This window comes from Pan troglodytes, chromosome 21 (assembly GCF_028858775.2).
Source record: "Pan troglodytes isolate AG18354 chromosome 21, NHGRI_mPanTro3-v2.0_pri, whole genome shotgun sequence".
In the NCBI taxonomy this organism is placed as follows: domain Eukaryota; kingdom Metazoa; phylum Chordata; class Mammalia; order Primates; family Hominidae; genus Pan; species Pan troglodytes.
Window position 1 is genome coordinate 70,782,345 of NC_072419.2, and position 72,089 is coordinate 70,854,433.

Sequence of the window (72,089 nt, forward strand, 5' to 3'; positions counted from 1 at the left end):
AAAACATTTTGCTGAGTGAAAGGAAGCAAGCACAAAGGCTACAGCCTGCATGATTCCATTTATGTGAAATAGCAGAGTCGGCAAATCCATAGAGATAGAAAGCAGATGTAGTGGCTGCCAGGGTAGGGGGGAGAAGAGAGAATGGTGAAGTGACTGATGGGTACAAGTGATGAAAATGTCTTGGAATTAGGTAGTTTGATGATTGCACAACATTTCAAATTTAATAAAAGCCACTGACTTGTACACTTTTTTGTTGTGGTTGTTGAAGCAGAGTTTCGCTCTTGTTGCCCAAGCTGGAGTGCAGTGGCACGATCTCAGTTCACTGCAACCCTGCCTCCCAGGTTCAATTGATTCTCCTGTCTCAGCCTCCTGAGTAGCTGGGACTACAGGCATGCAACACCACACCTGGCTAATTTTTGTATTTTTAGTAGAGACGGAGTTTCGCCATGTTGGCCAGGCTGATCTTGAACTCCTGACCTCAGGTGATCCATCTGCTTCAGCCTCCCAAAATGCTGGGATTACAGGCATGAGCCACTGTGCCCAGCCTTTTTTTTTTTTTTTTTTTTTTTTGAGTTGGACTCTCACTCTGTTGCCCAGGCTAAAGTGCAGTGGTGCGATCTCGGCTCACTGCAACCTCCGCCTCCTGGGTTCAAGCAATTCTCCTGCCTCAGATTTCCTAGCTGGGATTACACGCGTGTGCCACCATGCCTTGCTAATTTTTGTATTTTTAGTAGAGATGGGGTTTCACCATGTTGGCCAGGCTGGTCTCGAACTCCTGAACTCAAGTGATCCACCTGCCTCGGCCTCCCGAGTGCTGGGATTACAGTTGTGAGCCACTGTGCCCAGCCTACTTGTACACTTTAAAATAGATAAAATGGAAATGGTTAATGATATGTTTTGTGAAGTTTATCTCAATTAAAAAAACTGTTATTGACATAGATTCAAGAGAGAATAGGAGGGGAAAGAACTGGTGTTTGAGTCAGTGTGAGAATAGGCAGAACTTTGAGAAGTTAGTTGGAGAAGGTTGTCGGATCAGGAGAATGTTTTTCTAAGATGGATGAAGTTTTGGCCATTTAGGTCCTGAAGGAAATGATCTTGTAGAGAAAGAGAACACATCGTTGTAAATGAGAGGAGAGGAAATTGGCAGCATGATTCCTTAAATAGCCGAGCAGAGATGAAATTTCTGTCTAAATGGAAGACGTCATCCAGAGAAGGGCATGGAGAGTTGACCCGCTCCTACAGGGGGCAAAGCGTGTGGACAGCTGGCCAGTGAGATTGATGATGCGACTTGTAAAGTTTTCTTCTGATTTCTCTCATTTTCCCAATGAAATGTGAAGCAAGGTGGTGAGCTGAGAATGACAATAGGGAAGGAAGAGCTGGAAGTTAAAAGAGGGAATAGAAAGCTTTGAATAGTTGTCTAGGAATGCGGAAAAGGAAAGAATGAGGGTCACCCTGATGCCAATGGAGTGAGTAGTCATGAATACGAAGTCATTTCAGTCTGCATGATTGTGGACAAAGTGAAATCTGCATGATTTCTTCACTCATTCAGCTGCACAGATACAGGCTAGAGTAAGTGAAGGGATTTATTTTCTAGAGTTTTTGCCATGAGAGTATGGAGAAGTATGAGCATGGCCAGGGAGTGATTGCTTGTCTGACATCTCTAATAAAGGAAATGAAGACAAGATAGGTGAGGGAAATAACTGAAAATAATTTAGGATCCTGGGCTTGTAGAAGCTGGCGCAGCTGAAATATTGTTAGAGTAGAGATATGAAAAGAAGTGAGCTGGACAGATAGGGATGATGGTTGGTGAGTGGACCACTTGAAATGAAGACAAGGAAACGTTATCGTCATTAGTAATGGTAATACTTCTTTTGAAGAGTGGTGGCAAAGGTTGTTTTTCATCAAAGTTCTCCTTCAAAGTCATCAATAAGAAGAGATCAAGAAACTGAGAAGCAAATAAAAGTGAATATTTACATGACAGAGAATGACAGTGAGCTCAGAGCTAGAATCTTCAGGGGTTGAGGGGCAGGGCATCCTCAGGGCTCACCTACAGTGTCTGTAGGTGATTGTAACAAGCTGGAACAGTGAGGGGTGCCATTTGACATGAGAGTCAAAGCTTGGGTATTTAGGAAGGTCAGAGGGAGAAATGTCTGCAAGTGGTATGGGCAGAAAAGACTCCTAGTCTACCTTCAAGTCTTATATTGGGGGGCTTGGGGAAAAGAAAAGAAAAACACAGGCACAATTTTTTTTTTTTGAGATGGATTCTCGCTCTGTCACCCAGGGTGGAGTGAAGTGGCGTGACCTTTGCTCACTGCAACCTCCACCTCCTGGGTTCAAGCAATTCTCCTGCCTCAGCCTCCCTAGTAGCTGGGATTATGGATGCATGCCACCACACCCAGATAATTTTTGTATTTTTAATAGAGACGGGGTTTCACCATGTTGGCCAGGCTCATCTTGAACTCCTGACCTCAGGTGATCCACCCTCCTTGGCCTCCCAAAGGCCAGCCCATGCCTGGGATTACAGGTGTGAGCCACCATGGCCGGCCAACAGGCACAATTTGGGAAGGCTCCAGAGAAAGCAGTTCCAGGGAAGATCCACCTTCCACGTTTAAGGGGCACCATATCTTGTATTGGACACATGTACAACTGTCCTTCAAATAGTAGACTCTGAGTTCCAACATTAGGGCAATTTTTTTACTCCTATGAAGGATTGGCTTTGGGGCTTGCCTGTCATTATGGAGATATGATTAAAATTCTGAAACATTGGCATAGTTGTTTTGTTCTGTTTTTCTCTGTCTCTATTTGAGTGGTGTGTGTGTGTGTGTGTGTGTGTGTGAGAGAGAGAGAGAGAGAGAGAGAGAGAGAGAGAGAGAGAGAGAGATAGGGTTACCTAAAGGGTGATGATACCATAAAGAGAAATTGGTTACAGAGTGCTTTGTAGAATGAATATTAACATTAAAGCAAAATACTTGAGTCTTTCCAGTTGCACCTGCATTTCACTTCTTGCCAATCTTTAAATTTAACAGATGGAATTTTACTGTGTCAAGAAGCATTGAATGCTGAGCGGGAGCTATGTCATCCAGATACAGATCTCTGCAGATTTGATGCTACAGATGAAGAGTTGAGATGTAAGTGTTAAATTGAGATATTCACTTTTCTGGTATATATGCAATATGTGAGACTCAGAGACCACTCACAGGAAAGTGCACACGCCAAGCTTTGTTGACATTAATGTCCTAGTTTTAGCTGGAGTGTTATTGGGAGGCTGTGGTGGTTTATACTAAATACATCAATTTAAGGCGATGTCATTTTGTGAAACAAACTAAAGCCATTGTGGAATGATATGCAATGTTTCTTCTATAAAATTTCAGTGTGATTATGAATAGTAAATAATTTAAACTAACTAATCTAATCCCATAAAGTAGGTAAGGTAAAATATAAAGCCATTTTAAAAATTGTTGACTGGGTATGGTGGCTCATGCCTGCAATCCCAGCACTTTGGGAGGCCGGGATGAGAGGATTGCTTGAGGCCAAGAGCTCAAAATTAGCCTGGGCAATATAGCAAGATGTCATCTCTACCAAAAAAAAAAAAAAAAAAAAAAAAAAAAGAATTACCTGAGCATGGTGGCATGCACCTGTGGTCCTAGCTACTTGGGAGGCTGAGGCTGGAAGATTGCTTGAGCCCAGGAGTTTGAGGCTACAGTGGGCTATGATTGCAACACTGCATTTGGCCTGGGTGGCAGAACAAGACCCTGTCTCTTAAAAAAATTAAAACATATTGTGACTGAAGTGGTGACACATACAACAAAAACTAGGAATCTCCTTTTTTTATGGCAATGGGTCACATTTGAGAGGATATTGTACATGTGGATCAACTGAGAAATTTTTGCAAAATGGAGTTGCTGGTACACTCTAAGCCTTATTAAATCCCAACTTCCAGATATAAATTAGTGTGTGCTGATGTGTATGTGTGTATATAAGCCTTTTGGTTGATTACAACACATAACTTGGTTAAGCAGCCCCTCTAGCAGACTAATAGTCCACCAAGATCTTTTTCTCCCGTTTAGTGTGTCAGGCCTGTGGGTTTGAATTTGACATGTGTGAGTGGACGTCAGAAGCATCTGCTGGCCAAATTTCCTGGATGCGCACAAAAGCGAGAGAGATCCCTGCATTCGAATCCACACCTCAGCAGGATCAAGGAGGTGATGATGAAGGTAGAAAAAAAAATAATATCTTTTATGTATTACTTTCAGAATTCTGCTTTATGGTGACTAGTTATAAGACATTACATAGGAGGCCTTGGTGAATATACTGAGTATATTTTATTGAAAATACATTCTGCCATAGGAGCTGAAGGTGAAAATAACAATTATGTTTCCAACAGTGTAAAACAAGAATTATACTAGGTTAACAATATTTTTTAAGTTTTATTATTTCCTTCAGGATTTATTATCGTGTGAACAAAAAGTATTAAAAGGCTTTTTTTTTTTTTTTGAGACAGAGTCTCACTCTGTCACCCAGGCTGGAATGCAGTGGTGAGATCTCGGCTCACTGCAACCCCCGCCTCCTGGGTTCAAGTGATTCTCCTGTCTCAGCCTCCCAAGAAGCTGGGACTACAGGCACGTGCTACCATGCCTGGCTAATTTTTGAATTTTTAGTAGAGACAGGAATTCACCATGTTGGCCAGGCTGGTATCAAACTCCTGACCTCAAGTGATCCACCCACCTTAGCCTCCTGAAGTGCTGAGATTACAGGTGTGAGCCATCATGCCCAGCCAAGTCAGCCAGCTCTTTCTTTCTCTCTCTCTTTCTTTCTTTCTTTTTCTTTCTTTCTTTCTTTCTTTCTTTCTTTCTTTCTTTCTTTCTTTCTTTCTTTCTTTCTTTCCTTCCTTCCTTCCATCCATGCTTCCTTCCTTCTTTCTTTCTTTCTCTCTTTCTTTCAACACTGCTCTGTTGTCAATGTGTTTCTTCCTCTTGCTAACATATTAATTTGTATTTTCTGTTTACTTTTATTCTTTTTGCTTTTTTTTCTTTCTTCCTTTTCTTGGAGGGGTGAGTATTGTTACATTTTTGTTTTTATTTTTTTCACTGATCTGGAAGCTTTAATTTGTATATCTTATTGTTATGACTATTCTTAATTTTTAGGGTATATTCTTTATATGAAATTTCTTTAACAAAACCTAAAGTGCTCTAGTATTTCTGCCTTCTTGAACATGAGAAAGACCAAACTATCATTTAATTATTTTTTGGTCCTGAGTTACAGTTTAACATTTTAAAGAGTTTTAAAGTCAATATCTTGTTATGATACTTGTAATTAGTAAGTTTATATATTTCATTATTTTTCTTACTCACCATTGTTTTTTAGATTTTATGCTTTCCTTCTTGGTTCCCTTATCCCCTTGCAAAGGTTGACTCTTTAATCAATTTTTCTTTTATTTAGAAAAGATCTGTGGTGATGAGCTCCCATAGTACCTGTAAACTTAAAATGTTTTAAAATTGTTCTCACTTCGAAATAATAATTTATCTGGTCATACAAATTTAGAATTTTTTTTTAAAATTTCTAAGTACAGGGTGATTTTCCCTCTTTAGCTCCTGATATGTGCTGTAGTGACGGAGAAGTCTGAGTGCATATAATGGTTTTTAGTTTAATGCAGATTTTAAAAATGTTTCTTTATCTTTGTTATTTGAAAATTTCAGTATGATGAGTGCAGGAATGAGTGTATGTTTAATTTTTAATGCTCAGAATGCACATATATCATCACTTGCAGAAATTATGTTATTTTATTCAAGTAATTCTCTCTTACTCCCTCTAATCTTTTCATCTTGAGTTTCTATTAAACACAACTAATGTTCACACTCCATAACCTGACTCCTCCTTTTTATTTTCTATATAATTTACTCTATTTTGAGTTACATTTCAGGGCTTCTGGTACATGAATTTTCTCTTTGACACTATGGCCAGTCTAGGTTATATTCTGCCTATTGGGCATTTAATTTAAAGTCTTAATTTATTTTTGTTTTAAGTGTATACTTGCTAATATTTTCTTATTTATTTCCTAGTGTATCTTAATATGTTTTTAATAGAATGTATTAGAATTGCATGAAATTTAATTTCTTTTTTGTACAATTTATAAATGTAATTCGTTTTTGCTGTCTTTAGCATTATATTTATATATTTTACTGTGCAGATTATTATTTTTTATTTTTTTTTATTTTTTGGGGGTAGCAGTAATATTATTATTATGGTTATTTATTTTATTTAAGTTCCAGGCTACGTGTGCAGGATGTGCAGGTTTGTTACATAAGTAAACATGTGCTGTGGTGGTTGGCTGCACCTGTCAACCCATTACCTAGGTATTAAGACCAGCGTGCATTAGCTATTTATCCCAATGATCTCCCTCCCCTCACCCCTCAACAGGCCCCAGTGTGTGTTGTTCCCCTTCCCTGTGTCTGTGTTCAAGTTGTTCAGCTCCCACATATAAGTGAGAACATGTGGTGCTTGGCTTTCTGTTCCAGCATTAGTTTGCTCAGGATAATGGCTTCCAGCCCCATCCATGCTCCTGCAAAGGACATGATCTCATTCCTTTTTATGGATGCATAGTATTCCATGGTGTATATGTACCACATTTCCTTTATCCAGTCTATCATTGATGGGCATTTGGGTTGATTCCATGTCTTTGCTATTGTGAATAGTGTACAGACTATTTTTAAAAAGATTAATAGACTTTACTTTTTAGAATTACTCTTTTCAAACTGCTTTTTGCCTTGCAGGTGCCTTGTAATTTTTTGTTGAAAGTCAGACATGATTTACTGTGCAAAAGACATTAATGTAAATAGTGTAAGCTTTTACATTACATTTATCCAGTTAAGGATCATATTATGCTTAGTATTTGCTGTAGCTGTAAATATGTGAGGCTAAAATTTGGTCTCATGTTCTTGTTTTTGTCTTTCTTGTTGTATTTGGGTTTCCTTAGAGACTTCTTTTTAAATAAATGTCAGAGATGTGCAGCAGTTTCAGTAGCATGAAGAAGCATTTCAGATTTTATTTTTGAAAATGAAGTTGTAAAATTATAGAAATCTCTTTATAAATCTGTGTTGTCATTGTTATTAAGTTCAAGAACAGCTCCAACTGGTTTTAAATATCAGATGGGGAAAATTTATATACAATATCTTTATGTAAAACAAAATCCATAGGTGACGTTTAAAAGGACTGTAGATATCTCATACCTCTATGTGGCTTGGTAAGAAAGAAGACATTTTAAGTTGTATTTCCTAAAACTATAAAGGATTTTCTACAAAAAGTAAATCAAAAAATCATCCAGAGGGGCAAGAATTCTGGGAAGGATGAAGAGAAATTCTTGATTAAAAAAGGATTGAATTGTGATATTTAAAAGAAAATGACAATAATTTGGTGGTATAGCAATTTGTATATGTAGGTTTCTTTTACAGGAATCTTGAATTTTTACAAAAGGGTGTTATCAAATTTTGATTATAGAAATTAGGAGATTTCTCTACATATTGGAAATGATATATAAAAATGAAAACCTGTTATTTGTAGTTGATGTAATCATTTGAAAACACTCTATCCTTTTAAGTAAAATATTTGTGTTTTAAGTCTGGTTTTGAAAACTTCAGAAATGTGATAGTTTTAGTCAGACAGAAAGAAGATAATGTTTTCCTAAATTGCTTCTTTTTTCTTTTATCTTTCAGGTTATTATGTATGGGTAGGCGCTAAGCATGCTTTCACTCTTAACCATTTAGACAGCAGGGCTTACCTAAATAGCTCTGTGTGTCATTGCCTGGGCAAGAGCTGTCATCTTCAATTCTATTATGCAATGGAAAGCAGTGTCCTGAGAGTAAGACTGTATAATAATAAGGTAAGAAGAAAGTTGCATTTATTTCAAATTCATTGAATCAATGAAGTTTCTAACTCTTGGCAACTTGTGCTTTGATTTCTCAGTTGCGCATAGGCTTTTATTCTTTAACTTGACTTTATTTGGTTTACTTTTAAAAAGAATGATTAAGAAACTAGGATAGGGGACACTCTCATGTACAAAAGTTAATGTGATAACTTGCCCAATATTATTTCATAAAGTTTTCAAAATTCATGGAAGTATATTAAAGAAACTATAGATCTAATAAAAATGGGATAGCTGAGATTCTGTATTGTGAGCTCTGTATTGAAGCTCTGATGTGATCTGTTTTGGACATTACATCTATATATCATTAGAACTATAAATATAATGGTTAAAACTTGTTTGGGTAGCAGTACACATAATTTTTAAGACTGGTAATTATTGATTAAATATTGAACAATGGCACACTGGGTAGAGTGAGTCCATTCTTCTTCTCTCTCCTTGTCCAATATGCTCAATGAGTTCTAAAGTGTAAAGCTGGGTGAGTACTCCAATTAGTATAACAGATAAAAACAAACTGACAGCTGATTCCATAGTATAGGAAAACACCCTGCTTTTTCTACTCTTACACACTCAGCACTCCCAATATCTCACTTCTGACACCAGATGCATGTTTTTTTTCCAACACAGCAATTCAGTTCTCTAGTGGACACCAAATGAGTGTCCTTTGATTTGCCTCAATTCTGACACTGCTACGTGAAGATAGTACAGATTCCACAGGTTGAGGTCTCAGGCCCACAAGACTACCCCTACTTCAGATGTCAATCACAAGCTTCCTATTGTGCCTCTTACCTACCAGCTATAAATTGGAGTTCCCATGACCCCCTTCTTAGGTTTGATAATTTGCTAGGATGGCTCACAGAATTCAGGAAAACACTTTACTCATGTTACCCATTTATTATTAAAAATGTAGATGAACAACCATATGGAAGAGATGAATAGGGCAAAGTATGTGGGAAGAGGGGTGGTGCTTCTCTTCCATGCATTCCCGGGTGTGCACCCTCTAGGAACCAAAATGCGTTCAGCAATCTAGAAGCTCTCTGAAACCTGTACTTCAGGAATTTGTATAGAGGATTTGTCACATATGTATGATCATTTATTAGCTCAGTCTCCAGCCCCTCTCTTCTTCCCCAAAGAGGTGGGGCTGAAAGTTCCAAGCTTCTAATCATAGCTTGATCTTTCTGGTGATGAGTCCCATAAGATTCTGTTAACATCCCTACTGATTAGGAAATTAGCAGGTTTTTGGGAACTATCTGCCAGAAACTGGAGATGAATAAATATATTCATAATAAATAATATATAATGTATAATTATATGTAATATAATATATAACAAATTATTTATTATTTTATGTATCCAGATTTATATGATTCACATAATTACATCTATATGTATGTGAGATATCTATAGATATATATCTCTACACATCAATATAGATATAAATTATAGATAGATAAATATGGATGTCATATATATATCACATATCTGTAGATATGTGGATGTGATTATATATATATATATCTCCCCACACATCCATATACACACATATAGATATATAAAGTAATATACATATGTATATAAATTCTTTTTTAATTGAATGAGATATAATTTTCCTGGCATTCTGGAACTTGTTATGTTTTTGTGTTTTTTGCAATAGTACTTTGTAGTCACTGCCCTGCAATCTATTTAATATATTTCACTCCATTTGGTAAGGTGTGGGGGGAGGAAGAAAAGGGGACAACATCTCCCTATCCTTCCTGCAGCATTACAAACTGTCCAGATACGTGGGATCAATTTTACCAAAAAGGAAGAGAGAAAAAATTTAACTGTATCCATGTATGTTCCACCATTCATGCCTCAATATTTCAGTTGCTGTCACCTGTGCTGTTTGAACCAATCCCAGCAAGCCTCCATGCAATCTACAACATTCTATAATTTCCAACTCCTTCTTCAATAAAGGCATAGTAGAGAAATTCTTGAATAATTTCGATGAGTTTAAATTATAGTTAAAATGGTTAAATTATATATGTGGGCCTATGGTAATGCTTTTCAGATGACAGATAATTAATTATTTCATGAAAATTGAATGAATTTTTAGCCTAAATTTAAGTGGAAATTTGTATTATAATATGGTCTAATCCTGAGGATTATTTTAATCTGCTCTGAAAATGAGTGATGTATTTTAAAAGTTTCAATGCATGTAGAATGGAATTGTGTATTTAATTATGAATGTGAGTATGTACTGTGTATGTAATTATGAATGTGTATATGTATTATGTAATTATGAATGTGTATATTTAGTATGTATGTAATTATGAATGTATATAGATTGGAATTACTGAAAATGAGCCATGCCATTCTTCTGGTGGCTTTAGAACCATACAAGAAAAGAGTGAAAACAAATTGGCTTCAAGTGTTACATCATATAAAAATGACGTTAGATACCACACATCATTAACTCTATTAATCAGTAATACAGTTATCAAGATTCTGTCTCTCATATTATAAGAAAAGAAGTTAATCATAGGGAAATGATCTAGTGTATTAACCAGAACCAAATGAATGTACATCTTAGAGATTGTTGACTGATGTTTGATTTGTTAGTATCCTGTGAGGTGTCCTGTCTTTTCTGACACTATTTGCTATCCTCTATACATATGTTACTCACTGATGCAAAATCTGCATCAAAGTACATTTAAGTCCCAAGACAATGTTTTATCACACACTTAAAATGACTCCAAACAAACCTATCATTTAAAAAAGTAGCTCTTGATGAAAATGATGATTTACATCTTTCCATGAACAGAATGCTGTTGTATGTTGCGAACATCTATTACTCTATAAATGTGAGGAGGTAAGCCAAGAAATATCTAGCAAGAATGCTGAAGGTTGTTTTCTTTATTTCCAGAGGACATTAGAACTTGAGAAGTGAAAAACTCAGGTGAAGGCAAGTTGTTAAATAAAGAGTTCACTCTTTAGAATCAGCTCAAGTGTGTAGCAATTCTAGTTTGTACCATCTAACCATTCTTGGATTAGATCTGCGTCCATGATCTATAAAATAATACTCATAGCAACAGACTACTTTTGTTCTGTGTAGGGTTTCCATGTAATTATTTACCAAGAAATTTACATGTAATTTTTCTTTACAACCAAATTTACTTGTAATTCTTTACCAAATTACATGGTCTTATTCCTAGATGCGATCAAAAGTAGTGAAACTCAACAACATTGACTTTGGTACCCTTGATTTCTTCACTGGAAGAGAAAAGCATAGACTGGCATCTCTAAGAGATAGAGTGTTAATAAATATGTTAAATATTTTTCTTGAAAGGTAAATCGGCATTATTGATCCTGGACCGGAGGAGCAAAGATATATTTTTAAAAAAATTATTTACTGATTTTAAGATAAAAGTAGAACATCACTTGAAAAGCTTTGCTGAGTTGGAGATTTCTTTTTTACATTAACACCTGTGAAAAGTAACTAGAAAGTGGAAGAGTAAGAACAGAAATAAAATGAAACCTGATTTCACTAAGAATAAATTCTTTTTACAAAACATTGCTAGTGCCATCAGACTGGAAAATGTATAGAAAAATATAGATCTCATTCACTGTGTACTATGAACTTGGCTTATGAAAAACTATTTAAGTTTGGAAAGAACACTGCTCACTTTTCAAAAATGTAAGTGCACCCATCTTCAGGGGGAGCAGAGGGGAATCAATTAGTCACTGTGAAAAAAGAGCACAATAGCTGTAAATTATTTTCATAAAATGAAAACGGGGGAAAGTGGTGAATGCAATTTGCCAAGAGGTGTCACTAAAAGCATCTGTGTAGGGTGTAAGTGTTTTGATGCTAAATAACTGAAGTTGTGTAAGAAATAAGCAGAAGAAAAATTAGTTGCTTGTCTCAACTTTTTATAACTCCAGTTCATCCTGATCCGCCATGAAAGCTATCAGCCGAAAATATGTCCACCCCATGTGCTTCATTGTCTTGTGGAAATCTTCACAGTTGATATGAATAAGTAATGAAGCAAATTGTAATGGATTTAGACTATCTTCTGAAATATTTAGGTCTTGGAAATTTGGAGTAGGCATCTGAGGGTGCAGGACTAAGTTGAAAGTAGATTCATTTTTAGAAAATCTTGGGCATGCATAAAATATGTGAGGCTGAGTGAGGAAACAAATATTGATATCACTTATCATTTGGATTAAAACAAGATGTTGCCTTTCAGGGCCGTTTTCTATCTCATGCTAGAAAGTGGGACAGAGCCAGGCTCAGAGCTCAACCTGAGACATAATTATGTCAATCTTCACATTTTTACCATATTGTTACCTAAAAATTCATGCATTCTATATGTAAACATTATGAACAATTTGGTCTATTTTTGGGAAGAAATGTGAATTTGAATGTCTAATAAAATGTAAATAAAAATAAGATTTCAGAGCATAAAAGCATCAACATAAATCATAAAGACCAATGCCATACATGCCGTAGACAAAATTTTGAGTACCTTATAGACTTTTTTTATTTTATTTAGTTTTTTTGAGACGGATTCATGCTCTGTCGCCCAGGCTGGAATGTAGTGGTGGCATCTTGGCTCACTGCAACCTGCGCCTCCCAGGTTCAAGTTATTCTCCTGCCTCAGCCTCCTGAGTAGCTGGGATTACAGGCACCCACCACCACGCCTGGCTAATTTTTGTATTTTTAGTAGAGATGGAGTTTCACCATAGACTTTTATTGAGCTTCTTACATTCAATACATGTTTTGAATGCAGTAAAGGCTTGTTACTACACTCATAGCATGTATTAACAATTTTACATAGATTTTGCAATCTGAAAAATGATCATTGTACAGGTACATAACATAGATTTCTCTAAAAGATGTAAATAGGCCTTTGATAGAACGACCAAATTAAGAATATAATTTTCAGAATGTAACTGTATTGTTTGGAACTTGGACCAAATGTTTCCACAGGAAAAAATATTTAGTATAAATTGAAATTGTGCAGAAAATGCATCTGACAACATTTTTAACCTTTATATTGTTTGCCTGTAATCTTTTTCTTTTCTAGTATCATGGCAATATTACAAAGTGTAATAATGTTATTGAGATCAACATTTAAATTGCTGATCTTATTAACTGTTATTTAGAATTTTATTTTTGAAACACGGTACTTTTTTTTTAAAAGATTTCATCCAAATTTTTGTTCCATCCTAATACTGTTTATCTACAAAAAGCAGCTTTACTACATAAACATGCTTCATTTTCTTATTTTTTAATGATATTCAGCTTTTTCAATTTGACTACCAAGACTTTAGATTTCCTAGTACTTTACATCATACAGGTAAGATAATACCTACTACAATGTAATTAAAAGAGCATGTATGTAAATGTGAAGATTAGAATATGGGTAATGAGTGATGTCTTTCTCTTCAAATCAAAGGAAGAAGAAATATTTTGGACATACAACATATCAACTCACAGCCAATGGGTGAAAGCAGATGTGTTAATACCAGAAGATCTGAAGACATTTAAGGTATGAAAGAAAAAAAAGTATTTTTTTATCATGGTTTAAGTTTTAGCTTTGCAGCAATAAATTGATCATGCACTGCTAAAGTTAAATTAGCATTTAAGTTAGGGATGCGTGCTTGTATATTTGGGGAGAGTGATTGCTTACTTTTTAAATTGTACCTTTTCCTTCTGAGACCAAATTTCCCATGGCGGGGGAAATAGAGTGTATCCACTCTTGTTCACAGCTTCCTCATTCTCCACAGCCTTCCTTTCTTGCTCCCCAGCACCATGCTTTGCCCCAGGGAAACAAATTGCATTATGAAGTAGGTAAATAGTAAACTGGTATTGAAACTTAGTAGAGTATAGGCAAATGTTTTGAATGCAATAATTCCTATCTTTATAACACATGGAAAGCTCTATGTACACCAAGAAACATATGAAACATACATAGGCTCAATAGGAATGCTGTCTCTTAAAAAATTAAATTGATATTTTGTGTTGTATTAGGTTGGTGCAAATGTAATTGCAGCTTTTGCCATTGTGGCTTTTGCCATTGCTTTTAATGGCCAAAACCTCAATTATTTTTGCACCAACATGATATATGGAATGCGTAAGTTTATTTATGCTGGAGTGTGAGTATAAAATGATGATACTGATTATATGTGTGGGTTATGAAGCCAATTTCATTTCTTTATAGTGATATTCCATTTATACATCCTATCACAGCCTATTGAGTTAACATTTTGACACTATTTAATTTTCATAGGCTGATATCTGTTTTTATAACTTCTCAGGTACTAAACAAGTTTCTTTTTTTATAAACTGAAGATTAAATTTTGTTTTAACTCAAAGATAAAACAAAGTAAAATGTAAAGAAAATGAATTTGAGAGTTATTCCAGGTTCTCAAGCGGATATGTAATGTAATTAGCTGTTCAATAATTATAGGCCTTTGAGATCTAAGTTTAAAACCATCAATTTTTGAACCTCAAATTGATATCATTTCTGCATTTCTGATCTCTTGCTGCTATGAAAATATACAGCTATACATTAATAATTTTTACATGTATGATATTCATTATGGGAAAAGTATGTAGCAGCATACAAAGTTTTCTTATTGTTGGATATGATTTAAATTTAATATTATTTTCTAAACCAAATTATTAGACATATTTGCAAACTGAAAATCTGACCTTAAGTAATTATTAATGAACAAACAAATATATATCCCTCGTATTTTGTTTGTTTGAAATGGAGTCTTGCTCTGTCACCCAGGCTGGAGTGCAGTGCTGGGATTTTGTCTCACTGCAGCTTCCACCTCCTGGTCTCAAGCAATTCTCTCGCGTTAGCCTCCCAAGCAGCTGGGACTACAGGCATGTGCCACCATGCCCAGCTAATTTTTTGTATTTTTAGTAGAGATGGGTTTTATCATATTGGCCAGGCTGGTCTCGAATTCCTGACCTCAAGTGATCCACCTCCTTGGCCTCACAAAGTGCTGGGATTACAGGTGTGAGTCACTGCACCTGACCTATCCCTCGTGTTTTGAAAAGAAAATCTATTCAGAAACTTTAAGCTGGATGAAACTGAAGGAAGTCAATTTTAATTCTTAGTATCTGGCTGGAATTTTAACCACATTTAGTGCTGTTTAATAGAACTTTCTGCCTACTGGAAATGCTTTATATCTGATGTCCAGTATGGTAGCCACTCATCACACGAGGCTATTGAACAATTGAAATTTGGCTACCATGACTGAGGGAACTAAATTTTATTTTATTTTCATTAATTTGAATTGAAATAGTCCTCTGTAGCTCATGGCTAATGTTCTGGACAGCAAATAATTAGTTATCTGTGATACAGTCAGCTATTTATACTTCTGCACTTTTGGTGTTAAGTAATAATTGCTCTTGGTAGAAACTCAAGGAATGTTAATACTTTGACATTATCTTACACTTGACCAGCAATGTGTGGTTGTTTCATTTGCTAGTATTGCTTATCTCCAGAAAAGCTAGCAATTCAATTGGTGACAACAAAATTTATTTACTTTAATTGACACTTCTTTTCTCATTAAAGAAGTTACTCTTTTATGTAAGTTGAATAGAGTTTTATGTTTATTCCCTTACATTTTTTTATTCCTATATTGTGTCTGTTTCCGTTTGCCTGATATTTTTCTTCATGTATTCAAATACTAATTTCACTAGTTAAAAAATAAGTCAGATGCAGTTACAGCTCTTGTTCTATAAGTAATGACAATACTTCTTATTTTCCTTGAAAATGAAAGAAAGAGAGCTGTAAAGATGATGACCAAGTAACAAGTTTGCAGTCAGGGACATTTTTGATAGTTAAGTGGGATGCTTGTGTTTTGCCTGATCCTGGGAGGTTTCTCTGAGCCTTTAGTGGAGCAAATGTTTCCATCAGTTTTTTTTTTTTAAATACTTTAAGTTTTAGGGCACATGTGCACAACGTGCAGGTTTGTTACATCAGTCGTATGAGCATGGGTTGAGCTTATCAAACAGGAACTTTGTTATATATTGCCTTGGTTGCTTTAAACACTTTTTCTCAATAACTACTTTGTCTTTATCAACCTTCTTTAGTTTTTTGTCTTATTAAGGAGATTGCAAACTCATAAATTAATCTTTTTCTTCCTGAAGATTATTTTTGAAGGGACTCTTTAGAGCCAGAGGTTTTATTGCCCTTGATCACCTCTGGGTCTATGCCTGTGGACAGACCCAATCCAGAAAGCTTTGCTCTGCAGACGAGTTCCCTTGCACTAGTGGCCAGTGCATCGCCAAAGAATCTGTCTGTGACTCTCGGCAGGACTGCTCCGATGAGAGTGATGAAGACCCAGCAACTTGCTGTAAGTGAGTGAATGGCTTACTAGTTTACATGCTCTAATTCAAGACTGTTAGTTGGATTTAAAACAGTCTTTGTTTCTATCAAGGCAAAGGTAAGTCATATGTATGAAATGTGATAAATATGCATTATCGCTCTGAAACTATTAGTACTATGCCTTCAGGGATCTCTATTTTAACTTAATGTTTTGGTGCTTGTTGCAAAGTCTGCAACATCTCTCAATTTATTCTACAAATGAATAGTTGTGATTATTGTTGGCTGGGTGTGCGAATGTGTGTGCTTTGATTAAAGAGAAGATGGGTGGTAGAAGGAAACTTTTTGTACCTTTGCCTTGGAGGCATATAGTATGGGTTGCTAACTTTTATTGTGTATGCTTTTTTCCTCTCTAGTCAATCATCTTGGAAGCTGTAGCTGGGAGGGATGAGTAGGAGGAGGGTGGCCCTTCCTCCAGGGCAGCTACCATGATTGTAGAAATCACTTCAGCCATCATGGCTGCCCTGGAGGAAGGGCCGCTCTCCTCTTACTTGCCTAGAAAACACTTCAGCCAACCGGGTGCAATGGCTCACACCTGTAATCGCAGCACTCTGGGAGGCCGAGGCAGGCAGATCACGAGGTCAGGAGTTCAAGACCAGCCTGGCCAACATAGTGAAACCCCCGTCTCTACTAAAAATACAAAAAATTAGCCAGGCGTGGTGGTGGGCACCTGTAATCACAGCTGCTTGGGAGGCTGAGGTAGGAGAACTGCCTGAACATGGGAGGTGGAGGTTGCCGTGAGCTGAGATCACGCCATTGCACTCCAGCCCAGGCGACAGTGTGAGACTCCGTCTGAAAAAAAAAAAAAAAAAAAAAAAAAAAGAAATCACTTCAGCCATGACTGGCGTTTGGGAGGGCCAAAGTGCCCCAACACCTTTCTTTCAGGCCTTTTCTGAAGAGTCTTTGATAGAAGTGATGACAAGAGATCCCATTGCTATTCAAGCATAGTCATAGTTCAACAAAAATATAATTTAATTTACAATCCACAGGATGATTCTCATATGAGGTAACTTAGCAACTGAGATCCCTGTGTCTCTTTAGAAAACATGAATTCCAAGGATATGAATCCAATTTCTGTATCACAAACAGGTGGTTTTTAAAAGATATTAAAAATTTGACGTTTATTTTACTGCAGTGTCTTATTTTAGTGAGATGTTTTGTTGAGCAGAGGTGAAAATATTGTAATAAGATAAATGCCACCTTTTAAGAGAAAAGCTGTGTATAATTGGTTTCTCTTGGGAAGCTTGGAGTTCATTAAGAGCAATGCGGAGGGACACAGGAGAGAGGAGATGAGAAAGTAAGGCTAAAATCCCCTTCTGCCATGTTCATCAACAGCAATCCAGTTAATACTTCAGACTCCTAGCTTTAAACCAAGTAATCGGCTAACCAGTGTGAGCTCAACGGAGCTTTTGGGCTGCTCTCTTCTTTTGTTCAAAACAAGCGATGTAAGAGCAATTTATTTACTCCAATGTATGTGAAGTTTCTTTCTATGTTTTATTTAAATTTTTTACAGACAATTTGCTCCATTTCTGTTGGGGAAATATTTCTTTCTAACAGTTTCTATAATTCTTAATGTCAATAACTGAAGGAAAATATATTTCCTTTCTTTCCACGTATATAATTTTTTTTTTTTTTTGAGACAGAGTCTTGCTCTGTCACCCAGGCTGGAGTGCAATGGCATGATCTCGGCTCACTACAACCTCCACTTCCCGGGTTCAAGTGATTCTCCTGTCTCGGCCTCCAGAGTAGCTGGGATTACAAGCATGTGCCACCACACCCAGATAATTTTTGTATTTTTAGTAGTGACAGGTTTCATCATGTTGGCCAGGCTGGTCTTGAACTCCTGATCTCCGGTGATCCACCGGCCTCAGCCTCCCAAAGTGCTGGGATTACAGGCATGAGCCACTGCACCTGGGCACTTGTATATTTGGAAGCTTAGCTTTTTCCCCTCCATTATTTTCCCCGTAGTAAATCATACTTTATGTTCACCTTTAAAAAATTGTTTAGCATTTGATTTTCGACATATTTTCTCATTTATTGAAGTTTCATTGATTATGTATATGACATTTTTCCAGTTCAGTAGCTCTTGATGCCATATTCTGCTGTTTTCTTTGGGTGAATGCAGGAATGGGTAATTGTGTTTCTCAACAAAAACAGTGTTACTTATTAGTCTTTTAAGTTTTTAAATAGTGTAACCTCATTTGTCCAAAGAAAACCTGTCATGTTTGCAGGATTGAGATTGACTTGATATAGGGAATATGTCATAAAAATGTAGCCATATAGCATACAGTATATATGTGTATTCATGTATCTTGATACCAAAATGAGTGTTTCATGTAAATATATATACAATTATTTATGCTGTGAAATTATATAGATTTGGATTATTAGAATTGATATAAATTTACACTATTTGCTGCACTAAAGTATTTAATATATTTTTGCATATAGACACGTGCATATATATATTCTTACAAAATAAAAGAGGCTTTCCTTTGAAATTTAAAACCATATTGAAACATTTTACACATACGAAAACATTTGTGTTTTACAAATTTGAATTTGTAATATCAAGTTTTTTTCATAAACTATTCTTCCATGTTCATGAAGCACAAGAAAAATATCTTTATATTTTTTTTATTGCACTTTAGAATGAATCTCTAGGAGGGTATAGCTTGTGCAGGCAGTTTGAATAGCACCAGGAATACTTACCAAATTCTGGAGAATGAGTAAATATGAACTCGTGAGGATTGTCAGTTGGTATTCCACAGCCAGTGTGCTTTTCCCCAAAGGCAGACTCACTCAGGTCTTCTCTCATTATCAAGTTGCTCTTACTTTTAGGTATTATTTTAATGTATGGCATAACATAGCCTCCAGACCGGTGGCTTTTCAAAATCAGTTAATAAAAATGGCCTGTGGGTTTTGCTGCAACAGCAGACTCCATGGACCAGAGCATCAGCATTACCTGGGAACTTAGTGGAAATGCAGAACCTCAGGCCCTGGCCCAGCCTTACAGAACCAAAAGCTACATGGAACAAGGTCCCAGGTGATTTGTCTGCATATGAAACTTTGAGAACCACTGTACCAAAGAGGCTTCAGGAAGGAAGACAGCTAGGGGAAGAAACAGATGGCATCTAAAAAAATTGAGAAAAACTAAAGGCAAACAAGTCAGAGTTCTCTCAGGGTAGAAGCAAAAACTCTCTTTACTTTGCTAGTCCTTAAGAGCATCAATATTAATAAAATATTTATAATGTGTATTTGTAATGTATATTAACACAATATTTATAATATAATCCTGTTAGAATCTAATATATTCTCATTAAATGAAATATTCCCCATTCATTTCCCATACATAGCTTTCTTTCTTATTTCACAGAGAGCTGATTAACTTCTGGAGGATTCATAAAATATTTTACTTTTCATGATCCAGAACTTTCCAAGCTGCACAATGAAATTCTTTCTTGTCTGCTCATATGCTGTAGTGGTTAAATATGCAAGAGAAAGCTTTGTCATGATCTTAAAATATTACTTTAACTGATGAACTCTGAGTAAAATTTCTCTAAAACCAAACAATAGATTTTTGATGTTTATTAATATAATCCTGTATTAAATGAGGGCAGTTAAGATTAAAATATATCTGCACCCTCATGTTCATTGCAGCATTATTCAAAATATCCAGCCAAAACAACTGAAGTCTCTGAGAATGGATCAAACAAGTGGGGTGTGTGTGTGTGTGTATGTGTGTGTGTGTGTGTGTGTGTGTATAAAATGTATATGTGTTCACAATGAAATATTATTCAGCAATAATGAAGAAAAAACTTGCTATTTGTGACAATGATGAGCCTGGAGGGGATTATGCAAAATGAAATAACCCAGACAGAGAAAGACAAATACAGCACGATCTCACTTATACATGGAACCTAAAAAAGTTGAATTTGTAGAAACAGAGAGTAGAATGGCAGTTGTCCAGGGCTGAGGCCTGGCCGAAATGGGGAGGTGTTGGTCAAAAGATACAAATTTTCACTTACAAGATAAATAAGTTCTGGGAGTCTAGTGTACAGCCTGGTGACTATAGTTAATAACACTGTATTGTATACTTGAAATTTGCTGAGAGTAGATCTGAAATGTTCTGATCACACACACAAAAGGTAACTATATGATGAAATGATGCTAATTAGCTTTACTGTGGTAATCCTTTCTCTATGTATATGTATATCAAAACATTACATTGCGTACCTTAGTTACAATTTTGTTTGTCACTTATACATCAATAAAGCTTAAAATATTAATACATATATATGCAATATGTTTTAAAAATCTCTATCAAAATAATTAAAATACAACATGCCAAACATGTCCAAAGATACACATTGGATCCCTGAACAGTTTATACATGAAATAGATCTAATTTTCAGACACATGCTACAACATGGATGAACCTTGAAATAAGCCAGAGACAAAAGGACACGTATTGTTTGCTCCCAGTTATATGAAGTACCTAAAGTAGGCAAACTCATAGAGACAGATAGTAAAATGGTGGTTGCCAGGGTTTGAGGGGAGGGGATATGGAAAGTATTGCTTAATGGGGGTGGAGATTCAGTTTGGGAATGAAAAAGTTCTGGAGATGGATGGTGGTAATGGTTGTACAACAATGGGAATGTACCTAATACCATAGAAGCTTACATTAAAAATTGTTAAAATGTTACATTTATGTCATGTATATTTTACCACAATAAAATACACATTTGTATTTATATATAAAATTTCAATAACTCATATAGGAAAAAAAATATATATATAGAATCTACTTCACTGTGTTCCAAAAAAGTTGGCATGATAGATATATCTTCAAATCAAAATAGTTCAGGAAATTCCATGAAAAAGGGGTTTTTTAAATTATAGGACTTTAAAAACAATTTTAAATGCTAATATGAACTGTGTACCTTCACAGGGGACGTTGGTGTAATAGTCAAATGAAAGAAATTTAAACCAAGGATCTTGTATGATGCATTAATTTTTACTGTGATATTGTCTCCAGATGTCTTTCATGTAAAAAAAAATGTTGAGCTGGGTGCGGTGGCTCAAGCCTGTAATCCCAGCATTTTGGGAGGCTGAGGCGGGTGGATCACGAGGTCAGGAGATCGAGACCATCCTTGCTAATACAGTGAAACCCCATCTCTACTAAAAATATAAAAAATTAGCTGGGCGTTGTGGTGGGCGCCTGTAGTCCCAGCTACTCGGGAGGCTGAGGCAGGAGAATGGCGTGAACCCTGGAGGTGGAGCTTGCAGTGAGCCAAGATTGCACCACTGCACTCCAGCCTGGGCCTCAGAGCGAGACTCTGCCTTAAAAAAAAAAAAAAAGACAAAAGATAACACCAGCTCAGTTCCGAATATCTAATTTACCTGCAATTCCAAAATGGCTAGGTATTTTTTTTTTTGAGAAAGTGTTAGGATAGAATAATAAAATGCATACTGAGATGCTGACCTCAAGTTATTTGTGTGTCCAGAATTAATTTAAACTTCCCCCTTCCCAGTGGATTTTTTTCATTTAAACTACCATCTCAGCAGGTTTATACTGGGCAAGCAAATTAGTTACTCCCTGAAAAGCTTTGGAGTTCCACCTTGCATCATTAAATAAAATGGAGATGGCCAACCAGAATGAAATGTACCAGACTTACAGATGGAAGCATGTGGAAGGGTCATGCCTCACACAGCACCTGAGATATTGTGTGTGACTAGATAAAGGAAAGCTATTCCGATCATTAGAGAATATTCACTACCAAGCAGAATAATTTTGCAGGCCTCCTAAGATGATTAGCTAGCGTAGAGCAGTGTTTGCCTGCATGCTCTTCATTTCTCCTCACCTGTTTTCTCTTCTACATGTAACAGCAAAGCATCTCGCCTGTGACTTTGAGTCGGGTTTCTGCGGTTGGGAGCCATTTCTCACAGAAGATTCACACTGGAAGCTGATGAAAGGATTGAATAATGGAGAGCACCACTTTCCTGCAGCCGATCACACAGCAAACATAAATCATGGTAGGACATTTTCCTCTTTAAAAAAAAAATAGTTTTCTTTCTTGCATGTTGTGGAATGATGATACTGTGTATTTTCATTTCTATTCTGTAGACTGTATACATGGAACTCTGGTTTGTCTTGCTTTAAAACCTCCTGACCAAGTTAATAATTGGCGGGTAATTGAGTTCCCTGAAAGGAGCATTGTTTTAATCACCAACATGTTTGTTGTTGCAATTTTTATAAGTTGGGTTAAAGGCATAAAGAGGTGGAAAAGTTTTCTGATCATTTTCTCAAATTGCCCAGAATCAAGTACAGTAGGCTTGCCTTCTTTTTAGAGCAATCCAATTTTTTCAAAACAGGAAGAAAAATAGTCTAATCTTGTTTCTGGGAACTGAGAACAGAGATTTAGCACTATCTGTGAAATAAATTTACAAATACTTGAATGCAATTTAATCAGTCTTCGGGCTTCTTTATAATAAACAGTCTTATTCTTCCACATATATATTTTTAACCATCATTCCAGTGTTTACATATCATCTTAAAATAGAGGAACCATAACTACCTGTGGTATTCCAATAAGTGTCTGTGAAACTCCAATAAAACAGAAAGGGTTTGTTCTCTTTTCTCTTTTGTTTTGTTCACATTTATCATCGGATGTCATTCCCCATATACGTTAGCATCGTGTTAACTTTACTTTTTAAATGTATATGTTTTAAGTAAAGAGTGTCTCGCCATGTTGCCCAGGTTGATCTCAAACTCCTGGCCTCAAGCAATCCTCTCACCTCAGCCTCCCAAAAGTGCTGGGATTACAAGAGGGAGCCACCACACCTGGCAAACCTTACAATAGCACAACTGTACTTGTACTATAGATCATCTTTCAACCTCATTGAACATTATCCTATTTGTTTCTTCTTTCAGACTTCCAAAGAATTATACCAAAAATAAGTATTGATCATATTTTTAATTACAGCCATTGGAAATTGGGGTTGGTGGCAGTGGGTGAGGGTGCTAGGGGATGGGGTGGGAAAATTCAACCATCCATCTGTTGGCTACAGCCATAAACCTAGTTAATTGTTTAACAGTGTGGTAAGTTCTTAATTTTTGCTTTTGTGCCATGACTCATTTCTTTAACATTTTGTAGCAGACAAAGTTAAGTTTAAAGTTTAAAATAGAAAGGGGACTATAAATCATTGGAACTATGTATTAACAACACATTTTCTCTAAACTCATATAATATTTTACTTCTTTTTCTCTGTTCAAGCCAATTATTAAATACATAGCATAGACGATACCTGGATGCACAAAGATGGATGCCACGATCCCTGCCTTTGAGGTGGTCTCAGTCTGGTAGCTTACGTAGATAAGCAAGGAATTGCAATCGGTTATGAAGGATGCTTTAAGAGGGATGGAAGGTGATTCAGATGGATTCGAGATGCCTTGTTGAAGGAGATGACTCCTGAACTGAGCACTGAAGGGAAATGAAAAGTAGTCAGGAAGCCAGAAGTAAGGAATTACTGAGAGAAGACGGAACCAAAGAGAGGTGGGAGGGATCATGTCCTAATTGGAGGGAAGAATCCCCAAAGAGGGCAGAAAGATGGGAGTAGTTAGGGATGAAAGACGTGTGTGATTGGACAGGGAGAAGAGAACTGATGAAACAGGAGAGGAAGGAAGGGGACTCTAGAGAGTGCTGAGGAATTGGAAATGTGTCTGCAGGATGATGGTGACCCAGGTAGTCATGTTAAAGCATGTGACCAATCAAATTTGCTCTAAAGGGCTGTTCTGTCTGAGATGAGGAGAATGGAGAGGGTGAAAGGCTGGAGTCAAAAAAACATGGATGTGCTGAAGAAATATCAGTGAGAGATGATGAAGGCCTAAGCCAAGGCAGTGATTCTCAAAGGGAAGCTGTGCGGGCAGTGTGTCATGGTGGTCTGATGTGAGCATACCATAACCAGTTAGGGAAGAGCACGGGCTGCCCAGGGTTCCGACACGATGTTGACACTGCACCCATGTCTAAATATTAGGGTGCTTCAGTTTTATTAGATAGAAAATAGAGAAAAGAAAAGTAGCTTCCCTGTGGAGTTGTCATGAGGATTAAATGAAATAACACCTGTGAAGGTTTTTCCATGTAGTAAGAGCTCCATAAACATTAATAGATATTTGTTGTCCATTCTAATAAGAAGACTAGGAAAAACACCAGATAAGACAATTAGAAAATATGTTTGTAATTCACCTTTAGTCTTTTGCCATCTTATAATTACTACATAACTATGATTTGCATTAAAAAGATTCTAATAGAGCCCCTGTGTTAGATGTTGAAAGACCCATTCTTTTCCGGTGAGTTGAAGAATAGTGAAAGATAACAATATGACTGATAAAACTAGGGGCAGCTGGTCTCACCCAGAGTGTGAGGGACAAAAACGCAGTCTTTCTCATTTTAGAAAGGGCCAATTAAAAAAAAAAATATATATCTGGATCACGGAGTCAACATCTCTTTACCCATGATTGCCATGATCAAACCTTAAAGAGAATCAGTAGTGGTTTTAAATTGCAAGTGAGGAGGAGAATTAAAAAAAATGAAAAAGGACCGGGAAGGGAAAGGAAAGTGAAATGGAAATTTCTGGTAGAGTCAGAGGCAGCCTAATAGTTCCGATATCTAAGAAAGTGGAGTTCTAGTTCATTTTGTTCTTACAGCCTTAAACATATAGATTGCAGCTTTTAAATCTGTCTATCTGTCTATCTATCTATCTATCTATCTATCTATCTATCTATCTATCTGTCTATCTGTCTATCTGTCTATCTGTCTATCTGTCTATCTGTCTATCTATCTATCTATCTATCTATCTATCTATCTATCTATCTATCTATCTATCTAGCTGAGACAGAGTCTCACTTAGTTGCTCAGGCTGGAGTGCAGTGGTGTGATCCATGCTCACTGCAAACTCCACCTCCCAGTTTCAAGCAATTCTCCTGCCTTTTCCTCCCAAGTAGCTGGGACTACAGGTGCACACCACCACGCCCAGCTGGTTTTTTGTTTTTGTATTTTTAGTAGAGCCAGAGGTTTCACCGTGTTGACCAGGCTGGATATGTTGATATTATGTAGTTTTTGTGTGTATGTGTGTAATTAAGCCTCGAATTTCCTTCCTGCCTTTTTTGCTTCGTTTCTACCTTCCTATTCCTACTCTGTTAAATTTCCATCGAAATAGGCAACTCATGTTAATTATGTTCCACTTTTATCTATGTTCATATAGTCACACACAGATATATATATAGTAGATACATACATATTCAAAATTATATGTGTTTCTGTGATTGTTTGTTTTTTAAGAAATATATCATCTTGTAACTATTGTCCCTATCTTCTTACTAAAGATAGCTTATGGCAGTTGCTCCAAGTCATCAAATACTATCTATTTTTTTTTCATTTTTTATGATAAAGTATTGGTTAAATGTAAAATTCAACCATTTTAGTGTACAGTTCACTGAGTTCTGACATACATACACAATTGTGTAACCATCACAAAAATGAAGATATAAAACAATTCTATTCCTGCCCAACACATTGTTCTGTGCCATTATGTACTCAATAATTCTCCCACCTCCCACCACTGACACCAATGATCTGATTTCTAGCCCTAGTGTATGCCTGTTCCAGAATGTCTTGAAAATGGAATCATATCATTTGTAGCATTTTGATTCTGCCTTCTTTCAATTAGCATAAAGGACTTGAGACTCATCCATGTCGCTGGCTTCAGCCACAATTCCTTCCTTTTTCACTGCTGAATAGTTGGGTCCATTGTGTGGATGAGCCACCCTTCATTTATCCACTAACCAGCTGAAGGACACTTAGATTGTTTCCAAATATTGTCAAATATGAGTAAAAACACCATTAAATTTGCATACGTGTTTTTGTCTGGACATAAGTGTTTATTTGGTTTGAGTTCTCTATCCAATGCCTATGTCTGTTTTTGTTTTTGTTTTTGTTTTTTTTGCACTGTGGTTGGTGAGAGAACTCTACCATTCCTGACTTTCTGTGACCTTCGGGAAATGTTCCAGCTATTCATTTCAGGTGTTTTTACCCCCAGACTCAGGTAGTTTTCTCCAATCCATGCACACGATCGGTCCTTACATGGCAATTTAGGGGGGACTGTCTGCAGATCTCGGGAGCTTGCTGTCTTTTCAAAGCTCCAGTACCTGAAAGGGGCAGCTGGCACTCTGTCTTATGAATTCTACCCATGTGGGTCTCCCCAAAGCACCGACTCTATCTGTTTCAACTTGAGGAGACTACCACACTCCTGTGTTTCCCCTCTGCACAGGCACCTGGAAACTCTGTCTAGGCAGTAAGCTGTGGGAATTACAGGACTTAACTCATTTGTTTCCCCTCTCTCAGAGATCACTATCCTGTGATCTATCACTATCTTACATTCCCATTGTCCTATATTTGACAGTCCATGCTAAATATGCTTTTTTTCTAATATTTTTCTTTTGCTCGTTTAAGACAGAAGATAAAATCCAGTCTGTGATACTGGATTCATGTTTGTTTGTTTATTTAGCTAAATTTATTTGATTTGGATATACCATAATGTATCTAGCTATTCCCCTATCCAGTGACATCAATATCATGACGATGTTTCAAATTTATTCTTGTACACATTTCCTCCTGTAGGATACTTTCGATTTTATGCAATAGATAATAACTAGGAGTGAGACTTCTATATTTTTTAAGCAAGATATGTATTTATATTTTCAATAAACATTTATAGATTCATTTACCCTAAAACTTTAGTACTTCAATTTTTAGTGACGAAATGGGACTACTTTTTCCTATTTTCGTACCAGCAAGAGGCATTATAATTCTCTATAAAAATTTCCAATTAATGGGTGTACAATGATTTCTCATATGTAATATTTATTTGCATTTCACTGAAAAATATTTTTTTCAAATGTTTCCAATGTCTCAATTTATTTGGGTTCTTTAATTTTACTAAGTAATATTTTACAGCTTTCGGGGTAGAGATTTTGAAAATCTTTTGCTAGTATTTTCCTAGGTTTTTGTGTTACTTTTAAAGAACTTCTGATTTTGATTATTGCTGACATATAGAAATGCATTTTTATAGAAAATATTGACCTTGTATCCAGTGGCCTTGCTAATTTTATTTATCATAGCTAGGAACTTATACATATATATTTTATTTTCTAGGATCACAATTATTTTGTCTGCAAATAATGGCAATTTTATTTCCTTTTTTCTAAATATTAACAGTTCTATCTTCCTTTTGTTGTTTTATGTACTGGACAGAATTTCTAGAATGTGTTGAACAGAACTGGTGGTAGCTGCTAGACTTGTCTTATTTCTCTCTCAGAGGAAAAACTGTCAATAGTTGAACCTTAAGTGCCATGCTTACTGAAAAATTGTATTCTTTATCAGATAAAAATGTTCCCTTCTATTCAAGAGTGTGCTTTTTAAAAAAATTAAGAAATTGAATGTATGTTAAAAGTTTTCAGTATTTTTCAGCATCTATTATGATATGATTGTCAGATTATCTTTTTTGTCTATAAGGTAAATTGATTTTTTAAATATTAAACCCCTCTTGCACTCCTGAACCAAACCTAACTGGAGTAATTTTATTTATTATTCATTTCTTTATTCTATATGGTAATGCTTGTTTATAACGTTTGCATTTGTGAAAGTTATAGAGACTGGCCTCTAACGTTCTTAAGACATGTAAGGTGTTACTTCTAGGCCAGTGTATTAACAAGGTACCTGTTTTGCAGAAGGTGATGTCGAGCCAGAAGTGAACACTTTAACCCAGGGAGACTATTCACTCTGTCCTTTAATTTTTATATTGTGCTGGTCACATAGCCACTCTGGGGTATGTGGGTGTGTAAGAGTTTTACAATAAACAATTGTGATTACGAGAAGTAAACTCCTTGCCATGACCAGGAATAAAACTGGTAAATTCCACATTTCTCTAACTTGGCTCATTGTTTAGAGCAGGCTGATAGAAAGATAAATCAAGGGACGTGTTCCTAGAAGTCCCTGGGCCTGTGGTCAGAGTTTAGACTCTCTATACGCCTTACCTGCACATATTAATTTTAACGCAATATTGTCAACTTTCTAAATATTTGGTTAAAATTATCATAGGATAGCATTTAGATTCCAAATCAATGGTCAGTAACTTCATATTTTAATTCTATTATCTTTCCATCTAGAAACATGTTATCTCTTTTCATCTAACCAGAGAGTTTGCAGTCTTTCACAAAGTTTATAATGTTCTTCATACAAATCGTGTCCCTTTTCTGTTAAATTTATTCCTACATTAAAAAAATTAATTTTGCTATCAGGAGTTGGACATTTCTTGCTGTTTATGTATCTGGAAACTTACTGCTAAGATAAGATAAGTAATTGTGTAATATATCTGTTTCCATTTAGCTTACCAAATTTTCTAAATGATACTATAATTATAAAAAATGGAATACTTTGGCTTTCTATTTTTACAATTATATTATTGGTAAAACATGGGAAATTTACTTCTCTTTTTCTATAATGTCTACTAGATATTTTATTTCCTTGACTTCTACACTCACCAGACCTTTAAGATAATATTAGTCTAAGATTATAAATATTGCCTAATATTATCTCTAATTGATAGTTGTGACAGAAATATGTCATTTCCCATTTTAATTAATATTGTTTTATCATTTGCCATTTAGAATGCTATTTATTTTGAGGTTGTTCACTAGTCTTTATTTAATTATTTCCTTTTATTTTATTAAGATTTGTGACTTGAAATTGTTCACTGGTTTTTCATAGTCTTTTCAACATTTAGATAGGATTCTATGACTTGACACTTTCATTTGTTGTTGTAACTGAATATGGAGACCGAGCTCCTAAATTAAACCAAACCTACATTCTTGGAAGGCTCAGATTAATCAAGACACAGTATTTTTGGATAACAATTTCAAATTTATTTGACATCATTTTAATTAGAATATTTGTTCCTATGCTCACAAGTGAGATTGCTCTCTAGAGTTTTAAATTTTGTCCTATTTTCATCCATTTTATTAAAAATTAAAGATATTCTGGCAACCTAATATGAATCAGGGAGCTCTCCATATTTTTCTAAGATCTGAGGTTTCTCGAATAATGTTGCAAATATTTGTTTTTTAAAAATTAAATAGGGAGCCAGATGCAGTGGCTCATGCCTGAAATCCCAGCACTTTGAAGGCCCAAGGCAGGAGGATTGCTTGAGGCCAGGAGTTTGAGACTCTGCCCCTACAAAAAAATTTAAAATGTATGTGGTAGTGTGCTCCTGTACACCCAGTGGGAGGCTGAAGCTGGAGGATTGTTTGAACCCAGGAGTTCCAGGCAGCAGTGAGCCACAATCATGCTACTGCACTCTAGCCTAGGTGACAGAGCCAGACCCTGTCTCAGGAAAAAAAAAAAAAAAAGAAAAGAAAATTAAATTTAACTCAGATGTGGGACCATACATTTCTCTCTAGATTTTCTTTTCATTACTTTTTCAGTTACTTTTGTTGTCTAAACGATTTATTCAGGCCTTTTGCTTCATTTAGATTTTGGCGTCTTAATGTGTACATGTTCTCACCTTCATTAACCAGCTTGTTTGAAATTGTGTATATTCTTTTGAATGACTGGAGGAGTAAGGTCTTTGAATATCGGTTCATTTGTTTTTAGAATTTTGATCATCTTTTTAAAAATATTTATTTGAATTTTACCTAAACCTGAGCATTTTTAGGTGGAAGAATTTTTCAAAATCAACTTTTCCCATTCTTTTCCTTTTTAGGTGAAGCATAGAGAATTTAATGAACTTGCTCGCATGCACTGTTTCCATTACCTGTAATTTGGAATTTGGGGACAGTAAACTTTATCTTTCCAAGTAGGTTTTGAGATTTAAAAACAATATAAACTGGGTTCTATTTTTCCCACTCAAAGATGACACTGCTGACTCACATCCTTGGTTGTTTGGTTAAACATGTGATGGAGTCTATAAAATAATACATTCTAATTCTAAATCCATTCCTTTGTGTGCAGTCGGCATTGACTTGTATCTAGGAAAATCACTCTCTGAATACGGTATTTTCCAATGAAAATAGTTGGTTTTCCAAATTGCCTATCACTGTGATTATCAAAGGGCAGTATCAGACCTTGACATTGTTGGGTATAGCCTTCCTTGTAAGTCTTCAATATTCAATGAAACTACCCCAGACAGCAGCTCTGAACCTGTGATCTTTTAAGCTGCTGAGAGATGTTATCCCCTGCACATTTGCCATGAGCACATCCGTCGTAGTTAAAATCTAAAAGTGGTGATTTTGTTAATGTTCAGATTAGATCTTTAATTAAGCTTTGATCCCCTCTAGCACAGACAACAATGTCAAACACGTAAGACCCGGGAGAAACTAAAATTCCTTCCATAAGCTCATATCCTTCGGTACTTTGTGAAGAAACTAAAAAATAAAGCTCTTGTGGGTATTTCATAAGGGCGTGTTGAATATCTAATTGTCAGCTTAGAAGCTTCATTTAATTTGATGTCAAACTCTATGACATAAATGAAGCCAACAGAAATGTTTGTTTAGGTGATTTGGATCAAGAGCTTGTTTTAATTGATTAAATGTTATTTTAGGTATTTAATGTTATACCGGTATAAATGCTATTTGTTATCTACAAACCATAATAGTAAATATGTAAAAAATGTACTTTTCTTTGTCTAGTTGATAGTTTAGCATGTGCAAGGATAAGATTGTGGAGCAAAGAACAGCTAAGTGTGTAAGAGAACTTGCATCCGTATGACTTTCCCTTTGTTTTTGCAGGATCGTTTATTTATTTGGAGGCACAGCGCTCCCCCGGGGTGGCCAAGCTTGGAAGTCCTGTTCTTACAAAATTGCTCACTGCCTCTACCCCATGTCAGGTAATCAACTCTTCTGAATTTCCACTGGCCATTCTGTGGTTGTAAATCGCTGAGCTTGGGTTACTCTGCTAGTAAATGCCCGCCATGTTTTACTAGCACTTTAATAATGAATTAAGAGATTTACATGCGCTATTTCAACACAAAATGCTATGTCCTTCTAGAAGACCATTTGTAACACATAACTGGCACCATTCTTTTGAGGGCTATTAAAGCTTTCTGTTATTTTATATTCTTTTCACACAGTCATTTCAATAATCTAAAGCTGTGGATACGCGTTGCCAAAATTTTTGGCCAACAATGTACATTGAGAAAAATAAAGTCAGTTAAATAAGTGTTTGTTGAAAGAAAGACAAATGGAAATGATTATATTTACTGAAATTTGAGTTTTTTAAATGAGTCCTCTGGTGCCAGGCAAACACAAACTAAGGAGTGAAATACCCATTTTATTTCAGCAGCATATTAGAGAGGTTGGACTAGTTAGACTTGGTTCAAGTCTCTTTTGCCACTTTCTAACTGTGGCTCAGACAAATTGTATATTCCTTTTGAGACTCAGTGTCTACACCAGAAACATACATGATTGTATGGATTAAATGTCAGCGTTTACATTGGAAGCATACACGATTATATGGAATAATGTCAAGGATTAAAATGTGATTAAATAAAGCACCTGGCAAAATATTTGGTACATAGTAGGTAAACAATGTTTGTACCAAACATTGGTATATATGTACCACATATAATGTTAATTCAGTAAACATAATTCCTTTGCTTTCCATAAAAGTAACACCTAAATCAGAGGTCTGTATTCAGCTTGTCTTATTTTCAGTCCTTTTGAGAGCTCCAACATGCCTCTCGGCCCTTAGGATTTCAGCTAATTTTTTCGTCTTTACTTATCAGAAAATAATGAAGAGATCAATAGTGCCGCACAGTAAATTCATTGCCTGTAAGTGTAGTGTTAGAGCAGTTTACTTGGGCATTCCTGGTGATAAATGACATATTATTCCGAGGTATAAACCTAATTATACTTTCAGTTTGGTGTAAGTCTAAGTGGGAGTGCCCTGAGTTCTTAATAGTGGTGTTAGATACTTTCTTTTAAAGTCCTAAAGATACTTTCTTTTCCTTTCTTTTGTTTTTTTTTTCTTCCCATTTCTTTGTGAGAATAAGAATTAAAGCAAATGCCTGGTCTCCATTTCCATTTTATCCAAATGCCTTTTACCCATTCCCACCTCTTTATTTTAATTAAATCCTATAAGATAGACAGAAAAAGAGAAAGATAGATATAGAGTGTTTTTTTTTTTTTTTTGAGGGGAAACTCCAGAAGCACTTCTTTGAAAGTACAAGCTAACTTAGATTTAATTCAAGGTCATACATTAAAGTGATGAGATCACAAATGTTAGATATATAGAAAAAATTGAATGTAAAGGAATATGATGTGTTAATTCTGCCTGCTTTACAGAAATTTGAAGATATTAAGAGTGTATTAGAAATCCCTATGACTCACCTAGAGTCACTGAGAAATCATATGCATGTATATGATTTAAAAATGTAATCTACCTTTCCCATCATTGTATGCTTCCCGATAGCCATTGATTTGTGGTCACTGGGATTGAGTTTCAGTTTATCATTGTTTCCACTTGAGGACATTTAATTTTTGCTTAAATTGGTAACTTAGTTGGGGTTGGGGTGTTATTTAGGTGGGGTCTCAGTGAAAATGCTGTCATGGACATTTTGGGTGCTTGGTAGTTTATCTCAAAACCAAGGCTTCGATCTCTAAAGGCTATGGATACTGACTTAATGGTTTGCCTTGGTTTTTGAAAAACTGAGACTGTTTCAAGGCGCCACTGCAGACTGCCAGAATAGATATTTGTTTTTCACGCTTTTCTCTATGTGCTTGAATTTTAGGAGTCTTTGAGTTAGCAGGAAGGATATTTGAGTTACTTTGTAATGCTTTCCAGTTTAGGAAGTAGGAGTAGACTGTAGGAGAATGTTATTGATAGTCTGAGATACACATAGCTAAGGTTCTCAGGATTTTTCTAAGACTATAATATGAATTTTTAAATAAGTTTGTGGCAATATGTGATATTTTCTTTTTCTTTCTTTCTTCTTTTTTTTTTTTTTTTTCCTGAGACAGAGTGTCACTCTGTCGCCCAGGCTGGAGTGCAGTGGCGCAATCTGGGCTCACTGCAAGCTCCTGCCTCAGCCTCCTGAGTAGCTGGGACTACAGGTGCCCACCACCACTCCTGGCTAATTTTTTGTATTTTTAGTAGAGTCAGGGTTTCACCATGTTAGCCAGGATGGTCTCGATCTCCTGACCTCGTGATTCACCCGCCTTGGCCTCCCAAAGTGCTGGGATTACAGGCGTGAGCCACCGCACCCGGTCGATATTTTCTTACATAAAAGTTACAGAATAAGCAAACAAAACAAATTCTTACCTTCTTGGGTAACTGGAAAATCTAGCCAATCCTCTGAATTGGAACGTATTAATAATAATGCTTTCATGGAACCAATGTTCTTCATTATAAGGTAGTAGAGTCAAGCAGTGAGATAACCAGTGTGGGGTACTTTGATATGATTAAAGCCTTCATTTTCTGAAATTATATGGTTTTTTTTTTTCCTACATAATCCTAGCAGACTAATACAGTTAAGAATTTTTTCTTTTTTTGAAAGGAATTTAAAGCAACTTGAGCTTTCTCGTGAGTTGCCATTTCTAACAGCATGATTTTAGGGCCATTTTGCATGGATTACCTTGTACTTTATATGTGGCCAACACATGCCATCAGCATGGACAATTGTTCTTGCAGCTAATCATTGTTCAAGATGCGGACTTTAATTTATGCTTCAAAAGTCCTTTCAGCCACTAGTGGAAAATTGGCATTTTTCCTTGAAATACAAGATAGGACAAACAGAACACGAGGGAGCCCAAAGCTATTCTATCTTACTGCTGTTGAAATGCTGTTACTGTTTACAATTAACTAGGAAATGTAAAGTATGAAGGGGATTAATGTGGGTACTAATATTTTCTGAGTTTTCATATTTGAGTTACTGTGTAAGTAACATAATCTCTTACTTTTAGGACTTCACAATTAAATACAGGAAGATGGATAATATGAAGCTTTTGCTTTCAAAGTTAGTTTGTATGTTCATCTATTGATCTTTCTTTTGTTTTTAATTCTCCAACTTGTTTGGCAAGTACATTAATATTCCTTCAGTAAAAGATAATTCATAGATTGTTTTACAAATATGAATGAGAAAGTCAGGACAAAGGTAGTTGAAACCAGAGATAGGTTGGATCCCAAAGTAAAGTTTATGAGGGCCAGCCTACATATTTGAGTCTGCCAATGCAGAGAGGGCCACATGTGGTTCAGATTCAAGGAAGTAAAGAGAAATAAACAAAACTGAAAATAGTTCTTCTGAGACTTCTCCCGAGTGCTTGCTATATTACCAAAGTAAACATTATACCTACGATTCAACACATATATATTGCTTATCTACTGTGTGTTGATCACAGTCCTCGATGCAGGGAATATAGTGACAACAACCTAAACACATGCTTGCTCTAACAAAGTGTTGTTTAGTGGGGGATACTGACCGCAATTCAGTGTAAAATGCTGCAAACTACAAGAGGGTGAGTCCAGTATAATAATAACACTCTACAAATCTCTCTCAAAGAGTTTTAAAAGGCCATGTCTTACAATGTCCCCAAAGTAGGACAATGAACTGGAGTCAAAGAACAATTTAGAAAAAAAGTAATTTTGGATCATGTCCTGCAATGGTGCAGTTGTGCTCTATTCCCTGGTCATTGTGTTTAATCCAAAGATCAATGTTAGAATAGCTGATGGATTCTAGAGGAAGCAACAGTCTACAGAGGAAAGGGCGAGCAGGTGCTCTCTCCAATCTGTATATCAAAGCACATAAAGATTAATCATTTAAACGGGAAAAACAGATTCTGTTTTATTGAAGATTCTAAACCTCAACATAAGCTTGTTCAGGAAAAGAATGCCCAGGAAAAAGCATAACTGACTAGGAGCCATAAAAATCACTATGGTAATGGTGAGGGATGTGTGTGTGTGTCTGTGTGTTTATGTATGTGATGAATGATCCCCTCTTTCAATATATACTTATTCCCAGCTGAATTTTGAGGAGCTATAGATATCTTAGCTTGTTTTTTTTTCTTTTCTCCCATTTATTTATTTTGCTTTTTTGGCTATTCTTGTCCTTCTGTATCTTCGTATTCTAGATCTTATAAAGGTGCAGCAAGTGTGGCAATAAGCAGACGGAGGAAGGCATAAAGGGTCTGATGTGAAGCAGAGAAGGCAGAGGTGGCTGAGGGTTTGGAGTAAAATCGAGAATGGCCATGAAGATCTGACCAAGGAGCTCTGAGATTGAGAAGGAATTAGAACAAAGTCCATAGGGAAGCTGAGAAAATTGGCAGAAAATTTGAAGAGGAGGGTTTCAACAGGAGATGATCAAAATTAAAAAAAAAGAAAGAAAGAAAACAGAAAAATAAGGAAGAATTCATTTTGAACCTCTGAATCATGATCTTGGGTGTCCCAGACTGAAGTATCAGAGAGCCCAAGGTCCCAGAGGCACTGTACAGACACGAGAGCCAATGGAACTAAGACTATCACCCCCCTCTCCAGCTTAGGTACTCATCCATATGCAGTAACTGGTGTAAATCACCAGATGTTCTTTCCTTTGGTAGTAAAATATATGATTTAATGTATACATATATATTTTTTAAAAATAGAAATAATTTAAAATCATAAGGATACAATTAAAAATGAAATAATTGGAGCTTCCATTTTTATCTTCAATATTCAGAAAGAACTGTTTGTTGGAAACTTTTTTAACCACATGAAATTCTCTTGAATGCAGTGATTCAAAGTCTTGAATAGTCATACTATATATAAAATCTGCCTTAGTGGAGACCCAATAAAAATAAAAGCAAGCCCTTTTTATTAACATTTTACTTAACTTGTTTTGAATGAAGCAGGCATGCATCAAGAACATTTCCTTTAAAAATGATCAAGTAGTAAATAAAATTTGAATGTTTGGTGTAATTTTCACTTACATGCTTTGCAGACCTGTTTCATGCAACATTCTGGGATGATGGACAATGTTCCCTATGTTAAGTATAGTAGCTACTAGCTACATAGAGCTATTGAGCATTTAAAACAACTGAGAGGCCGGGCGCAGTGGCTCTGGCCTGTAATCCCAGCACATTGGGAGGCTGAGGCAGGCGGATCACAAGGTCAGGAGATCGAGATCATCCTGGCCAACATGGTAAAACCCCATCGCTACTAAAAATACAAAAATTAGCTGGGTGTGGTGGCACGTGCCTGTAGTCCCAGCTACTCTGGAGGCTGAGGCAGGAGAATCACTTGAACCCAGGAAGTGGAGGCTGCAGTGAGCTGTGATCACGCCACTGCACTCCAGCCTGGGCAACAGAGTGAAACTCTGTCTCAAGAACAACAACAACAACAACAAGAACAAAACCATAACTGAGAAAATGAATTTTTCACTTTGTTTAATTTTAATTAATTTAAATTTAACAGCCACACTATTTTCACAATTTTGTAGTTATGCTCATTATAATTAAATGTTCATTTTCTTTTGCCACTCTTCCTCCAAAAGACTCAAAGGTCCCTAAGGACCTGTAATGCCTTATACATTTTTTTGACATAGAATAGATTATCTTTCTTCCTCTCTTTCCTCTCTCTCTCTCTCTGTTACTTTCTCTATATATATTTCTGAATGTTTATAAGCATTTACTGACAGTCTTCTCATTTCTTTCTTCTTTTTTTAATGCAATTAACTGAATACTTAGAAAACACAAATTACTATAATAAGTTCTGTGAGGAATTTATGACACGTTTCATGATTTGGAGTTTAAGGTTTAGTGTTCTGCTACTGGCATGTACGAGGTTGAGAGGCACAGAGTTTCCATACTTGAGTACTACTTATGTGAAGCCACAGCTTGTATCAATAACTTAAAATTGATCATTAGAGAAATTCAAATCAAAACCACAATGAGATATCATCTCACACCAGTCAGAATGGCCATTATTAAAATGTCAAAAAATAACATGCCGGCAAGGTTGTGGAGAAAAAGTATGCTTATACACTGTTGATAGGAGTGTAGATTAGTTCAACCATTGCAGAAAGCAGTATGGCAACTCCGCAAAGAGCTAAAAGCAGAGCTACTATTCCACCCAGCAATCCCATTACTGGGTACATATACCTACAGTACTAGAAATTTTTCTACTGTAGGTCAGGTGCAGTGGCTCACGCCTGTAATCCCAGTACTTTGGGCAGCTGAGGTGGGTGGAGTGCTTGAGTCCAGGAGTTTAAGACCAGTCTGGGTAACATGGTGAAACCCTCATCTCTACTAAAAATTAAAAAAAAAATTAGCTGGTTGTGGTGGTGCAAGCCTTTAGTCCCAATTACTGAGAAGGCTGAGGTGGGAGAATTACCTGAGCTCAGGAGTTTGAGGCTGCAGTGAGCCGTGATCATGCCACTGCACTCCAGCCTGAACAACTGGAGTGAAACCCTGTCTAAAAAAAAGAAGAAGAAAAAAAAGACATCATTCTATCATAAAGATACATTCACATGTAAGTGAATGGTCATTGCAGCGCTATTTACGATAGCAAGGATATGGAATCAACCTAGATGCACATCAATGACAGATTGGATAAAGAAAGAGTGGTACATATGTACTGCGGAATATGCAGCCATAAAAAAAGAACAAGATCATGTCTTTTGCGGGAACATGGATGGAGCTGGAGGCCATTATCCTTAGCAAACTAACACAGGAAAAGGAAACCAAATACCGCATGTTCTCACTTACAAGTTGGGAGCTAAATAATAAAAACAATGAACACAAAGAAGGAAACAACAGACACGGGGGTCTACTTTAGGGGGGAGGGTGGAGGAGGGAGAGGAGCAGAAAAGATAACTATTGGGTACAATGCTTAGTACCTGGGTGACGAAATAATCTGTACAAGTCCCCGTGACACGTGTTTGCCTATGTAACAAATCTTCACATGTACCCCAAACCTAAAATAAAAGTAAAAAGGAAAAACAATGAATTAAAAAAATTTGTGGGCTGTATCAATAACTTTTGTTCAGTGATTTCACCCTCAAAAATTCAAAAGATAATGGAACATTCCTTGGTATTTAATAACTTAAGAATTTAAGTCTGCATAATGCAAATTCTATAAAAAAAGTAAATTAAATATAAGTTCTGAGCTCTTATCCCATTGACTATGGATCCTGTTGGCATTTATACTTAATACACTATTAAAATAACTTCACACTGGTGATGTACTGAGTGACAGTTTGACAGCTCAAAATTCTGATGGGACATGCACATCTCTTGTACAACTAGGTTTAAAGCTCTGTTTTGCATATTTACAAGCTTGGGACACAGTGAAACTTACAGCAGGGATCTAAAATGTAATCGCAGTTGAGAAACATGAATCCTCTCTTTCCATGGAATTTAATTAAACATTTCCATTATTTTTGTTTCTAACTCACCTGTCAAGGTGTGAATTAAGGTAAGCACAGTAATAAAATCTGAAATGAAATAAACAATCAGAATTTTTAAATCAGGTGGTCACAATTAAGTAGACATTGATAAAAATGTGTACCAAATAGATGCTTGGTGTTTTAAAATGAACAATTTTTTTTAAAAAAGCATTTAAAACATTTTTTTTGGTCAACATTCATCACTGGAATTGGGTCCCAACAGTGAAATACATGGCTTGCCTATATATACACTAGTATCTGTCCATGTATCAGTATAAAAGCACAATGATGAATGGGAAAACATTTTTAAAAAAGAATTTAAAATATAATGAACCTGAAAAAATGTCACTGAATCTAAAGAGAAGTATTTCACTTTTGTGGGACCTCATCTTTAAATGTTGGGTTTTTCTTTAAAACATACAGCCTTAGGACCTGTTATATGATAATGAGAAGAAGCAAAAAAATTTGACTGCAGCGTACCTGAATTTGTTTTAATGGAGGTTTTGTGGGCATATTTTACAGAATGAATCATCCAGACAACATTGAGGGAATTAATTTTTGCCTCACACAGCTCCAGGTACTTAGAAAGTGGTCAGTAAATATTGGTTGAATCAATAACAGTATGCAATTTCATGTTAGGGCTACTGCTATCAGCACCTGGCATAATCCTCTCTATTCTCTTCACTATGTAGTTAAGCCATCAAACCTTTAGATTGTGTCATTATTGATGGTGAATAGGAAGTGAAATGATTAAGCCTCCCTACCCTCAAAGAATGTTGTCTTACTTGGCTCAATTATTGATGAACAGTATCCTGTGAGCTTCCCCGTTATTTGTTAATGCTACCACAGAGACTAAATTGATATAAAGTATTAATTACAGTTTTTAAAATTAACCTAAGAAAATAATTTTTAAGGAAAGTTTTTCTTGTTTGAAACATCAAGTTTGTATAGTAATACTTGATTTTGTAACGTTGAGTCTCAACGTGTACCTCTCATATTTGTAAGAAGCCAGAGAGAAGGATTCTGGAAACTTCCATGGAAACAGTGGTACTGCCCATGACTGGGTTACACATCTGGGGGTAAGGAGAATTGAGAAGATTATATTTAACACAGAAGTTGTTTGGAATATATATATATAGTTGTTGTTGTTGTTGTTTGTTGTTGTTGTTTTGTTTTGTTTTGTTTTTTGAGATGGAGTCTCGCTCCTGTTGCCCAGGCTGGAGTGCAATGGCGTGATCTCAGCTCACTGCAACCTCCCCGCCTTCTGGGTTCAAGCGATTCTTCTACCTCAGCCTTCCGAATAGCTGGGATTACACGCATGCACTACCACACCCGGCTAATTTTTTTGTATTATTAGTAGAGATGGTGTTTCATGCCTGTAATCCCAGCACTTTGGGAGGCCGAGGCAGGCAGATCACCTGAGGTCAGGAATATTTCAAATTATAGGGAAAACTACCAGAGACAGGTCAATGGAATATTTATATCATTGAAAACATGTTTTCAACAGGTGCAGTTTTGGTATCATTTGTCTCAACATTCAAATCTCTCAGTTTTTACAAGAACGTCTCTAGATGGAAACTTGCAAAAGCAAGGCAAAATAATCAGATTCTCCGAATCTCAGTGGAGCCACGCAAAAATTGATCTCATTGCAGAAGCGGGAGAATCTACTCTACCTTTTCAGGTAAGCACATACGAAATTAATACAACTCAACAGAAGACACTTATTTAATGCTAATCCTTTCAGATAACAATGTAACACACATAGCTCATACCTTTTCAGGTGAGCACATATGAAATTAATACAATGCAACAGAAGACACTTATTTAATGCTAATCCTTTCAGATAACAAAATAACACACGCAGCTCATGAATTTATTCAACATTAATGAAGCAAACACATTCAGAGATCAAACACATGATCTGTGATGAGTAGAGAGGTTGTTTTGACTATGCACTTAAGACATGTGTAGAATAGTAGCAAAAATGGAGATAAGAAATGAATAAGATGGCAGAGAGAAGAGTAACTTAAAATCATTTCTAAGTGAAGACATTGGATTATATGATGTAGTGAAAAAAAGTCTGACGTGGGCTGTAATATTTTAATCCTATTGCCTCACTTTCTGCTGCCTGGTAACATTGAGAATGTTATCCACCTTTGGGAACTGGAGGACATTATGCAAAGTGAAATAAGCCAGGCACAGAAGGACAAATATGGCAGGTTCTCACTCATGTGTGGGAACTAAAAAGTTGATCTCATGGAGGTAGAGAGGAGAATGGTGGTTACTAGAGGCTGAGAAAGGTGGGGAGGAGGAGGTTAGGAAGGGAGGTTTGTTAATGGTTAAAAAATGTAGTTAGTTAGATAGAAGAAATAAGCTGTAGTATTTGATAGCACAGTAGGGCAATTATAACAAGTTATTGTGTATTTCAAAATATTTAGGGGATAAGATTTGGAGCGTTCCCAACACAAAGAAATGAGAAGTGTGTGAGGAGATGGTATCCTAATTACCTTTATTTGATAGTGACACATTATATGCATGTATCAAAATATCACATTTACCCCATAAATATGTACAACTACTATGTATTAATAAAATATAATAATAAAAGAAGGCAATTGTATCTTGTCAAATGGGTGTTCTAATTTCTACCTTCCTGTATATAAGTCTTCTGGATGACATTTGAAAAGAGCTATTTTGGAAACTAGATTGGATGGAGTGGAATATGGTGGAAAGCACACTGTTTTGGAGTCAGTGGTCTGAGTTTTAGTCTCTGCTCTGCTCATTGGTTGCTAAGTGACTGTGTAAATATTGTCTTTGTGCATCAAATTTCCTAATGTGTGAAAACCAGTGATGATAAAAGCAATACTCTAGGGGAGTCTGAATATTAAAGATAATATAGCTAAAATGGCAGCCATGAACGTGGGCTCTGGAAACTTGGGTTCAAGTTAAAGGGTTGGGGTTGGTGGTTCATGCCTGTAATCCCAGCGCTTTGGGAGGCTGAGGCGGGTGGATCACAAGATCAGGAGATCGAGACCATCCTGAGTAACACGGTGAAACCCCAACTCTACAAAAAATACAAAAAATTAGCCGGGCATGGTGGCACGTGCTTGTAGTCCCAGCTACTCTGGAGGCTGAGGCAGGAGAAGCACTTGAACCTGGGAGGTGGAAGTTGCAGTGAGCCGACATGGTGCCACTGCACTGCAGCCTGGGCAACAGAGTGAGACTCTATCTTAAAAAAACAAAAACAAAAAAGTGTATGATTATAGGGAAGTTACCGAAGCCCTCTATGCCTCTTTCATTAGTGGGGTGTGAGGATAATAGTTGGGGATTTAAGGTCATCTCATCCTCATTTCTGAACAAATTGAGATAAATATAGAGGTTAAACAGGTAGAGAATACATATTTTGGAGCAGATGGCTTTAGAATGTAGAGTCACTTATTTAAAATAATGCTTGATCTTAGAATAAATAGAATTACCCAGAGGACAATTGACTGTGCTGGAGAAATATAGAGCTCATACTCTAGGCGAAGTCTCTTACCTTTAGCCAGAGATAATATCAGTGTGCATGCCTCCTGAGGACAGGCTGGCTCCCAATAGTGGGTGTTGAATGGGAGAAGAGGATGAATCGAGCTCCCCCAGGTTACTCTTCTAACTTCACAGTCAGGTAAATCTTCCTCCTCCCACGGAGTGAGGGGTAAGTAACAGCAATGTTACTACAGTGAACCACCTCCCCATGAAAGCAGGAAGACTAGGGCATAAGCATCAACTGTAATCAATTACTGTTCTCTACTTTATACAGTTATTGTGAGGATTATATGGTGTATACTTGTAAAGCACATGGAAGCAAATCTGGCACAAACACAGAATTCAGCTGTTTTTATTGCTGTAGTTATTCCTTGGATATTGTCTGGAAATAGTAGACACTCAATAAATCTTAGTGTTCTCTGTTTTATAAAGGGAATTCCCGCTTGATCAGAACTCTAGGCTTGATCATTAAAGGCTTCTTTACTCAGTGAAGGTCCCCAACGTCCCTTCTCAAAGATCAATTTATTCTATTCTCATATTTAATGGACAAAGACATCATGAATACTAGCAGCTCTTAATTGGGAAGCATTTGACACAAAGGCTGGTCATGGAATCATTTTGGTGTCAACCTCCATTGCAAGGAGCAGGGCAATGAAATCAGAACAATTTGATCTTTTGCCTCCTGCATTTATATTCTATAGAAAATTGTTTTCATTCGGTTTGCTTTTAGTTAGAATGAAACTCACCAAGAAGATCGTTCAGAGTTTGTCATTAATTGACATATTGAGAAGAAAATAGAATGTCCTTTCTAGCAGTAAGTAATTTAGAAATATGAGTTGAAACACATGCCATTTCTGTCTACAGCTGGAAGCTCTCATGGACCCATCAGCATTACTGAAGAGTTTCAGTGAATGCAATTTTTGTTTTCTCTTTAATGTTCTACTTTTTGGATATAGTAATGGTTTTGCTTTGCAGTGCAAATGGAGACTATCCCTTATTATCTGGGGGCATATTAACTAGTTTGTAGATGGGCAGTTGTTTGGTTAGATTCTGTGATTTGGCTGCAATGGATGTGTGAGGGTTTCTAACCCAGCCCTGCTCCTCCCTCTCCCTTCATCCCCCTGCTGGTGGCTCAGCACCTTGTGTTGCTTTTTCTCTCCAATCAGCCTCAATGCTGAGTTCTTTCGAGGCCTCGGCCATATTGAATTCCCAGAGAAGCTAAGACTTTTCCTCTGTGCCTCCCCACTTAATCTGCCTATGAGTTGGCTACAGCACACATTTATTTTGGAAACTACAGATGAGTAAAAGAAAAATAAGAAAAAAACATCCCCTCACATTTCACTCTCAAGAAGCCCATGACAGCCCTATAATATCCAATCAGCAATTTAGAAAATTAAGTTTGGAAAGCAATAAGCTTTTTAAAAATGAGTTTAGAGGCAAAACCCAAGCTGCCCTGAACCACTGTGAGGCCTTTAGGCAGCTGATTTCATGATAGGTTTGATTAAACAGTGCTGCCCCCAATCTCCCAGAGGGTGTCATGTAATAAACACTCTCGGTGTTATGTTACCATTCTCAGCTCTGAGCTATTCACATTTCAAAACTCATCTGGCCCCAAAGACTTTAGATAAGGAACTGTGGACTTGCATTGATGTTCTGCTGTGAATCAGTCTGGATTTTATACATACACAATATATAAAAATAGATACACTTGCACAGATACATACATGGTAATATTTAATCCATGAGTATTGCATATATTTACTATTAAATATTTCTAACTAGTAGTTAAAACAGAGAGAAACAAATACCTAAATACAACTCAGGATTAACTAATGTTAACATTTTGTTTGCTTATAATGTTAAAGTTTGTTTGCTTATGAAGATGCAACTTTTGTCTTCCTTGTATCTCTCTCCATCCCATTTCTTATCCTCTGCAGAAAAAAAAAGATGCTAATATTATGCTGGCTTTAACCTGATTTCTCTGAGTGTATTTTTAAAGATATGAAAATATACATGAGGATTCTAGCTAGGTACAGTTCTACTTTGTTCTTTTATCGACAACAAATGAAAAAGATATTTTACCTACAAATAGTTAATCTAGCTTTTTAAATATTCAAATATTTAAAGTTTGTCTTCTTGGATATAAGCTAGGATTTAAGATTAGTAGCCTGAATCATTTAAGGGTGACCTTAGTCATTGTCTAGCTTTCAGTTCCACGTGACTAAGCTCTGAACATATTTATACAGTACAGTGTAATCCAGTCCAAATATTGGAAAGAAGAAAGACATCAAATCACGTGACCTCTGTGTTCCCTTTTAGCCATGAAATTCTGATTCAGTGTGGTTCTTTTGATGTCAATTGTAGACAGTATAACAGAATACAGATTGCTTTGGGTTTCATAGCAAATAAGCACCCCTAGTTAGGTAGGGCATTTGCTCTTCCTGCTGGCAAAGAATTAGGTTTACTGTTTTCTCTGTAAGAACAGCAAATTAATGACATTTCAATATTCCCTCTATTTCTTGTGAGAGTTTATTGGAAAAATTTAGGTCAAAGAGTTAATAGTATTTTTCAAATCTGTTTTAACTTGGCCTGCTCACTTGCTATGTTCAGCTTTTCACACAAATAGATTCTTTTAATATTTCTTTTCCCCCCAACTATTGTGCTGTTTTAGTATATCAAGGTGGCACTTTTTCTGAGTAGTCCATTGATTTCAAGTTGCTCTACTTTCTTCGAGCTTCCCATTAAAATGTAATTGTATCATATTTTAGATTTCATTTTGAAATGAACCTTTTGTGAAATTTCACACAATGATGGATACCATGTTCTCTCTTTATCGGAGTCAATGATATAAATCAATAACAATTTCCTGACATTATTTGACGATTCAGTGAAGGGTAAGATTCATAACACAAAAGTAAAAGGTGATCGAGTCTCCGTAAAGTTGCTGTGTCCTTGGCCTGCTTAATCTAGAGCTGCATGAAATCTTGTTTCTCCAGACAGCCCTATTCTACAGCATCCACTAAAGCCCAGTTATCTCTTTATTTCATTAGAGAGATGCAGGATAGTATAATCATTAATGGCTCAGCTTACATATTTTTCTTACTTGACATGTGACATTCAACCAATTACTTCTATTCTCTAATCTTCTGTTTCTTTCACCTTAAAATAAGATGAAAATAGCATCATCTTCACAGGATTAAAACAAGTGAATGTGACTGGCATATAGTAAGTGCTAAATAAAAGGTGGCTGCTGCTCTTATTATTGATACCATCATAATTCTTCAAAAATTAATATATTCCTACTACTCTCTACTCCTTCTTACTATATCTCTATTTTCTCTTGGATTCATATTCATTTTTCGCTCCTGTTATTTTTTTTGAAAACAAGATTTCTATGTTAATTGCGTATTTGTCTGGAAAAGCACCTGAGTTTTGCACTTGTAAAAAGTAATCACTTGATTATGAACATTTATGAATTTTTGTGGTTCCTAAAAGCAAGAAATTATTTTGTTCATAGAAGGAATAATGTAATTGAATAAAACAAAAATCAACAAGATCCCAAAAAATAGTTTTAGAAGAGTGAGTCATCTAATTCAATTTAAAATGTAAATTATTCAATTACCTTGAGAATCTTATCAAATGAGGTTTTCACTCTTCCTCCATCTGTGGTTGAAACAGCTCTTCTGAGTGACCTCTTTCTCACTTATTGATTACCAATTGATGCTGACTGTAGTTCCGAAAGGGAATTGGTCACAACATTTTATATTTATATATATATATATATATATATGTATATGTATACACACACACACACATATATATACACACACACATATATATGTGTCTATGTGTGTATATAAATACACACATATATATGTCTATGTGTGTATATATACACACATATATATGTGTGTATGTGTGTGTATATATACGTATATACACGTATATACGTATATATACGTGTATATACGTATATATATCATATATACATATATGTGTATATATATCAGTTTGGTTATATATACATATATACACATATATACACATATATACATATATACACGTATATACGTATATATGATATATATCATAATATATGATATATACATATATGTGATATATATATCATATAATATATGTATATTTACACATATATGGATATATATATCATATATCCATATATGTGTATATATATCAGTTTGGTTATATATATACATATATACACATATATACACATACATATATATACATATATACACATATATACATATATACATATATATATGTATATGTATATGTGTATATCAGTTTGGTTAAAACCAGCAATAAAAAATAGGAACAGCCAAGGTGATTTTGAAACCATGAGATGGTCATTATTTACAGGTGTAACAGACATTTTTTGAAGGAAGTACTTGCTTGTATTTTAAAATTCGTATGATTTTAATTAATGGTAGAATTACAATTTCTAATTGTATAATTATGAATTTAACTATGTAGAAGTCAGCAAGCAAAATATAAATGACCTAATATTATTTTTATTTGGCTTTTGAAGTTGGATTTATCCTTCCATTTTAATATGAATATCTAAAGGAACCTGGTGGGTCCCTTCAGGTAAAATAATGTAACCACATTTTAAAGACTACCTCAGGATTTTACTTCACCTCATCCCAGGGCCCACCCATTCCATTCAAATAATGTGAGCGTGTACCTCTTTAGGAGCATAGAGAAGTGCCTCAAACTGTTGTTTTTTTTTTCTCCAGTTTTCTCTGAGTAGCACAGACCTTCAAATATGATGGTCAACAAATGCTTGTCTAATGAGTCTGAAGAATTAAACATCTATTTTAATTGACATCAATGCAAGATGTATTATAATAATGAATATAGAAAAACTCTTTCAAAAGTTAAGCTGTCCAAAAAAATCACAGTCACTTAATGGTATTAAACACAATATATTTCTAAAGTACAATACTTGTGTATATTTTACCAAGATCCTTCTTCAAAACCTATGTTATTTTCTGCCTCTGGAATGAAGGCTAAATTTCTTAGTTTAAGATTCTACAGAAATCATCTCTAATCAGAATCTTAAAAAAATATTATGCACATCACATTTAAATATCAAAAATTGCAAATAAAGCAACAGTCCCTGCTGACCACCCTCATCACCCACCATAGATTTTATCTTGAGTATCTTTAGATACCAGTTTATTTTTACTTCCAGTCCATTTTCTATTTACTTAATATGTATAAATGTACCACATATACTTGGAAATCTAAACCATTGTATGTTTTCAGCCTAAGTAATATTATACTATAATATTTTTCTGTAACTTAATTTTTTTACTCCAAAACACATGTTGAATTTCTTTCCATAATGACACATGGCGATAGATATTATTTTTAACTGGTATAGTATTTATCACTATTGATTGATTCATTCACATGTAAGTTCTTTCCTGTCATTTGTCATCAAAACCAGCACTGAAATAAACATTCCTGCACAAGCCTTCATGTGTATACCTTTGAGTGTCTCACTAGGATAAATGCCAAGAGATTAACTCAATTTTTATAGTCTATGCAATTTTTCTTTTTAACAAATGCTATCTAGTTTCTCTCCAATTGAGCTGTACCAACTCATGGAATTTTCCTCTCCATCTATTATCTGATTAATTTGTTGTTCTCTTAAAATCTTATACTCCGTTAACACCCATCAACATTTTCTAAACACACCATACACTTTCTCTTCTCTGTGTTTTTGCTGCGATTGCTGCCTCAGTTTCTCGAGGTCAAATGTTTTGCCCAACAAAATTTGGTATCATGGAGGCTTACTATTACTTCTCCACCAAATCTTTTCCCAAACTCTCATTATTGGCAGAAATAATGAAGTGTCTTCTTTGAGTCTCCTAGTATCTTATACTTATTTCTTATACAGCATTTATGATGTAGGGTAGTGAATGTATCATACGAAGTGTAGGAGAGGAAAAGTAATACCATTTCCTCACTCATCACAAGGGACATGGCTGGAACCCCTATAACAAAAGAGAGGTTAAAAAGAAAAAAAATAACAAATTTATTAACATTTTATGTGACATAGGGGCCTTCAAAAACAAAGGCCTGAAGACCAGGGAAAACTCTCTATGTTTATGCTTAAGTTCAACAATGAATGGACAATCATGAAGAAATACAAATGGACAGAAAGAATATGATCTCATTGTAAAAACTTGGAAAGAACTCAGCAAAGATCTTTATGGGCCTCTCTGTGTAGTGTTTCTTTCATCCAGGTATAGATAGGGTAGGACACCAGTTAAATGAGGTTCTTATGGCCTATTTTGAGGAGAAGTAAGCCGGATAATTCCTTTATGGCTGGCTCTCACAAAGGAAAGAGAGGGGAAGGCAGAGAGGGACTCCAAGGTGCTATATTTTGGGACAGGATGTTCTGACTCCAAGGTGTTGTATTTTGAGATAGCATGTTCTGAGCCCTGGCACAAGTAAATTTAATGATCCTTGAGATTGGAGACCCTTCTTGATAGGATAGAAATGTACCTTCTGTCTGTGTCCTGGAGTGGTGGTCCACTATGCAGGTTCATAAGATTCCTGGCATAAATTACTTCTTCCTTTCCCTCCTTTCTCTCTCTCTCTCTCTTTTTTTCTTCTTGGAATAACAACATAATATGAGTAATTAACAAGAAAGAAAACAAATTATATCAGTCATTATTCAGCGTTAGAATAAACTAAAATTAAATAGGTGTCTCTGAGTGCTTCAGTATATGAATATTATCAACCACTGTATGTGGTTATTGATGTGTGCTTTACTACAGTGAGTATGTTTCTGTGTATGTATATAATATATATTATGTTTGTATGAATGTATATAATATTTAAATATTTTAATATGGAAATAAATCATTGCCTTCAGCACACTGATTACAAATCAATTCATATCTCAATTAAATTGAGTTGTAAGTCACACAGTTGATTACCCCAAAGAGCTCATTATAAATGCATATGACTTAATGGCTCCAATGAGAAGAGAGCCCTTCACTCGTGATGAATGTTACCACTTTAATTGAAACAAGGTTACCTTTGGCATTAAGGTACATAAGACGCTGTCAAAGCAGTTATGGTTTTATCAATTTAAATTAGGATGTTCTGGTCAGAACAGTTTTCTAAAATTAGATTGGAGAATGGGACAGATGTAAATAGGGTTCCTCTACACAAAGAAATATGATTGTAAGACATTACTTTTGTGATGTGTTTTTAACAGTTTTATCTTTCTGTAATTATAGTTAATTTTGGAAGCTACTGTTTTGTCATCAGATGCTACCGTTGCTCTAGATGACATCAGTGTGTCCCAGAAATGTGAAATTTCCTATAAATCACTACCAAGGACCAGTACACAAAGCAAGTGTAAGTTTTTCCTTGTCGTTGTTGCTGTTTTAAACATTGAATTAAGCTCTTCTCAGTATCAAAATATAAAATGTATTAGAGTCACGAATACCTAATACAGGGTGTGGATTATATCACCTGTTCTTGAAACCTAAAATATATATATATATATATTTTAAAAGGTAAACAACTGGTCTAGTCCTTAGGCCTCTCTTCCAGTAATATGGAAAATATTCTATGCTTGCAGCTGAAATTATTGCATCCAAATATTTTAATTATAAATATTATGAAAAAATTATAACTATTTTGCATATTTTAAATACACTTTTATAAATATTCACTTCTCCATTAATTTTATTCAGAACTTCAAATGAGCATGTAATAATATTCATATTTCAGGATCACCCAGGAGTTCAAAAAAAGCAAAAAGCTTGTGTTTGGGAAAATGATGTAAGGCCAACCAAAATTTAAAACTGGACCTTAAAATTCTGTGTTTCTATTCAAAATTTAATATTTTCAAATCACAGATGGAGTTTGTCTAATTCTTTGACTAAATTTTTTGGAGAGAATATCAATTACAGGCCAGAAATGTTGCCATAAAAATGGATCTCATATAGTCAACTATGTATTTTAAAACCTAATCATTATTTAGATTCTGGGATCATGTACACATTGAAAGAATTTACACTATACCTTCAGTTACTTTCTCTTTCTAGTACTAATTGATGTTTCTCTCTGACCACTCCTACCCTCAGATCTCAATGAATCTGACAATATTAAAAATGTTTTCTGAAAAGTGTCACACTTTATTTTTCTTAATCTGTATCTATGGAAAAGATTTGCATATGAAAATCAGACATACTGTATATTCCTAAGTTATATTTACTTAAACAACATATTTAGTGAGTGCAACAGTTGTATTCTTACAGGAGCTGAATGGACTAATCAAGAAAAATTTGGGTCACATGATTCTGGATTGAGACGATTAAAGAACTTTTAATTAAAGATCCTTTATTAAAGATATTTTTCATTCGAGAGGGTGTATATTTCTGGGTGCTAACTTATATTGGGTTAACGTGTATTTACTTTGTTCAGAATGTGTATCCTGCATGCATAATAGACCATTCTAAGCTCTGCGCATGTGTTCATGCAAGTGTGTGTGTGTGTGTGCATGTGTGAGCGTGTCTGCCTGTGTGTCTGCATATGTGTGTGTGCATGCCTGTGTGTCCGTGTGTGTGCGTGCATGTGTGCATGTGTGTGTGCATGTGCATGCGTGTGTGCATGCTTGTCTGTGCACATGTGTGTATGATTCTGATAGACACCGAGGAGTGCAGAGCAGCAGATTTAATGATTCATTTAAAGATTCATGAGTTTGGCCAGGCGCGGTGGCTCACACCTGCAATCCTAGCACTTTGGGAGGCTGAGCCGGGCGGATCACTTGAGGTCAGGAGTTGAAGACCTGCCTGGCCAACATGGTGAAACCCTGTCTCTACTAAAAATACAAAAAAATTAGCCAGGGCATGGTGGCAGGCACCTGTAGTCCCAGCTACTCGGGAGGCTGAGGCAGGAGAATGGCGTGAACCCAGGAGGCGGAGCTTGCAGTGAGCCGAGATCGCGCCACTGCACTCAAGCCTGGGTGACAGAGCAAGATTCCTCTCAAAAAAAAAAAAAAAAAAAAAAGATTCACGAGTTTTTAAGGGTTAAACAGGATTACCTTATTTTTGTTGTTTAATTAAAGATTTTCTTTCTCCTAATTAAATACCACATCACCAGAATCATAATAGCTGAAAAGCATTAAAGTTGACATTGAAGAGCATTCTCTTGTAATGTAGTATTTGGAGGTATAGGGGCAGAAAGGTGTGACAAAAACCTTTCCTCACCCATCATAAGGGTCACAGCTGACACTTCGAGAATGAAAGACAGTTTAATGAGAGAAAAGCATAACAAATTTGTTTATCAAAGTTTTACTTGACACAGGAGCCTTCAGAAATGAAGATGCAAAGACCCAGAGAAAAGCATGTGCTTTATTTTATTTTTTCGTTTTTATTTGTTTTTCAGCCCCTTTTCCTATTTAGAAAACTGTGTATTTTTCTGCTTAGTTTTGGTGAAGAACAAACAGCCATTTTGAAATGTGATCGGACAAAAGGGTATGATCCAATGGTAACAGACTGAGCAGGGAAACTTAGCAAAGCCTCTGTGTTCAGAGTCTCCTTGACTCCTTTGTGTAGAATTTCTTCACCCCTGGGAACAGGAAAGGACCCCTCTAGAATGAGGATCTTGTGACCTAATTTCAGGCAAGATAAGCCAGATAATTTCTTTATGACCAGCGCTCACAAAGAAAGGTCAGGGAAGATCAGAGTGACCTTGTTCCTGGGGTACCTCCCAATCTCCTTCAGTTCAAAGTACTTTGGGGCAGCCTTTCGTGAGCTCTTACCGAGGCAAAAGTGTGGTTAAAGGTTTTAAATCATTACTAAAGTTAACCTTAGCAAAAGTTTTTGAGACACTTGATCTTGCTTACGGAGAATTCTTTTCTTAAATTCACTCAGGATTCATGGATATGTGCATCCATCTGAACACCAGATCAGTTGGATAGATAATATATCTAATTAGGACAAATTACATGAATGATTCCTGAAAGATCAATGGATGTACACAAAGGAAAAAAAGGCGTTTCTTATTGTTTTTGCAAATATGTCCAGTAGACAATTATAGGATCTCATTTGTGGAGTTCAGTATTAGTAATGGGCAGAAGTTTATGGAGAGAAACTGAAAGGAATATTTAAAAACGTGCCATGCTCCATTGACAGTAAATTGTTGTATGTATGGAGCAGAATGGCCAAAGGTTTACCCAGACTACCCAGACCCTGTACAGGACTTGAAGTTTTGAAATCTTTAATAGGCATACAAATGGCTGCACCACTTCAAAGCAATCTTAGAGCTGTAGTTTTCTGCTCACAGTCCGCGTGATGAAAATCGCAAGTGCTACTTTGATTTGGCCTTTAATCAAGCTTCTTCTCCTTCAGAATATTTAAAAGCTACTGTTGATGAAATAATTTTACATTCTGTTTATTTGTTAAAGGGAGAGAGCCTGTTTTACTCTCTTAATCTCAATTTTGAAGCCAGATTTGTGCCTGGTGAGGATGCAGGTTGTATTTCATGCAGGAAGATACGCGATTTTCCAACTGAGTGCTCAAAGGGAGCACATGAAACTAATTGCTGTGAGTGCATTACTGACTCCTTCAGCAGATATTTATATGTACATATTTACTCTCTGAACGTAAAGTGCACACTACTCAAGTGAGCATTGTATGATGAAGACAGTCAGAACAGAGACCTCTGCATGATGGAAATGACTTGCCGGTGAGAACAAACCAGATTCTCTAAACTAGAGGCGATGAATGAAAACGTCCTGCTAACTTTCAGTTTTGCCCTGTTGGAGAATAACATTTGAAATATATGCAGGATAGCGCTCAAAACACAAGAGCAAGGATGTATCTAGCCAGTCGTAGAAAAATAAGTAACACATGACACCACTTATATGAGGTATCCATGTAGTCATATTTGTAGAATCAGAGTAAAATTGTGGTAACCAGGTTCTGGGAGGAGAGGAAGTGGAAAATTACTAATCAACAGGCATACATTTTCAGTCAAACAAGATGAATAAGCTCTAGACATCTGCTGTATAACATGGTATCTAAAGTCAATGACAATGTATTGTACACTTAAAAATGTGTTGTGGGGGTAGATCTGGCTGGATGCAGTGGCTCAAGCCTGTAATCCCAGCACTTTGGGAGGCTGAGGCAGGTGGATCACTTGAGGCCAGGAGTTCAAGACCAGCCTGGCCAACATCACAAAACCCCATCTCTACTAAAAATATAAAAATTATCAGGGCATGGTGGCACACACCTGTAATCCCAGCTACTCAGGAGGTGCAGGTTGCAGTGAGCTGAGATCACACCACTGCATTACAGCCTGGGTGACAGAGAGAGACCCTGTCTGCCACCACCCCATAAAAAAGAGGGTAGATCTTATATTTTCTTATCACAATATATGTATTATAAACATTTATTTATTAAATTATTTTTAACATCATAGTATTCTTATTATCGTAAGCAGTTGCTATTTCAGTACAACTAGCAGTAGAAGACTTTATACTGCTTACAAATGTTATTTCAAATGATAGTGTATCAATAAATAGTTCTATGGTCATAAAACTATAGATCCTGCCTAGTTCTATATATTTTTCCACCTTTAAGAGTCTCCTTTCAGTTTGTCCTTTTCCAGGGCAATGCCTCCATTCTTTCTGCATTCTACTTAAATGATTCTAAAACTATCCTAGCATCCCTGAAAAAGTAATACAGAAGAAGAAAAAAAAAAGGTTGTCTGTTGGTGGATAAGCTTTTCCAAAAGTATTTTAATAACTGTGCTATTGAACACAATAAAAAAAGGCAAGAGGAAAGGCAAGAGAAGCATCCCATTTTATTGATTACCCATACCCGAGGTGAAAACCAAGGTGGTTTTGAGTCAAGACAGTGGAGGAACACAGACATTTTCCAGAAGTGTGGTGGCGCAAAGAGTTGGAGAGACTCTTTCCTCTGCATTCAAAACATACATGAGAATGACGAGAAAAATCAGGGCCATTGCTGATTGCTAATACATTGGCAAGCAGCCATGCTGCGACCCACAAAAAACCTTATGAGCATCTTTTCTATACCAAGAGATTTGGTAAGAAGAAAGTGTGATCATTTCCCTCGAGAAACATAATCTATTACAGAGAGCTCAGAAATAAATCTAAACATAAAAGACCAAATAAGTTTTGACAAAGGCACCAAGAGGACACAGTAGGGAAAAAATAGTCTCGTCAATAAATGGTGCCAGAAAATCTGGTCGTTCTCATGCAAAAGAATGAAATTGGACCTTTGTCTTACACCGTACACTTAAATAAATTCAAAATGTAAGAAAGTCCTAAATTTAAGACCTGAAATCATTAAACTCCTAGAAGAGAACTTAGGGGAAAAACTCCTTGACATTAGAGTTGGCAATGGTTTTTTAATATCACACCAAATGCTCTGGCTACAAAAGCAGAAATAAATAATGGGATTACCTCAAACTAAAAAGCTTCTGCACAGTAAAGGAAACACTCAGCAAAATAAAATAGCAACCTGCATATCGGGAAAAATATTTGCAAACCATATATCTGATAAGGGGTTAATATTCAAAATTTATGAAGATTTTATACAACTCAGAAATAGATAAATAGATAAAAAATGGGCAAAGGCCCTGAATAGACATTTCTCCACAGAAGACGTAAAAATAATCAACTGGTATATGAACAGATATTCCACATTTCATTGGCATTAATCATCAGGGAAATACAAATCCAAAACTCTTTTAGATACCTCCTCATATCAATTAGGATAGCTATAATAAAAAAAAGTGTAACACATTTTAGTAAGAGCGTGGAGAAAAGAGTACTCATACTGTTCGTGCAAATGTGAATTGTGCAGCCATTATGGAATATGGTATGGAGGTTTCTAAAAAAATTAGCAATAAAAGTACCCTATGATTTAGCAATCTCTCTTTTGGGTATATACCCAGAAAAAATGAAATTACCACTTCATAAAGCTGTCTGCACTCCCATGTTCGCTGCAGGATTATTCTTGATAGCCAAGATATGAAAACAACCTAAGTGTCTGTTGATGTACAGATAGATAAACTGTGGTATCTAAAAAACAGTGGAATATTATTCAGCCTTAAAAAAAGAGATTCTGCCATTTTTCACATCCTAGGTGAATCTGGAGGAAATTATGCTATGTGAAATAAGCCAAACACAAGAAGGAAAATATTGCATGATCTCAATTATGTGTGGCATCTAAAAATTATATACAGATATAGAGAATGAAACAGTGGTTACCAGAGGCAGGGGCCAAGGGAAGGAAATGGAGATATGTAGCTCGGAGGATATGATGTAACAGATATGGAGGAGAAATGTGTCTAGAGATGTAATGTACAACGTGAGGACTACAGTTAATAACACTTGAGGACTACAGTTAATAACAGATTTGAGATTTGAGATTTGATAAATGAGTAAGTTTTAGCTACTCTTGCCACAAAAAAAGAAAAAAAAAGGCAATTATGTGAGATAATGGATAATTTGCCTCACTGTAATAACCATTTTACTATCTGTATGTATCACGTAACCTTATGTTGTATATCTTTAATATACATAATAAAATTTGTTTTAAAAATTAAGAAAAGAAGCTTAGTCTATTAGGTTAGAAATGTATCGATTTAATAGTGTTGTAATGATAACTGGAATAGAGATGTAAACAAGTAGCTATTTTAACTCTAGGAAGTTGGAGAATATATTCAATAGAAAGTAGGTAAGTCCTCAGCAGCAATTTTATTTTATTTTATTATTATTATACTTTAGGAATTTCTTAAGATGTTTTCTAGTTTTCTTGCTGTGTAAGAAGAGGGTCTATTGCAAGTTCTGCCAGGGATTAACAGTTCTAGTCCTGTCTCTGATATACATTAAGACTGTTACCAAATGTACATGGTTTAAGAACCTTACCTATATAGTCTTTTAATCAGCAAAATAAATATAAGAGGTACTATTTTCCTCATTTTACAAACTTTCTTGTCATTTAGTTTCTTATCAGTTAGAATTCCATTAACACAGTCTGCCTCCAAAACCTACATTTTTTTTTTTTTTGAGACGGAGTCTGTTGCCCAGGCTGGAGTGCAGTGGTGCGATCTGGGCTCACTGCCAGCTCTGCCTCCCGGGTTCACGCCATTCTCCTGCCTCAGCCTCCCGAGTAGCTGGGACAGCAGGCGCCCGCCATCACGCCTGGCTAATTTTTTTTTGGTATTTTTTTAGTAGAGACGGGGTTTCACCGTGTTAGCCAGGATGGTCTCTATCTCCTGACCTCGTAATCCGTCCGCCTCAGCCTCCCAAAGTGCTGGGATTACAGGTGTGAGCCACCGCACCCGGCCCAAAACCTACGTTCTTAACTGCAAATCGTATAGCCTTTCTATCCTTTTAAGGTCATCATTACATTGAGAATGATGTTTTTAGAAAATGTGAAAAGTTCCCTACATGAGCAGTTTAAGCAATGGGAAGTTTGAAGCCAATGATCAAAACTTCACTTTTGGAGGAGAAACGATGCCCTTAGTCTCTAATATGTCAAATGGTCACTTAGTAAATGCTGTCGAGAAGTTTAAGGAATGAATGTCTTTAAAAAATAATACTTAATACTTTCTCCTTAGTAATTATTTCTTTAATCACAGTACCTTTTATAATCTGAAACGTATTAAATTGCTTTTAATTCTTATAGTGCTTTTCGGGGACCTAAAAGATAATTTTTTAGACATAAAAGGAAAATAAAAGATCACTATTTGGATAAGGGACCCACCCTCATAGGGAATTGAATTAGAAAATTAGCAAACGACCTCCAGTTCTCTAAAGTCTTATTTTGAGGGTTTTTTTTTTTTGCCTGCTTTTTTGAAAAAACTAATTTTTATACTGTGAATCTGTTTATTCATAGAAATGCTAATTCTTCATCCCATTTTTGTGAATCCTTTCATTAAAGATTCTGGCAATGAGTGGAGGTGAGGTAAAGACACAGTGAAGAATACAGAGAAGTAGGAGTCTTTTTTTTTTCTTGTCTTCTTTGCAGCAAAAAGGTTTGAAGGAAGCATGCAAAATTTAGGCTGCGATTCTAATGTTGAACAAATGAGCATATCACTTCTCTTACAGAGACCTTAACTGCTTGAAAAAACAGGGGTTTCTTATAAGGAGGAAAAGGCAATGCCACCCTCAGGATTTCTATTTATGAACTTAAATCCTCCTAAAAAGGACCATTGCTATTCTTGAATTTCAAACATTTAATATTTTAATGCTATTTATTTTAATTTTTCTCACTTTCACAACCATCTTTAACACAATTTACTTTCTTTTTTACATGAGACTGATTATGACCTACTTCAAACGGGTTATTAAGTTTGCTAAAAATTTAGGTCTTCAGTGCCTTGAAATTTTTTCAGATTTCGTAGAAAAAAATAGCAAACATAAATTGCAACCAATTTTGGTAAATGAGAGAACAAGTTATTGGATTTGTTCAAGAACTGTTTGGGATACATAGAGGTTAGGAAGTTTTGCAGAATTTTGATAGCCTTGGATAATTTAATCGAATGTTTCCATACTTATTTATATTATGATATAAAAGTGCAGTTACTTAAAATGTAACCCAGGTGTACAGGTTTTCAAGGAGTCTCTCTCTCTCTGCCAGTTAAAACACCACACACTGACTATGATGTTAAATTATCTCTGATTTTTATGTATGATAACTGAAGGGCTGAAAAACCTACATAGCATGACAAATACAACATATCTCAACAAAACTTCTCTGGACCTTCAGAAACTCTAAGGGACAGGCTGCAGGGTGAATCACTGTTGGATGTAATTTTTGCCTGGACGTAGCGAAATTACAGTGTATCAGAAAAGTTCAATGCCAGAGTGGATTTTAGACCTGGGATCATGTTGCCATTTATGAGGAACTAGCCAAATACTCTGTATGTTTTCATTTAAGGGAATGTTTAACATGATCTGCACATCTTAGCTCTCAAGTCAAACTTGGCATCAGGACAAACCCTAAAAGAAGGCAGATGAGGAGTGAGCTCCAGAGAGCAAAGCCAGTACCTAGGTGTCTTCCCATAGTTCCAGTGTTCTGAAAAGTCCATTTCTCCTGGACGGGTTATTTGATGTTGAGGCCAATCAAAATGCTACCTCATCATTTTTGAAAGCTTATCTTTATTTTTTTTTAGATCAAAATTGTTACTCTGAATTGTTTCTTTAGGATAGATCATAAAAAGGGAAATTTGGGGTTTGAGTTTTTTGTAGTTGTTGTTTTGTTTTGTTTTTGAAACAGGGTCTTGCTCTGTTGCCCAGGCTGGGGTGCAGTGGTGCGATCTTGGCTCACTGCAACCTCTGCTTCCCGGATTCAAGTGATTCTCCTGCCTCAGCCTCCCTAGTGGCTAGACTACAGGTGAGCACCACTGTGCCCAGCTAATTTTTGTATTTTTAGAGGAGATGGGGTTTTGCCATGTTGGCCAAGCTGGTCTCGAACTCCTGACCTCAGGTGATCCACTCGCCTTGGCCTCCCGAAGTGCTGAGATTACAGGCATGAGCTGCCATGCCTGGCCTAAATTGTCATTTAATGACATTCAACACATTTTGCCAAATGTTTTCCCAAAACATTATGCTAATAAACAATCATATCAACAAAGTAAAACTGTGGCAGTGTCCCTGTGTTTGAAGTCCATTTTGAAATTTACTTTCACTTTTCATGATTATGCAAATACTATTTATAAGTTCCTATTTTTGTGAACAAATACTTTGTTTCCTCAAGACTAAAATAAATAATGCTACTTTATGTAGTGCTTTCTTTCGTTCCAAGAGATAATGTGTATACTGGAAAATGAAGATATTATGTGTCAAATAGTATAAATGGTACATTTTCTCACACCTACATTGTATTAACAGGACATATATAAACTATTTTGTTCTGGCTGTGCTATGTAATGCAGGCAAGAAAGCCAAAATTTACTTAAGCAGCTCTGTAAGTTGTAAAGACATTTTAATATTTCCAAACAACATTTAGTGAGCACTATAATTTATTTCTGTCTAAAACCTATTTAGTCCAAAGTGCATGTACTAATTTTATGAAAAAATTCTAAACAATTTCCTATATTCTACTTTTCTGTCTACTCATGAGAAAAAAAAAACATGTAAGTCTCTACTGAGTAGTTGAATTCAATGAAACCTTAGCCAAGGTTGAATAGTACAAGGAAAAGGAGTGATTATTTATTTATTTATTTATTCAATCTTAGATGCTGATTATATATTTTCCTCAAACTAGTATATCTGCTAAATACAGAAATATGTGCATTAGACACTGGCATTTCCACAGCAGAGATGCATAATAGAGACAAAGTCATTTTATGTGTGTTGATACTTTGCAAGCCATGTATCTTATGTACTCAGTATTGACCAAGAATAATTGCATTACTCTGCACTGAGACTTATGTTTTCTTTTATTACATAAATGCATTAAGAGAAGGCTTGAATTTCCTATAGCAACTCTCTGGTCTATATGTTTTGAGATGTGTGTGTGTGTGTGCGCGTGTCAGTCTTTGAATTAGGACTACTTTTTTCAGTGTATTTTCTGAAAAATATTTCTGAGTAGGCTTTTTTGGCTAGATTGGAGATACTTCATCTTAATTATAATATTAAAGGATCTCTATGATGTGTCTCTCTGTATAATTACAAATTACTTTTAATTTTGTAAGGTCTAGAAAAATGAGCTGCTGTTTTCTATGTTCTATCTTATATTCTTTTTCCATAGCCCTGAATACAAGGAAAAAAAGTCTGAAAATATACCTACACTTGCTAATTATTGAGTATCTTCCCCTTTTATTAAATGCATATTGGCAAATAAGTCTCTGTAGGGAAAAAAAGGCTATCTAGTTATTTTTCCTTAGTAAACTGGATTTCCATTCTCTTCTCATTGTCCTCAAGTTTAAAATCTAGACAACTATTTTCTATTCAGACAAACCCCTCTAGACAGAAGTCATTGTGAAAGACCCTAATGGGAGGTTGTTTCTGGTGAAGGCTCATCATTTCTGTGGCATGAAATCAAGAAGTGGAGAAAACGTCCATTCACCCTCATTTATGGAAGTCACTGATCTCCGATAAAGAAAAGTGAAAACTATTTCTATAGTCAGGTAAAATCTGATAAATAACCCATGCTATTTTGATCAATCTTTGCTGCAGATAATCATGTTGTTAAATTAGGAGAATTCAGGATAGTAGTGAAAATAAGTGATTCTTCTTCCGCCATTGAAAATTCTATTGAGAATAAAAGTCAGGCATTTAACAAGAAAGCCTTTTTCTGTAATTATTTAAGATTAAGTTTCAATACATTAGATTATTAATGGTGACTGTGGAGAGAGTGGTTTTTTTTTCCATGTCATACTTTGAGCTCGGCTGGGATATTATTTTTTTTGACAAGATCGTTGTTCTTCTTCACTCTTAAAATTGTGTTAGAAGTATTACTGCCTTTCCTTTTCTTTTTGTTGCTTATCTGCTGAAACTATTCAGTTATTCTCTTTTCTCACATGCCACTACTCTTGTTCATTTTGTTTCCATTTTCAGGTTAGCTATGTGTGTGATAGGTAAAAAGGGGGTGTAAAGAGCCTTCCCCACCTAACACTAAGTGTTCCAAGCATCCAAGCAATCGACGTCTCCCTGCCTTGCAGAAACACACCACTGTAGGGAATGAAATGTACACTGCTTCTGATGTGATATAATTATCTCTTTGGGTTATACGTTGAAAGACACCTAAAAGACCACATAATAATTTAGTTAATTTATGTAGTATAAATACTCACATGCTTACTTTTAAGCACTTACTTTATAGCTGACAGTGTTTGAAGTAAATTTGCATGCACAAACTAATTTATAGCTCTGTAAAATAAGGCATAAAGAGGATTAATATTAGGGCCCTGCTTCCTAGCTTGGGAGAGACTGACCCTTATAATGAGTGAATAAATTATGTACTATTTTTAGAAGGGATGTATGCTGTAGAAAAAAAATGAGGCAAGGAAAGGGCAATGGGGGAAGGCAAGAGAACTTTGCAATTTCCAAGAGAGTGGTCATAGTACATCTCAGTTACAAGGTGGCATTGTAACAAAGACTTGAGAAGGTGAGGAAACAAGCTTTGAGATATCTCAAAAGAAAAGAAAGAGTGTTCTAAGCAGAAAGAAGGAACTAAGGGATTGGGACAGGAATACATCTGGTGAATTTGAACAATAGCAAGGGGACCAATGTGGCTGGACGAGGTTGATTATAGAGAACAATTATAGGATAATAAGGCTGAGGAAGAGCAGCCCACCTAGAGCAATGGTTCCCAACATTGGCTGTGTGTGAGAGACACTCAGAGTTCTTTGCAGCAACATGGATTGAGTTGGAGGCCGGAATCCTAAGCAAATTAACAGAAACGGAAACCAAATACCACATGTTCTCACTCGTAAGTGGGAACTAAAACATTGAGTTCACATGGACATAAATATGGACACAATAGACAATGGACTACTGGAGGGTGGAGAGGTGGGTGGGTTTCAAAACTACCGATTGGGTACTGTGCTCACTACCTGGGTTATGGGATCTGTACTCCAAACCTCAGCATCGTGCAACATTGCCATGTAACAAATTTGCACATGTATTCACTATATCTAAAATAAAAGTCGAAATAAAAAGTCTTGAGGCAGGGCTAATTAAATCACAATCTCTAGGGTAGAATCCTGGCATTCACAGTTTTTAAATTATGTGCAGCCAAGGTTGAGGACCATTTCAGCTGAAGCTTTATGGGTGATTGTAAGGACACTAGCTTTTAAATGAGACTGGGAGCATTTTGAACAGAAGACTTGCAAGATCTGACTTGCCACAATCACTGTGTTTGCTACATTGAGAAGAGATAGAAGGGGGTTATTGATGCCCATCATCAATGACCACCTGTAACAAGATTGGGTTTATTGATAGTTGCTAAGCAAGGAAAATAGCCTACTAGGAGAAACTGGGACGTGGCTTAACAAGAGGAACTTGTTCTAGGATTTGGACTTGTGTTGGGTCATTTAGAGAAGGGCTCAAGGAAGCAAGAATTTTCTTTTGATTGGATGTTTTCAAGAAATAGGATAATTCTGTAATTGTATATCTGAACAAATTTTATTTAGGAGGTGAGAGAAATTGAACTAAAGTTATAATTGGTTAAAATACAATACTCATGTCAGTCAGGAAAGGGGAATGAATATTTGAGGAGTTTCGAGTTTACACTGTGATCTTTTTTTGTCTGTGTTCAGAAATGAATAGAGTGGCCTTCTTTTTGTGTGGTTTTATTTCTCAGTCTACGGAGTGACCTTGTTTAATGTTGTTGATATGTGCAAATCTTTATGTTCAACGGAAGATCACTACAGATCAGCTGTTATTGTAAGTTCAGGTACTAGCAACACCAAAGTCTAGACGACATCACCAGCAAACTGCCAACTGTTGGCCAGTGTCAGAAATGGAAGCAGAAAGAGCAGTTGGGGAGTATTCCAAGGAGTGAATAAGGAAATGATGGTGACTTGAGCTAGGTAGGGAGAGAGCAGTAGAGATGGTCAGAAGTGGGCAGATTCTGGATCTATTCTGAAGGCAGGTAGAAGTGAAAAGCTTTGATAGAAATGAATAAATAATATAAAGATAATAAAGCAAATCAAAGAAATCAAACATTGATTCTTCAAAAAGATTGGTAAAATTGACAAACCTTTAACGAAATGGACCTAGGGAGAGAGAGAAAGGGAGAGAGACAGAGAGAGGGATAGACAAAGAGAGAGAGAGAAGATTCAAATTACTATAATCAGAAATAAAAGTGGGGACATTACTTTCAATTCTAAATAAATAAAAAAGATTATAAGATTAGAGTACCATATACAAGTACATGCCACAAAATTGGATAACTTAAGGATAATAAACAGATTCCTAGAAATGTAAAACCTACCAAGATTAAAGCACAAAGAAATAGAAAATCTGAATGGACCTACAACTAGCAAAGAGATTTGATGAGTAATAAAAGATCTGCCAACAAAGTAAAGCCCTGGAACTGTCCCATTAGTGTCAGTGGTGAAGTTTGCCAAGTATGTAAAAAAGAACTAACAACAATCCTCTCAAATTTTTCCAAAAAATTGAAGACAAGGAATATTTTCTAACTTATTCAATGAGGCCAGCATTACCCTGAGACTCAAGCCAGACAAAGAGACTGCAAAAAAAACTATGAACCTATATCCTTTATGATCATTTATGCAAAATCCTCAACAAAATATTAGCAAACTTATTTCAGAAGCATATTAAAAAGATTATACAACATGACCAAGTGGGATTTTTTTCCTGGAATGCAGGAATGGTTCAACCTAGGAATATCTGTCTATGTAATGCACCACATTAACAGAACAAAGGAAAGAAAAAAACACGTGGTCACCTCAATTGATGCAGAAAAAAACATTTGATACAATTCAATATTTAATTCAGGATAAAAACACTCAACAAACCAGGAATAAAAGGAAGCCACCTCAACATAATAAAAGCCATGTATGAAAAACTCACAGCTACATTATACTCATTGGTGAAAGACTAAAAGCTTTTCTTCTAAGATCAGGAATAAGGAAAGGATGTCCATCCATATCCATGTTTGCCACTTCTATTCGTAGTACTAGCAAAAGCAATTAGTTTAAAACATAACAAAAAAGAAAATAATAGGAATAAAGAAAATGAAATAAAAGTCATACAAATAGGAAACAAAGAATTTTTATATGTAAATATCCCTGTAAGTTCTACAAAAAACCCTGTTAGAACTAAAAAATGTATTCAACAAAATGTAAAGTTAAAATACAAAAATTGGTTGCATTTCTTTACATTAGCTATGAACTATCCAAAAAGGAAATTAAAAAACCAATTCTCTTGCAATAACATAAAAAAGAATAAAAGTCTTTAGGAATTAAGATGGTGAAAGACTTGTACAATAAAAAATAAAAAACATTTCTGAAATAAATTTTTAAAAATATAGGTAATGAAAAGATATTCCATGTTCATAGATCAGAAGACGTAATATTCTTAAGATGTCAGTATCACTCAAAGTGATCTACAGATTCAATATAATCCCGTTAAAATACCAGTCACATTTTTTAGCTGAAATAGAAAGTAAGTTCATATTGAATCTCAAAGAACCCCAAATAGACAAAATAATTCTGAAAAAGAGGAACAAAGTTGGAGGACACACACACCCTGATTTCAAAACTTATTACAAAACTACAGTAAACAAAACAGTATGGTACTGCCAAAAAGACCAATGTATAGATCAGTGGAATAGATTACAGAGTCCAGAAATAAATCCTCACATATATGAAAAAGTGATTTTTTTTTTTTTGGCAAAGGTACCAACACCATTCAATTGGTAAAATCCAGTATTTTCAATACATGCTGCTGGGAAAACTAGATATCAACTTGCAAAAGTATGAAGTTGGACCCTTACCTAACTTCATATGCAAAAACTAACTCAAAATCAATCCATAAACTAAATATAAGACCTAAAACTATAAAACTCTCAGAAGAAAATATAGGACAGAAACCTTATGATGCTGTGTCTGTCAATGATTTAATGGATGACACCAAAGACACAGGCAACAAAATAAAAAATAGACAAATCGGACTTTATGAGAGCTTTAAAATTTTTTGCATCCTAAAACACTATCAACAGAGTAAAAAGGCAACCCCAAGAAGGGGAGAAACTTCTTGCAAACTATATATCTGATAAGGGATTGATATCCACAATATAGGAGAGAACTTCTAAAACTCAATAATAGACCAACAGCTCAATTCAAAAATAGACAAAATATTTTAATGGACATTTCTCCAATAAGCATGTGAAAAGATGTCCAACATCACCAACATTAGGGAAATGCCAATCAAAACAATGAGATACCACCTTGCATCCATTAGATTACTACCCAAAAATAATAAAAGCCCAAAACAAAACCAAACAAAAAACCAATCCAGAAGTGAACAAGTGTTGGTGAGGATGTGGAAATCAGAACTCTTGTGCACTGTTAAGGAATGTAAAATGGCATAGCTACTGTGGAAGAGGAAAGCAATTCTTCAAAAAAATTAAAAATATAATTACCATATGATTCGGCAATTCCAGTTTTGGGTATATACTCAAAATAATTAAAAGCAAGATCTCAAAGAGATATTTGCACACTCGTGTTCATAGAAACATTATTCACAATAGCTAAAACCTGAAAGTAACCCAATTATTCATTGACTGATGAGTGGATCAGAAAAATGTGGTGAATGCATACAATGGAATGTTATTTAGTCATAACAAGGAAAGAAATTCTGACATGCACTACAAAGTGAATAAAACTTGAGGACATGGCCAGGTGTGGTTACTCACACCTGTAATCCTAGCACTTTGGGAGGCTGAGGTAGGTGGATCACCTGAGGTCAGGAGTTTGAGACCAACATGGCCAACATGGTGAAATCCCATCTCTACTAAAAATACAAAAATTAGCTGGGAGTGGTGGTGTGCATCTGTAATCCCAGCTACTCAGGAGGCTGAGGCAGGAGAATTGCTTGAACCTGGGAAGAGGAGGTTGTAGTGACCTGAAATCGCTCGTGCCACTGCACTCCAGCCTGGGCAATAGAGCAAAACTCTGTCCAAAGAGATAAGTAAATAAATGAAAATAAATAAAATAAAAAAAAACTTGAGGACATACTGCTCAGTGAAATAAGCCAGTCACAAAAAGAAGTAATGATATGATTAGACTTATCTGAGGTATAGTCAATAGCCTAAATCTTAGAGACAGAAAGTAGAATGGTAGATTCATGGGCCTGAGGGAAGAAAGGAGTGGATAATTCTTGTGTAATAGGTACAGATGTCAGTTTTGTGAGATGAAAAGAGTTTTGGACATGGATGTTGGTGATGGTTGTGCAACAATATGAAAGCACTTAATACTCCTAAGTTGTGCACTTAAAATGGTTTAGATAATAATACATTTTATGTTATGTGTATTTTATCACAATAAAGAAAAAGTAGGGGAAAAAGCAAATAAGAAGAGGGCTTGATATACCACTGCTGGTTTAAAGATGTAAGGAGCCACATGAAAAGATATGACAGGTGGGCTTAAGGAGATGAAAGAAATCCTCAGCAGACAGGCAGCAATAAAACAAGGATCTCAGTCTTGTAGCCACAAGAAACTGAATTCTGCCAACCATCTAAATGAGAATGAGCCAAGAAGTAGATTTCCCCCCCGCCCAGCCTCCAGATAGAGCCATCGTACCTTGTACTTTTATTACTACCTTTTGAGACCCTAAGCAGACAGCCATGCCATGCCATCCTAGACCTCCGACCTACAGAAACTAAGAGATAATAAATGAGTGTTGCAAGTCTCCAGGTTTGTGGTTGTTACATAGCAATAGAAAACTAAAAAAACTAAAATAAAACAAATGCCCTGGGTATCTATAATAGAAAACAAATGCACTGGCAGTTACTTTCTTTCAACACTCTAAAGATAACATTCCTTTTCCTTCTGGTTTCCATTGCATCTATTAAAGAGGTCTAATAATTATTCTTTGAAGGTGATTTATGCTTTTTTTTCCAGCTGCTTTTAACATTTTTCTCTCTGGCACAGATTTTTGGCAGTTTGGCTAGGGTGTGCCTATGTGGGTTTTCTTTGTATTTGTTCTTTTGTGCTCACAGGGATCCTTGAAATATGGCTTTATATTCTTTTCAGTTTTGAAATTTATTAGACAGATTTTTCAAATATTTCTTCAGTTCCTGGAAATACTGTATGCCCCACAATGAGTTCTGAAAGGAGGCCAACATTATTTCAACAAACGATCAACAATATAATTGTTAAGAGGGAATGGGAAGTAGTGATAAAATAACTTACAACATCAGGCATACATAGTCATGAAATAAGATGGAACTATGAAGCCAGGCTCAGTGGCTCACACCTGTAATCTCAGCACTTTGAGAGGCTGAGGCAGGAGGATCGCTTAAGCCCAGGAGTTCCAGACCAGTCTGGGCAACATGGCAAAACCTCATCTCTACAAAAAATACAAAAATTAGCTGGGCATGGTGGCACATGCCTGTAGTCCCAGCTACTCAGAGGCTGAGATGAAAGGATCTCTTGAGCCCGGGAGGTTGAGGCTGCAGTGAGCCGTGATCATGCCACTGCATCCAGCCTGGGCAACACAGCGAGACCCCATCTCAAAAAAACAAAAGAAAAATGGAATTATTAAATTGTGCTACAAGACATGGGAATATTAATGCAATTGCACTTGATTTGGGTTGTAAAAATGGGTAGCGTTAATATAAATAATTCCTTATATCCTGGAGAGCAGGTTATCTTGGGTAATAAGAGATCCCTGTGAATTTTAAGCAAGCAACTTGAGTTTTAGCTAAAATATTCATATTTTGGCTCTTTAGGTAATTGAGCTTTTGTCAAGAAGTATGAAACATTTGAGATCATTAGCCTAGTCTGGGAAAAAAATATATATATACACACACATATATATAATGCAAAGACAATATAAATAAACATTTAACATGACAGAAAAAAATCACGTTATTTAAAAAATACATCACTGATTTCTGCCTACCCCCAGAGAAAAAATAGTAGGGTCTTTTACGAATCATACATTTTGTTCATCTATATTACTATAGTATACTGTTAATGTGATTATCTAAAAAAAATTATACTGTTTGTCTAATAACAACCCACCTCATATCACCATAGCACTAACAATCTTCTCATAAATGTAAGCATAGTAGTGGGTACTGTTATTAACATGAGCTGACTAATAAAATTTCACATTTCAAACGCAATTGTGGGTGCTGTGCTACTCCATATTATATTAGTAATTATTGTTCTCTAAAGGTTCTTAAAAGCAAATAAACAAATGCAAGGCAAAACATATGAAATGCAAGGCAAAACATACGAAATGCAAGGCAAATGCATTAAAAACTTTTGAGTGTTAATATATAGATTTTATTTTATCTTTTTAATTTCTTTTGCTTAACCAAATAGATTATGTAGTTTTGATTAACTGGCCATGAAATAGCTCTGCCTACATGGAATTTCCCATGAATAATTGGTTGTGGAGACTTTTGTGTGTGACCCAAATCCTCCCTCAAAACTGAAGTTTGCCCGGCTATTGGGAGTGTTGGCAAATCATGCCTCTCAGCTGATTCTCTCTAGAATTTATTCTCAGGAGATCTAATTAATAACTTGTCAAGCTGATGTCCATCCTTGGGGACAACTCGTATCTGAAGAATGGCCAGTGAAAGGTATTAAAACTCCATACTCCTGCCTCAATTTAGGGCAACTCTGAAGGGTCACCCCAGCTTCTCAGCTCCCCCTTGAGATTAGCTGAGGTATTTGTTGTGACTGCCTCACATCTCAACTCCCTTTATCCAATTCAGCTTTTTCGCCACAGTTGTTAGTTCCTAGGATTTTACCCAGTTAAATGTTCTCTACACAAATCTCTATCTCAAATCTGCTTTACAGGGAATGTGGCCTCAGACAGGTTTTCATTAGGTTCTGGACATAACTCTCATTAGTCATTGATATGATTCGGCTGTGTCTCCGCCCGAATCTCACCTTGATTGTAATTATCCCCACATGTCAAGGATGGAGTCAGGTGGAGATAATTGAATCATAGGGGCGGTTTCCCCCTACTGTTCTCGTGGTAGCGAATAAGTCTCACGAGATCTGATGGTTTTAAAATGGGAGTTTCCCTACACAAGCTTTCTTCTCTGCTACCATTTAAGATGTGCCGTTGCTTCTTTTTTGCCTTCTGCCGTGACTGTGAGGCCTCCCCAGCCATGTGGAATTGTGAGTTCATTAAACCTCTTTCCTTTATAAATTACCCGGTCTTGGGTATGACTTTATTAGCAGCATGAGAACAAACTAGTACAGTCTGTTCTATAAGCCCAAGTCGGATCACAGAGTCCCGCTTTCTGTTTTTTTTTTCTAGCCCATATTTCTACTAAAACTTGACTCATATAGACTTAAAACAAAATAATTAAGCATGGCTAATGTTTATTTAATATTTTATACGTGTCAGGTACTGTATTTTGTAACTTATCTTTTAATAATCTTTCCAAATCTCTAAAAGGAGAATTCTGCTCTTTTATAGAGAAAATAAGGATGGCTCTGAAAATGTTAGTATTAGGGGAAGTAGGGTGAGGGACATAGGGGGCACTTTGTGTTATTTGTGCATTTTACTATCAGTCTAAAATCAGGTCAAAATAAAAATTAAAAAAAATGAGTAGTAGAAGCAGGTTGTTAAGATTTTCAGTGTGACTCTAGAATTTTTTTGTTTGTTGTTTGTTTTGGAGTGTAATGGTAAGATCTCTGCTCACTGCAACCTCCACTTCCCAGGCTCAAGCAATTCTCCTGCCTCAGTCTCCCAAGTAGCTGGGAATATAGGTGTCCGCAACCACACCCAGCTAATTTTTGTATTTTTGTATTTTTTTTTTTTTAGTAGAGATGGGGTTTCAGCATGTTGGCCAGGCCAGTCTCCAACTCCTGACTTCAAGTCATCCGCCCGCCTCAGCCTCCCGAAGTGCTGGGATTATAGGCATGAGCCACCACTCCTGGCCCAAAGTTCATATTTTAACTACTAACCTAAATTATTTTAAAAACAAAAGTCTCCTTGGACTCAAACCAGGTCAGAGTGACATGATCATGTGCCTGTTTTGTGCAGGGTGAAGTGAGATTATTATCTAGGAAATAGCTGAAATGTCCTGAGGATGACAAAGAGGAGCTGTGTTTTCAGCCAAATATCAGAACCAGGGCCACTGCCTGCCGCCGAACCCCAGCGGGCACCCCTACTTTGTGTTTATCTGTGGTGGCTACGCTTGCCCACCTGGGTGGGAACCCCGAGAATGACTCCAGACTTTTCCAGGGACTGCATGCCAGGGTATTTTTACAATTTATGTGTAGACTTTGTTCGGGTGGAAAAGTTATTTTATGAAGACGAAACAAGCAATTGGGGTACCTACCTTATGGCATTTTTAACATTGAAAGTGTTAAAAATACCCCTCCCCTAACCAAAACCCTGACAAATAGAGCCAGGGAAGGCCATGCAAAAAAGGATTCTTGGGCTTGTATGCCTGATAACAAAAACTTATCACAGAAGACTGCAAAAAACACAATCTTGCACAAAGCCCATTGCAACTTTGCACACAACAATGCTTCTGAAGGATATTTGCCCAACAACTGCCTGTCCAACCTGGGCCTGGCATCACCTTTGTTATTGATCTTTGTAGCCAAGGATAATCATTTCCAAATGATCATATAATCTTCCTCATTTTTTCTTTTGTCTTCCTTTACCTCCGTGAATATGCATATAGTTTACTCTGGCTTGCCTGTTTCTATTGCAAGGCTCTGTTTCCAAACGAATATCTTTTTCTTGTGGAGAGCCTCTCTCTGTTTGTTATTTAGGTTGATAAGAGAAATGTGAACATTTGAGAGCTCAGGTAAAAGGCCTTAGTCTACAGTGAAACTTTTTTGCACCCTTAGATGCTTACTTCCACTACAACTTGCAGGTGGGCCTTGAAAAGTTCTTGGAATAAGTTTGAGCTTTGGTCTTCTCCGATTCATTTAGCATAGATTCTCAAAATGTGGTCCCTGGACCCACAGCATCAGCATCACCTGGAGATTGTTAGAAATGCAAATCATCGGGCCTCATTCCAGACCCTCAGCTGGAAACTCTAGGGGCATGGCCAGACCCTCTGTAGCTGAACAAGCCATCCAGGTGGTTTTGATGCAGCTAAAGTTCTGGAACAACTAATGTAGCCCCATTTGGAAAACTTGGCTCTACAGGCCTCCCTAGCTGGTAAGCTGCTAGCATTTTTTGTTTGCTTGTTTGTTTGTTTTGATACAGGGTCTTGCTCTGTTGACCAGACCGTGACCTCCTGGGTTGAAGTGAGGACTCAGCCTCCTGAGTAGCCGGGACTACAGGTATGTGCCACCACCATGCCCAACTACTTTTTGTATTTTTTTTTTTTTTTGTAGAGATGGGGTTTTAGCCCAGGCTAATCTCAAACTCCTGGACTCAAGCAATCTGCCCACTTTGGCCTCACGAACTGCTGGGATTATAGGCATGAGCCACTGTGCCCGGCCCTGCCAGCTTTTTATAAGCTGAGGAGTTTTTAAAAATACCTAGACTCAGGGCAAACCCCAGACACTTAAGTCAGATTCTCTGGGAGGTGAAGCCCAGGCACTGGTATTTTTAAAGTCTCTACAGATGGTTCTAATGTGCTGCTAAGTTAAAGAACCGCTGATCTATACCAGGCCTTTTCAAACTTAATGTGCACGTGAATTACCTGGACCTTGTTAAAATGCAGATTCAGTCTGCATAGGCCTGGGGTGGAGCCTGAGCTTCTGCATTTTTAACAAGTCTCTAGAGGATGCTGCTGCATCTGGGCTGCTAACTACACTTGGAGATAGGAGGTTCTGGAGAGCAGAGGAAAGAGCATGAACCATAACCTAGGGGCTGGTAGTCCTGACTTCCGAGCCAAGGTTTGCCTTTATGTGGCTGGCAACTTGCTTGGACTCCTACCTCAATTCTTTGGGCCCAAGGTTTGTCCTGCCTCAGAAGGATGTCAAGAAAATTGAGTGAGTAATGCAGAATTGTTTCTTAAAGTGTGTGCAGATGCTCCATGAATTTAGAGAGTATGTGGATGCACATTAGTAAATTTTAATAGTTGTGACCATCTTGTTATGAGTACTTAGAACAAGTAATAATG

General features: G+C 36.1%; 2 protein-coding genes across 2 annotated transcripts; both read left to right on the forward strand.

Annotated features, from left to right (window-relative positions):
* The first annotated feature begins 2,426 nt into the window (after positions 1 to 2,426).
* On the forward strand, positions 2,427 to 16,102 carry LOC129138175 (MAM and LDL-receptor class A domain-containing protein 1-like). Its single transcript, XM_054674449.2, has 5 exons — positions 2,427 to 3,128; positions 4,068 to 4,214; positions 7,710 to 7,876; positions 13,357 to 13,449; positions 16,071 to 16,102. The coding sequence occupies exons 2-5, from the start codon at positions 4,097 to 4,099 to the stop codon at positions 16,092 to 16,094; spliced, it is 402 nt and encodes a 133-aa protein (XP_054530424.1). The 5' UTR covers positions 2,427 to 3,128; positions 4,068 to 4,096; the 3' UTR covers positions 16,095 to 16,102.
* An 85-nt stretch (positions 16,103 to 16,187) lies between these two features.
* On the forward strand, positions 16,188 to 51,652 carry LOC129138158 (MAM and LDL-receptor class A domain-containing protein 1-like). Its single transcript, XM_054674393.2, has 6 exons — positions 16,188 to 16,276; positions 22,195 to 22,341; positions 31,148 to 31,245; positions 40,280 to 40,453; positions 49,581 to 49,701; positions 51,513 to 51,652. Exons 2-6 carry the CDS (start codon positions 22,275 to 22,277, stop codon positions 51,650 to 51,652), a joined length of 600 nt encoding a protein of 199 aa, XP_054530368.2. The 5' UTR covers positions 16,188 to 16,276; positions 22,195 to 22,274.
* The last annotated feature ends 20,437 nt before the right edge of the window (positions 51,653 to 72,089 follow it).

Coding starts and splice junctions, on each gene's coding strand:
- LOC129138175 (XM_054674449.2), top strand. CDS start 4,097: ATGTGTGAGTGGACGTCAGAAGCATCTGCTGGCCAAATTTCCTGGATG. Junction 7,877..13,356: donor TAAGACTGTATAATAATAAG/GTAAGAAGAAAG, acceptor TTCAAATCAAAG/GAAGAAGAAATATTTTGGAC. Junction 13,450..16,070: donor AAGATCTGAAGACATTTAAG/GTATGAAAGAAA, acceptor TTCTTCCTGAAG/ATTATTTTTGAAGGGACTCT.
- LOC129138158 (XM_054674393.2), top strand. CDS start 22,275: ATGAAAGGATTGAATAATGGAGAGCACCACTTTCCTGCAGCCGATCAC. Junction 22,342..31,147: donor CACAGCAAACATAAATCATG/GTAGGACATTTT, acceptor TTGTTTTTGCAG/GATCGTTTATTTATTTGGAG. Junction 49,702..51,512: donor GACCAGTACACAAAGCAAGT/GTAAGTTTTTCC, acceptor CTTGTAATGTAG/TATTTGGAGGTATAGGGGCA.